A 72,089-nucleotide genomic window follows, 5' to 3' on the forward strand; every position below is an offset into this window, starting at 1 on the left:
TTGAAGTCTTAGAGCACATTTTTTTATTGACTTATTAATCGGACCAAATTATTACTTCCTCACAATGTTATCAGGATCGTCATATACTTTCTCTCTCACCATACTCTTCATATATACTCTTACTTAATTAATTAATGGTTGTAAAAAATTTACTTGTATAATTTGTTAAGTATTAAACATAGCAACTTTGATATTTTACGTGATGACCAAAAGTCTCAAAAATTCATTTACTATAGAGATATACTTATACCTCATACTCCGTATGTCCTAATTATATATATATATATATATATATATATATATATATATATATATATATATATATATATATATATATATATATATATATATATATATATATATATATATATATATATATATATATATATATATATATATATATATATATATTTACACTCAAATGAGTAGAAGACTTAAAATGAGAAGAATGAGAAGGAATCTCACATGTTCAAATATCATACATCGGACGACCAAGATTAAATCTAATTTTCTTTCAAATTCTACCTCCCCTGAAGCATATATCCATGGCATCCTCACCCCCTTCCTCCTCCTTTTCTCTCTCCTCTCCCTTACCTCCACCTAACCACCAGTCGCACCATCACCGTGTTACCACCTGCTACACCACCAAGCCCCCATCATCGTCCTCAAAAGGTACAAAAGTAAAGAAAAAATTGAAAATAAAATGTAATGCAATGTTAAACAAGAGGAAAAAGGGACGAGAAGGAATCCAAAAATCACAATTATGTCGAAGAAGCACAAGAAAATCCATTTATATTTGAGCTCGAAACGTAATAAACATGGACGTGTTTGAGCGAATTTGCTTATTATTTAAATGAGCAAAAATGTTTGCTCATTCAATTAAATGAGCAAAAGAAATTGCTCATTTATTTAAATGAGCAAAAAAAATTGCTCATTTATTATGAATGAGCAAAAAAAAATTCAAATGAGCAAATTTATTTGAATAAATAAGTGAATCAAAAATAGAACAACACAACAATTTGGGTTTTTTTGTGCCGTTTTGTTGTGTTTATGAGTTTCAAGAGAGCAATTGGATCCACAATTGATTAAATAAAGACAACATGCTGCTTGTATACTGGAGTGGTTTACCAATTTTTCAATCAATTGAATTGAAATCACACCATTGAAATAGCTCCAATTCTGGAAACAGAGAAAGGAAGAGGAAAGTGAAAATGCATTATATTGAGACTCCATTGACGAAGTTACGAAATACGTGCCATTAAAATGGTTAACTATTTTTTTGGTTGAGAATTGTGCGATTATTTTTGGTTGTTGATCACTAACAAAAACACAATTAGGAGAAATGAAGGATTGAATCCTTGAATGTGATGCAGCAGTGAGACATGGAGGAGAGAGAAAACAAAAGGAGGTGGGCGAATTTTTTTGGTTTAGAACCTTGAGATTTAGGCAAATTTCTTTAATGTTAATTGTGTAATATCTCATGCTGCGTAGCGTTTACACGCGAGATGCAAGGATGGTTGGATCAATTTAATTGTGTGGCTGAGATTCTTTCTCATTTTTCTCATTTTAAGAATCTTCTCATTGGATGGTGACCCTATATATATATATATATTATATATATATATATATATATATATATATATATATATATATATATATATATATATATATATATATATATATATATATATATATATATATATATATATATATATATATATATATATATATATATATATAGAGAGAGAGAGAGAGAGAGAGAGAGAGAGAGAGAGGAAGGTTCGTGTGAGAACACCCCCTTTATGTGAGAACACAATCTTATGTGAGAACAAATTTTGGCCTTTGGATCTTTTCTAATCTAACAGCTGAAAATAAAGGGATTAGTAATGGCATTTCTGTAAATTTGTTGAAAATATACCCATCCATCTCCTTCCTTTTTCACGCTTATTTTTTTCTCTCTCTAACCTCTGGTTTCTCTCTCTTCTCTCTCTCTCTCTCTCTCTTCCCTCTCTTCAATCTCCCGCCATTAAAGAACCTCAATCATAGCTTCAATTTTGCCTCATAATTCTATGCGATTTCAATTATATTCTTGAATACATTCATCTAATTTATTGTTTAAAGGTATGATATCAATTTTTGTTTAATTTTTCAATTATTATTGTCATAATTACGTGATTACTTTTTGATTTTTGGATCTGTTTTTGATTACCAAATTACCTATGATTATGTGATTATTCGATATTTTTTTATTTTTGTTTTTTATTATCGAATTGCTATTTTTTGTTTTTGACCTGCTTTATTTTTGAATTTTGGACTTTTTTTTGTTTTGGTTGAATTTAATAATGCTTATTTGTATTTTAAGTTCTGTATTCATATTCGGATTCAATCATGTGTGTTTTCATGCTTTTTAATTTCAGATGGATCATTGTTCTTTTTGTTTGATCAATGGCATCGGAAATTCATCATAGTCCGATTTCATCATTGACCGAATCTAGTGAGTTTTCTTATTATTTTGTATGATGTTTGATGTTCTGAAATATTGTTTTAATTGTTCTGACTTATAGTTGTTTTTGTTCTGAATAATTGCTTCTGGTGTTCTGCACTGTTGTTTCTAGTTTTCTGAAATATTGTTTCCGATGTTCTGAATGATTGCCTTTCATGTTTTGATTTTTCATCCACATGTTCTATGTGAATATTATACATGTTATGAATTGTTTATTTATTTATTTATTCTTTTCTAGATTTTTTTGTGACTAATGAACAATATGCAAGTTGTTCTAATTCAAATGTGGTTGTTACTTCTGAAAGAATTCCTACATGAAGTCATGGAGGAGCGAGCAAATGGATTCTATGATGCTTTGATGAGTTAAAACCTGTTGTAGGGATGAAATTTATGAATCTCAAAGAGGACTTTTATTTTATAAGGCATATTCAAAAGCTGTTGATTTTTTTATGAGGAAATATACTGCTACGAAAAGGAAGTCACTAGACGTTATTTATTTTCAGTATTGTTTATGCAACAAGGTTGGTTTCAAGGCGAAAGCAATGGTTAAGGTTGGAGGCATGTCCAATGTTAAAGAAGGGGAAGGTAATGAAAACAAAGTACTTATAACTAGAAGAAAGCTAGTTACTCATGTTGGTTGCAATACTTGGACGATTATGAAGTATAAAATTGAAGATTATTATGTGGTGACTGAATTCAGAGAGGCACGTGTTCATCCTATTTACACCTTGGGATATCTAAAATTTCAGAAAGCGGATAGGGAGATGAATATTTTTCATAAGAAGATGATTGTTGATAATTCAAAGGTGAACATTGGTCCAGTTAAGTGTTTTAGATTGATTAAGAAATTAGTTGGATCATATGATAATGTGGGTGCATCTAAGCAAGATTTCAAAAACTTTCCCAGAGATTTAAAGGCTTACATTTGGAACGAGTATTTGTACTTTGATTCAATTTAGTTCTTAATTTTCTGTGTTTTTTTGAATTCGGTCTTATTTTACAAAATTATATTGACTGAAAATCAAACATGTATTTGCGAATTCATATTATGCTACATTCGAAAATTTGTAAATTGTTTGAACATCTTCGTGTTTTTTCATGCCTTTAAATCTCATATCGGCCAATATTCTATTTGATTGTGCTATGGAATCATAAGTTTTTCATGGTTCGCTATCATCAATCACTGTATCTGGTGAGTTTTCTTATTAATGTTCCGAATAATTGTTCCTTTTGTTATGAATAATTGTTTTAAATGTTCTGACTAATTGATGTATTTGTTCTGAACTACAATGAAATTGACAATGTTGATGTTCTAAATTATTGCTTCTGATGTTTTAAACTTCTATTCATATGTTCTATGTTATTGCTATACATGTTATGAGTTGTTTTATGATCTTCTGTAAATTCCATTATGCATAGGATATGAGGAGCTTGGTTATTGTGATATCCGAAATTGCCAGTAAAAGATAAGTGAACTTGTATATATGTTGTAACTTTTTATAACATGATTTGAATATGTAGATTACTGTTTTATTTTTTCATGTTCTGGATAAATGTTTATCGTGTTCTAAAAAATGTACAACATGTTCTAGGAAACTCTGCAATGTGTTCTAAACAATATACATCATGTTCTAAAAACTGTACAGCATGTTCTAATTTGTGTAGCACTTTTATTATTATTTTTAGTTGTCTTGACACTAAATCCTTTTTGTTATTTTCAGGAATTTGTCATAGACTCGGTTTCTTCAGACAATATGTGATTTCAGTATTTTTCATGCAACTAGAGTTGATGATTTAATTGTTACATTTTTTTAACTTTAATTTTGAAGAATTGTCTAACCGTGTACTCTTTGTTACATCATTTTTTATATCTTGTTTTTAGTGCTACATTTTAGTTATCGTTATGGATGGACATAGTGTTACGTTTCGAATTATGTAAATTTTATATCTTTTATTCTAAATGTATTTTGGTTTGTTGACCATGTTCTAAAATGAAACACCTTTTGTTCTACATATTGTTGATCATGTTCTAAATTTTTACATCTTTTGTTCTACATAGAAAAACAAAATATAGTTTTTTTTTACCGGTCTTTTGAACATGGTTTAGCTAGTAGGTTTGCGAAGTATTTGACTTCTTTTTTAATAGATTCATTAGCATATCAAATCAAAAGTTTATTTGTGAAACTTTAAAACAAGGTTAAATCTTCAAGCAAATGAATGTATTACAAGTTGATCAAAACCATCCAAGATACAAATTGTCGGTTTACTAATTTTACGAATTCATCACAAAGTATGTACAAGAATTCAACAATTGATGCTAAAGAATACGATCCCGTCAAAATTGATTCGTTTTTGCCCATTTCCTTGACTTTGAAATCAAAACATGATGTTCATCATTTTCCTCATGCGCCAATATCTTCCCACAATACTCAATTTCTTCATTTCCTGAAACTAAAATGAATTAAATTTTGAAGATTAGAAACAATAAAATAACATATGTTCTAAATTTACATAGAATATGTTCTAAATTTACATAGCATAAGTTCTAAAATTAGATAGAAATGTTCTGAATTTACAAAGTAGATGTTCTGAATTCACAGACTAAATGTTCTGAATTCACAAAGTAAATGTTCTGAATTCACATAGTAGATGTTCTGAATTCACAAAGTAGATGTTTTGAATTCTCAGATTAGCAGAGCTTATGTTCTCATAGACAACATGGTTAAAATTAACATAGACACACATGAAAAAGCGCACACACACACACAAGTAACACACGTAGTACGCGCAACTACACTCATTATATAATTGATGACATCACAATATCTTATCAAAACAAGTATGTTGACAAATACTATGATTTGAAATAGGTATGGTAAGGGTATATGTTTCAGAAATAATATATAGTAAACATTTAATCAAGATATAAATCTTAGCACAACTTGGGTTAGACAATGCATGCAAGGCCTAACACAAATTATGTTAGAAAAATCATATAAGGCTTCGGTTTGCCTTTATTCTGAAGGAATTTTGTCATCTTTTGTTACCTTTTCAAGTTCCTTCTCCTTTTCTGCAAGTATATGCACTCTTTCTTGCACCTTTTGTATCATCTTCTTCTTTTTCCTTGGGTGGAGCTTCAGTTTTTTCTGGAATTGATGAAATAGAAGCAACATCAACTTTCATTTTTCCAAAGGTTCATCATCCCTACAACATATTGAAAATAAATTCGGTTATGTTTAGAATGTTTAAAAGTATAATATATTAAAAATAACATATTCTCTTACTTTACTTAGCATGTGTTCAGAGTGTTTTTAGTATATGTTCCAAAGTTAATTAGAAAATGTTTTGAATTATTTAGCATATGTTCTGAATTTACTTAACATATGCACTCAATTTAATGGATTGTACAAGGACGTACACATGCACTCAATTAATGAAGAGAATTTGAGTTATCTAGCAAGCATACAAACGCGAAAGAACAACATAAGCAACTGCTAAGAAGGTCAACTAAAAATTTATGCGAAACCCTAAACGACATACAAATATACAAGAACAAGGTCCACACAGTTAGTAAATATGGAGATATATTAACAATAACAAATTTTCTGACTTTACTTAGCTAATATATGTTATGAATTTATTTAGAAATTTTTTTAATTCATTTGTAAATGTTCTGAATTATTTAGCATATGTTCTTTAAGTTTTAGAACATGTTGTTAAAATGTTATGAATTTATTTGCAAATGTCCTAGATTTATTTGCACATGAGCTCAACAAGAAACCAACATAGCCAAGTAACACCAAGCAAACTTATATATGAGCAAAGTAGAATATTTCTTAGACACAAGAAGCCAACAATAGTTGATTTGATGTCACACGGTCACACACAAGGTTCAAATATGGTAAGTGTAGTCAAATAAGATCTAATGTCTTTCAATATATTTCATTCTCAATATTGAACCATCACCATCCTTACATTTTGATGTTCTAAAAAGTAACTTCCATGTTCTAAACATTAAACAATTTTGTTCTATACAGTGAACCTTCATGTTCTAAACCGTGAACCTTCATGTTCTAAGTGCTGAGCCTTCGTGTTATAAAGAATTGAGATTATAAAATATTACCCAACATTGTCAAGGATGTCATTTAGAAGTGCTTGTTCGACAGTAGAGCTACCAGTGCGTTGTGGCTCTGATGTTTTGACGTATTTAATCTCATTTTCGTCATTTGAGTTTTCTCTATTTAAACATCCAGAACATATAATTATAGGTTATATAACATCATGAGTTAATTCATCAAATAAATAAATCAGAAAATATAGAATTTATCTTACAAATTAATTCAAAAAAATCAAAAATAAATGACCTAAAAATTCAGAAATTCAAACACTAATCACAAAAAAAAAAATTAGAAATATGAACAATTAATCACAAAAACTCAGAACAAGTTGGCAATGGATTCAGAAAATAACCACAAAAAACATCAGAAAAGTTAAATCACGACATAATTACCTACGGTTCTTCTCGATCTTCTGAATCTGAATTGTGATTTTCTTCGATTTTTTTCGCAATTTCATCTTCACTTTTCATATTTTTCCTCAAAATCATAATTAGTAAACATAAATTAACTTAAATTAAATTCTAGAACAAGAGAATATAATTAGAAATCTGTGTATTGTTGTGTACCTTCTGTTAGGTTATGATTCATATGACAAAACATAAATCATGCGGAAAAACCATAAAGCCAGGAAAGCTTATTATTTACACTGTTACACATAATCATTTAGCATAGTTTAGATGCATACACTTTGTTGCGTGCCCTCCCTAGCTGCGCCCGAACCGAACAAGAACAAGTCTTTAGGACTCCAAGTGTCGTCCCTCCGTAGATAGTCCACAGCACGTCCGGATCCGCCTTAAGCTTGACCAACAAGAATCGCCCTTAAGGTACTTAGAATTTTCGGCTATTGTAGACAATTATGTGACTGAATTTTGCTCTCAAAATCACTTTGAATACTTGAATACTCGATGTAAATTATGAGCCCTTAACTCATATTTATAGACCATGGAATAAGTAATCGAATCCTACTAGGATACGAATTAATTAAATTAGAACCCTAGTAGAATTCTTATTTAATTAATTTACCTTTTTGGATTAGGAATTTAATCATTAAATAAATCCTATACTCTTTAGGTTTCGTATGTGAACACAAACTCTACACGAGCATGACCCGCAAGCGTGCAGGCCATGCCCGCGCACAGCCCACACGGCCGCTCGGCCCACGCGAGCTACAAGCCCACGCGAGCTGCAGCAATGCTCGCAGCCCACTGCTCGCAGCTGCGCGCGCTGCCACGGCCTGCTGGGCCTGGCCTTGCGCTGGGCCTGGCGTGGCCTTGGCTGTTCGTGTGGCGCGCATGGCTTGCTGGGCGATGGCCCCGCTTCGTGCTGGGCCTTCGTCTGGCAGGCCTCGTCCGATGCTAATTCGTACGATACGCTTCCGATTAAATTCCCGATTCCGGAATTTATTTCCGATACGAACAATATTTAATATTTTCGATTCCGGAATTAATTTCCGTTTCGAACAAATATTTAATATTTCCGTTTCCGAAATTATTTTCCGATTCCGATAATATTTCCGATTCTGACAATATTTCCGTTTCCGGCAATATTTCCGATTCCGGCAATATTTCCATTTCCGATAATATTTTCCGATACGTACCATGTTTCCGTTTCCGGCAACATCTACGACTTGGATAATATTTATATTTCCGATACGATCCATATTTACGTTTCCGGCAATATCATCGTTTCCGGAGTATTCATTTCTTGCCTGTGACGATCTCAGCTCCCACTGAAACCAAGATCCGTCGATTCCGAATATCCATAGATGGAGTATTTAATGCCATTAATTACTTGATCCGTTTACGTACTATTTGTGTGACCCTATGGGTTCAGTCAAGAGTAAGCTGTGGATTAATATAATTAATTCCACTTGAACTGAAGCGGTCTCTAGTCAGGCATTCAGCTCACTTGATCTCACTGAATTATTAACTTGTTAATTAATACCGAACCGCATTTATTAGACTTAATATTATATGCATAATTGGACCAAGGGCACTATTTCCTTCAGTCTCCCACTTGTCCTTAGGGACAGGTGTGCATTTACCTAATTCCTTTGTCGCTCGATGCTTGCTCTTGAACATAAGGTAAGAGTTGTCATCCTTATTATGTCCAGAGGTTTTTCTCGGTTTCAGAGTTCAACTGATCAAATAAACAGATAATCATAGCCTATGATTCATCCGAGCACGGCCATGCATTTTACAGTTTCTAGCTCTCCGAGTGGCCTTGTACAAATTTTAAGCATCTCATCCCGATTTATGGAAGGACAATCCCAATCTTGCGATCTTGAGATTAGACTTCGTTTGATAGGTGATTACCTGAGCGTTGCCTTTATAGCCTCCTTTTACGGTGCGACGGTTGGTCAACGTCAAAGTAACCAGTTCTCAAACAAGTAATCTCAAATCACTCAGGTATTGAGGATTTAGTGTCTAATAATTTTAATGAAATTTACTCATGACAGATTTTCATCTCTTACAGTAAAGTTTCATAGGTCTGTCCGATACTAGTCTTCCCAAAGTTAGTATCTATGCAAATGATTATGACATTGCCATGTCCACATAGTTCAAGAAACAGAACTACTAGTCATCTTGCATTCTAGCCGTCTAACGTTTTCTATGCGTCCATCTTTATAGAAAACTCCGACCAGGGACCATTTTCAACTTTTGACATTCAAGTTCACTTGATAGACATTTCTTAGTCACAGGACTGGTCCTGACAGTCTATCTTGAATATATCGTCAATTTGAAGGGACTCATCATTTAATACTAAACCAAGATTAAATGGAATATGAAAATACATTTCATATATGATAAATGTTCAACCCCAATGTTTTACAACCATGGGCCTCAAACCCATCTTCTAAAACAGTTCATGGAATTCAAAGCTATGCTTGATTTCCAGTGCTACAATGTGAGTGTTGCTTCTCACTTGTTGCATAGGTTTAGTTATCATGCTTTGCCAATCTTAATATCCTTTTCATCGAATGTCTCTTCGAGATAGGATGATAAGATCTTTTGAGTGTGTTTAGTTTGTGATCTATTCTTTCTAGCTACAAGAGTGGTTCTACGCATTTTGCAATGAAGAACCATCAAGTCAGCAGACATGTGATCTACCCAAGTTCAATGAAGAACTCTTTAACATAAACAACCCTGTTTAATTGCTTCTTAGGCAATAAGTACTTTTACTTCAACTGTATAGGTTGCTAGTGATGCTTTGTTTGGATTTACTTATCCAAGCAGTTCACAGATATGTGGAAGTCTTTCCAGCTGTATCTTAGAACATGGAAATTAATATTTAATTTCCCACGCAACAACTCATGGTCTCCAATCCATGTTGCTATTTCGAAACACGATGCTCTTTAGCTCGTCCTTGTCAATGGTTAACTCCAAAGGAATCTTGCTTGATCCTTTGCCAGTGTTTATGCGTGTAGCATCAATATTTAGCATATCTTTATTTCCTTGAATCAAGAACTATTCCTATGTACCTTTTCAAGTACCATAAGTATTCTTGATCTCAATCTAGTTGATCTTCACTTAAGATCAATAGAGATTGGTATATGTTCGTCATGCCTAAAGTCATACGATACGTTTTTGGCGATCCTCATATTATATTATACATGATAAATTCTTTTGCAGAATAATTCCCAATTGAATTCTATTCATGTAACTCTAGCTCATTCAATTTCAGTAGATACTGAATCCAGCTAAATTCTTTGACATGTAATATAGGTTAAGAATCTCACTTAGATCCTTTGATGTTTAACTTAGTAAATGCTTATACATAGTTCAAACATTCTTTACTTAGATTTATTCATATGGGTCGAATATCTCCAATGGATTCTTTTGTGTTTGATTTAGTAAATGCCATTACTTAATCCAAAACAATATCATAAGATCTTTGTAAATAGATCTTAATACCCAATATGTACTAAGTTTCGCCTTGGTCCATCATTGATGAATAATTTCAAATCTAAGTCATTAGCATTTGAATGTTATTTCACAATAGAGAGATATGTGTGTGATACACATAGGACCAATTAAGTTTTATGTTCTCCCACTAAACTTCTTATACATCTATAAGAATCATGTATATTTTATGAAACTAAAATACTTATTAGCTTCACTAAAATACAGTTCCAATTCCCAATTGCTTGCTTAAATCTGTACTTAGATTTTATAAGCTAGCTTCCTTTTCAAGCATTACTTGGATCCACAAATCCTATGACATGTCATGTGCATAGTTTCTTCCAACATTTGATTGAGGAATACGTTTTGTCATCCAATTGCCATATGTACCAATATGCAATCATTGCTTGAATTATAGACTTGAGCATTACGATTATGCATGAGGTTTCAACACAATCCATGCCATGAATTTGCTTGTAACCTTTAGCAACTAATCTAGCTTTGTGTGTGAACACAATTCTATGTTTGATGGTTTTTATCCTTAAAACAAACTTGCAACCAATAGGTGTGAAACTATTCTTGCAAATCAACAAAATTTCAATTTTGTCATCAAAACATTGAGTATGTTTTATGGCCTCTAACCATCTAAAACATTTGAGTCTATATATGGCCTCTAACCATTTTAGGGAATCTATATTTCGTCATAGCTTTCTTACAAGTCACAAACTTATTAATCTACATGATAAAATTTTGACTGCAAGTTGTAGGTTTCTTTACTATCTAATAGAAGAATCTCATAGTTTCATTGACCTGAACTCTATGTTTCTTCACTATCTAATAGAAGAATCTCATAGTTCCAGTGTCTTGAACTCTATGCCTACTTGGGTATAGAACATCAAACAATAGAATATCAATAGCCACTTGAAAGTCCTTTGAATATTCTGTTCTCCTTGAAGCACTTGTAAAGTCTTCTAAGAGATGTTTATTCTTTAAAGCCACTTCTAAAGTCCTTAAAGAATAAGTTCGGATTTTCTGAAGCACTTCGAAAAGCCTCCGGAATGTCCGTTTATGTTTGTTGTTCGCCTCGAAGACTTTCAAGGTCTATTTTTTCCCACTTGTCATTTTGGAAACGAATCTCCAAAAGGACATTATTTCGAGCAAACAAACATTATGTTCTCAAAAATTCGTGGTAGAAACAATACCCTTGTGTCTCATTTGAATAAATCACAATGAAACATATATCTAGACATGGGCCTTAGTTTGTTGAATAACAAACACTAAGCTCCCACTGAGTTTAGCAACTCTTTAGATATGTATTTATGAAAAGATATTCTGAAATTACTTTTCAATAGCTTTGACGAATTTGGTTTAGTTTGGTGGTAGTTGAGCATTTTGTTTTAGAATTTATAGGAAAGGTCTTTATGATTCATCATTGATCGAATGAAGTACTAATTGACTCCGATCATTCCAACTTAGATATGCCATATCTTATGGAGCTAGATCGTGAAATTACAACACACAATCATAGATGATCATATTTGGTCTTAAAGTAATCATCGACATGATCTAACTTAGATCTTTATGATTTCTTGCCAAGTGGGATTTATACTTCTGAATCTTTGAACTAGCCAAACAGATTCAATCTTATATCACATTGAGTAAATAAACCTATATTCACTCAAATCTGTGTGAAATAATAAAGTCATAAAACCTTTCTTTAGCTTTGAACTCTATTGTCTAGGCGTTCTAACAATAGTTCATATCTTTTGTTACTTTCAACAAGTAAGACTAGTTGTCTTAAATTGATCTAGAAATCAATCAACTTTCAAAAGTCCATCAAAATAGAGCTTATGAATGTTTAACTTGTTGATATGGTCTAAGCAACAATGCCAAAGATTAGTGGAACTCAAATCAAGGGTTTGATTTGAACCTAGTAAAGTTTTTATTGTTAAAGAGTTGTTTGTTTTAATCAAGCATATTGACTCAACCCGTAAATGACCATTTCATTCAAATAAACAAACAAACATTGTTTTTGTTCTTCTGAATGTGAGTCTTTCTGTGTTTGAAACAGAAATTTAGGTATGCTGATTATGGAACAAAATAGCCATTAAGTTCCAGCCTTTCAAAGGACTTAAAACAAACTAGATGACCCTACAACTAATGTAGCATTGCCATGCTTCATTTCCCACTTGTAGGCCATTAGTGTAGCCTAGCTTCCATTGTTTGAGTTTATTACCGAAGTAAGAACCTCAAGCGGTATATGATACCAAGGAAGTTTGATTGCCAGGTCACTTCTCTTTAAACATAAACTTATAGGTAGAAACGAAATCGTAAAATTTCTTTCATTTGTTCCTTGTTTCCTATTTCTTGTACCCTTTCTTATAGTCTTAAGAATTGATTTCTCTAGATTTAACTTTTATACTTTGTTTAGACATGTCAAATGTCACCAACAAGGTTCTTTACCATTTTAATTTATGTTGAATATTTTGTTTCAACTAGATGATCTTACCAGAAGCTTCTAAAGTTCTCTAAGCATCGATCTATTCGAATGTCTAGGGACTAGACTCATTCAAGAATTAAATGGAAAATGATTTTAGGTTGTTAATCATTGGTAAAGCTGAGCGTTTAAACTCAATGCTTTATGATCTCAAAACTACATTGTATTTTGAATTCACAAGCACCAATCGGTTCGCCATTCGACTTTGATACTCGAAAACAACCATAAAAGTCGCTAAAAGAAACGTACATTTTAAATTGCTCATTTTCTCCTTATTTCCGTGAATCGTTCTTAGATTCATTATCAATCGAGGAAATTTACTGTTACCTTTCTAAAAGGATTTATTGCAGTGCAAGATATTTAATTATAAACAATAATTAAAACATACAATGAAGCATGCAAAGTCTAAACATTTATCATGAGTAATAACTTGAAAATTAAAGCAATCATGCAATTTAAACAAGTTATTAGCATTTTATTCGATTTTATTGTTCCGGCAGGTGTGAATAAAATGATTCCAATACCCTAAAACCATTGAAGAATTAAGCACATTATGTATTTTGACTCAATTCTAAAACATTTTAGGTAAGAAAAAGCCTTTTGCTAATAGTCTAGAAACTACTCTTGGTTGATAGGTACATCTAAGAACTTATTAGGTAAATCTATCGATTTTGCCACGATATAAAAGGACTCCTTACTTATATCGTTGAGTTTCACCAAAACTAACATGTACTCACAATTATTTGTGTACCTTACCCCTTTAGTATCGATAAGTAACACCTCGCTATGGCGGAAAACTATTACTAAGATCGATGAAAAAAAGGATATCCAAGTAAGTGTTATTTTGGCATGACACCTTTGAACTCAATTTTTAAGTTTGGAACTTAAGGCTCTTACTATGTTGGTTAGATTTTAAGTGAACTAAAATCCTTAATCATGCAACATAATCAAGCTTCGATCTCATGCATATTTAAGACATATTTAAAAGCAATAAATAACTTAAAACATGCATAAGATAAATGTGATCTAGTATGGCCCGACTTCATCTTGAAGCTTCAACTTCAAAGTCCGTCTTGAAAATCTCCGTGGGAGGCGCCATTTTCTTCAAATAGGATAAGCTATAATTAAACTAATTACAACTATTTGATGGTACGCAGACCATATTTGAATTGAAAAACAATTTTGGTACTTTAGACCAATTACATTCAAATTAATGGTACGCATACCATATTTTCTATCCTATTTGGGTCATACTAGTCACTTCATAACCTGCAAAACCGTACATATACAATATATACCATTCACCCATTCATTATCATGAATGGCCCACATAGCTGGTTAGTAAAACACGTTAAGCATCACAAAAATATTTGCAGCAATTAATTAAGGGCACCAATAATCTACCAATTATTCAGTCCTTATTAATTCTAATTAAGTTGTTTAACCTTAAGGGATTTGTAGACCTAATCAAGAGTTTATGACTAAAATTGCTCCCACTTAAACCAATAACTTTATATGCTTTACTAATTTTAAACATAAAAATGTATTTCTAGTCTAACCGGAAACATACAAGTTTAATTAAAATTTAAAGCTCATATAAAATTATAATTGAATCCATTTATTTAATTTATTTTCAGTTGAATTAAATGAATTTAAATTAATTCAAGGATTTAATTTTAGTAAAATAAGTAGTATAAAATAACATTTATAATAATTATAATATTCAAAATTAAACTCCAAGAAAACAATTTAAATTATCAATTTTAAAGTTAATTAAAATTATTTCCGAACTGAAAATTCAAAATTAAAATCAAAACGTACCAATCGTCGCAAGACGAGGCACTTGGGCTTGCGCCCCAGCCCCATCAAGCCACGAGGCAGCGCACCCCGCTCGATCGATCGTTGCACAAGGCACACACAACCACACGCCACAGACAGCCACACGCCACACGCACACGGGCCATTGCTGGCCACGCTGCGCGCAGCCTTGTGTTGTGTCGCGTGTTGCTGCGCAGGCCAGCGCGCGCCGAGCGAGGGATCGCTCCCTGCTCGCGCGTTCTGGTTGCTTGTTGGGCGAGCCAGGCGCGTTGTGGCGCGGCAGCATCGCTGCCCACACGCGTCTTGCTCGTCGCTCGTGCCTTGCATTGTCGCCCTCGCCCATCGCATAGCACACATGGCACACACGCACAGGCTCCCTTGCCTCGTGCGCGCGCCATGCGCTGTATTGCTCGCTGCATTCGTAACGCACGGGCGACGAGCTCCCTTGCTCGTCGTCGCGTGCTCGCACTATACGACACCTCTTAAGGGTAACACGTAGCTTCCATTGCTTTGTGCGTGCAACATTAATGAGCGTTTTTATAAAATTTTAAATTTTTTTTAATTCAAAATTAATGACAAATTAATAAAACATATTAATTTCATAATTTTAGGGCGAAAAATCGAAAATTTATTAATCAATTAATTTCCGATTAACATGGATTCAAATCCAGGTCATAAAAATTAAAAATTCAACATAAATTAACAAATTTTATGGTGGATTTTAATCATAGATACTAATTAAACTATTAATTAATTATGAAAATCAAATTAATTCTAAATTATTCGAATTTCAACAAATTAATCATAATTACAAATTAGGTTGTATAATTAACAAGGCTAGGCATTCAAACTTGTTAAACATATACTGTAGGTCAATCAAAAATTCAAGATTTATCTACAAGAATCGCAAATATTTAATTTAACATCTTAAATTTACAAACTTTTGCGTTCGAAAAACTAAAACCTCCGAAAAGTCATAGTTAGGCTTCGAATTTGGGAATTCTGGGTTCGGCCAAAAAATAATTTTTTTGTCAAAAATTTAGAATGCCTTTTACATGCGGAATTGACACAAAAATCACTCAATTGGGATGAGTAACGAAGAAAATGCCGAAAAACTGCGTACATATAATTAAATAAACGCAATTTGCAATTAATTAACAATTACGAAAATTAATCACCCCTTTTAATTCCTTGCAAATTTGTGAAATTTAACCATGTTTATGCAATTTAGATTATGAAAATAAAAAGAGGCTCGTGATACCACTGTTAGGTTATGATTCATATGACAAAACATAAATCACGCGGAAAAACCATAAAGCCAGGAAAGCATATTATTTACACATAATCATTTAGCATAGTTTAGATGCATACACTTTGTTGCGTGCCCTCCCTAGCTGCGCCCGAACCGAACAAGAACAAGTCTTTAGGACTCCAAGTGTCGTCCCTCCGTAGATAGTCCACAGCACGTCCGGATCCGCCTTAAGCTTGACCAACTAGAATCGCCCTTAAGGTACTTAGAATTTTCGGCTATTGTAGGCAATTATGTGACTGAATTTTGCTCTCAAAATCACTTTGAATACTTGAATACTCGATGTAAATTATGAGCCCTTAACTCATATTTATAGACCATGGAATAAGTAATCGAATCCTACTAGGATACGAATTAATTAAATTAGAACCCTAGTAGAATTCTTATTTAATTAATTTACCTTTTTGGATTAGGAATTTAATCATTAAATAAATCCTATACTCTTTAGGTTTCGTATGTTAACACAAACTCTACACGAGCATGACCCGCAAGCGTGCAGGCCATGCCCGCGCACAGCCCACACGGCCGCTCGGCCCACGCGAGCTACAAGCCCACGCGAGCTGCAGCAATGCTCGCAGCCCACTGCTCGCAGCTGCGCGCGCTGCCACGGCCTGCTGGGCCTGGCCTTGCGCTGGGCCTGGCGTGGCCTTGGCTGTTCGTGTGGCGCGCATGGCTTGCTGGGCGATGGCCCGGCTTCGTGCTGGGCCTTCGTCTGGCAGGCCTCGTCCGATGCTAATTCGTACGATACGCTTCCGATTAAATTCCCGATTCCGGAATTTATTTCCGATACGAACAATATTTAATATTTTCGATTCCGGAATTAATTTCCGTTTCGAACAAATATTTAATATTTCCGTTTCCGAAATTATTTTCCGATTCCGATAATATTTCCGATTCTGACAATATTTCCGTTTCCGGCAATATTTCCGATTCCGGCAATATTTCCATTTCCGATAATATTTTCCGATACGTACCATGTTTCTGTTTCCGGCAACATCTACGACTTGGATAATATTTATATTTCCGATACGATCCATATTTACGTTTCCGGCAATATCATCGTTTCCGGAGTATTCATTTCTTGCCTGTGACGATCTCAGCTCCCACTGAAACAAAGATCCGTCGATTCCGAATATCCATAGATGGAGTATTTAATGCCATTAAATACTTAATCCGTTTACGTACTATTTGTGTGACCCTACGGGTTCAGTCAAGAGTAAGTTGTGGATTAATATAATTAATTACACTTGAACTGAAGCGGCCTCTAGTCAGGCATTCAGCTCACTTGATCTCACTGAATTATTAACTTGTTAATTAATACTGAACCGCATTTATTAGACTTAATATTATATGCATACTTGGACCAAGGGCACTATTTCCTTCACCTTCTCCGTTCGTAGGTTTTTCGGCTTGATTTTATGAATTTTCTGCTTCTTCATCTTCAATTGTATACGAATTCAAAAAAATTAGGTTAAAATTGACAAAAAATGTAGAAGAAAGGAAGAAAAATACAAGAATTCGGAGACAAACTACCTAAAATCTACGAATAATTAAGTGATATGAAGCTTGATCGGTGTTTTCTTGAAGCTTTAATGGAGGATTTTTTAGGAGAGAGGAAATGGTGAGAGAGAGAGGAATGAGGCCGAATTTCATAAAGAGGGTAAAAGTTATAGTAATTCTAGAGAGAGAAACATATGTATTTTTATTATTTAGTAGGTTGGAGGTTATTTACATTATAATCATTACTTGTTTTTAATCATAGCCTTTGAATTTCATCTAATCATACGGATTAGATTCATTCTCATATACGAAGTATACTAGTATATATACTCACATAGGGACCTATTTTCACCGGATCCCTCCCCTATATATACTTCCTCCGTATTTATTTAAGGGATACACATGCTTTTTTCGGCCATATTTATTTAAGATATACACTTACCATTTTTAGTAACTTGCAAATCCCACCATCTAATTAAATAATAAATCTAATTTACCCTATGACCCACCATCATATTAAACAAATAATTTCAGAAACCCATCCCACCTCCCACCCCCCAAAATGACATGGTCTCCACTTGTTTACTTATTAAAATATTCACCCAACCCCACTTGCTTTATTATTTTATTTTATTCAATTCTTCTTCTTAATACCCGAGCCTGACCAATTTAATATCTACTCCCTCCGTTTCTTTTTGTTTGTTACGTATTCCTTTTATGGTGTTTCACAATGTTTGTTACATGAGAGAATATTTCCCTTTATAAATTTATTATACTATCATTTTTTGTGCCATCTTTTAATTTTAATTGGTCCAATTTTTTCAACTCATTAAATATCTTTGAAATTTCCCAAGTATGTTAAGTTAGCAATCTTTGTGCTTTTCCATTATTGGTTCATTTTGATAAATAAAACAATTTTATTGGTTGTTGTAGTGGTTAGGGATTGAGATTTTACTTGGGTTTATTTTTTTTAATGAAAAAGAAAAAGAATTTTTATTATACGTTAATAAACGTGCAAAATCCAAACGTAACAAACAAAAAGAAACAGAGGGAATAGGATCTAAGTATCTAACAATACCAACTTTTTTTTTTTACTCATACATTAATACTACCATCTCTAACTGAATTGTATATGATTAATATTATTAACATTTAGTATATGACACATGAAATCGAAGGATGGAATTACATAAAATTGTTACAAAAAAAATTAAATTGTAAATAGAAACATTTGAACAAAAAGTATAAGCAAGGGCAACCGGGATCCAGTTAACCAAAAGTTTTAAATATGGCCCAAATCAAATCTCACAAGGCAAGCCCATAAATAAAAAATTTCGATAGGGTTTCACTATATAAAGTCGCAAAACCCTTATTTCACCTGTTTCCTATCCAAACTTCCTTTCCTGCCTCATCGGCTGCTGTATCTGATTAGGGTTTTGAGGTTGCCGTCTTTTTTCATCCTTTCACCATGAGGGCCAAGGTACCATACTTTTCTCCCTTAATGTCATGAATTGATTATTTTCTTCCTTAATTTCGTCTGTTATCCTGTTAAAATTGAAATAAATAATCCCTATTGTTGACTAATTTCATTCAACCTTTTGATTTGTATTTTTGCAGTGGAAGAAGAAGCGTATGAGGAGGTTGAAGAGGAAGCGTCGAAAGATGAGACAGAGATCCAAGTAGGAGACGATCGATCTTCAACTGCTGCGGTTACTCTTCTAGTTTTTAATTTTCCGTCGTTTCGTTTAAATCTTAGCCGTTCGATTAGCTATTTTCTATGGCTGTTATCGGAGAGTTTTAGGTACTCAGTTTTTTGTGTCATGTAATTTGATACAGATAAACATGAATTTTGCAGTAATCTTATCGAAACTTTTGCTCTTAATTATCTTGTCCCCTTTTGTTTTATTTAATTTATTTTACCAATATTCATTCTCCAGTTTGATTATGCCATTGAATTGTTGTTTGATCCATGTTCTTTTAGAAAAATTTTGCAATAAATCGTGTTTTTTTATTTTTTTAAAGTATAATATGATCTGAATCAATGTTTTTGTAGAAATGAATTTATATTCACGAGGATTGTTTGGTAGTTTTGGGAATAAGCTGAAGCGATTCTCTGTTGTTTTGTTGTGGTAAAGTTTTTGATTGGTTGGTGAGAGCAAATGTTATTCCACCGAAAGTGCACTGTAGTCACTAACATTCCCAATTTGATAGCTCACCAGCTGTTGTGAAGGCTTTTAGAAGCATTGTTTTGAGTGAATTGTGGTTAATAGTTATTATCAAGATACTGCAAGCTGTGCCATCTATTTTGTAGTTGCCAAAGGTTTTGTAGAAGAAGTTTAGGGGATGAGTATGGAATACATCAGGTGTTGTGTAGGATTTAGAAGCATTGTTTTTATCTGATGTCTAAGGGGGGAAAATGATCTTGATTGTGGTCTTGATTAAATCTCATTTGGCAACGTGTTATTTGGAGGACGAGTGCACAAGCAGTAGGGTTGAGTGTAATATGATCTCTCATGTCACTTGAAGCTTTTGGCATGAAGGGGCAAAATGTGATTATAATCACAATACCAGAGTCTAAATGAGGTAATTTGTGCAAGAACTGTGTTTTATGTATAAGGTGATTTACCCAGAGAGTGTAATGACATCGTTCTTGTCTTTGTTTGTTTAAAACGTCCAGGAGAGTCTACGGGAGGTATTTGTTGAGGTTTAATTTCTGCTGTAAATATTGTGGCATTGGTTGCTAGAATGTCTGTTCTATTTACAGCAGACATTACCAACCATTCTGAAGTCTGAACTAGTTTTTTCTACGTAAACATCTGGTAGTCGATCCCGTGTTCTTTCTTGATGTTTCAAATTCACGTACCTGGACTATTTCTTCGTGTTCAGGTTGTGTTGTACTCCGTCTGTTTATTTCAGCTTTTCAGGCACTCGGCTCCTTGAGATTTCTACAAGATTCAGCAGTGGCACGATAATAACAGTGCACTATTTGGTACTCTGTTTTTGTTAATTTGAAAACCTGATAGTGCTATTTGCAAAATTATGGCGATTCCAACGTTTGTAGTTAGGGACTTGTAATTTTTTAGAAATCTCAAGTTTCTATAAAATTTTAAGTGATAGATTAGTTTAGCCAAGTTAATTTACTTTAGGAAATTGGTCAATGAAATAATATCAACTAAAATTAAATTTAATACTTTGCTAATAGGTAATCATTGAGGGGGAGTAATTTGAAATATTAGAGCATCTCCAATGGTTGTAGCTAGGGATTAGTTTGAAATTTATAAAGTTTCAAGCTAATAGCTACACCATTAGAGTGAAAATAATAAATTAGCGTGGCCAAGCAAATTAGTTTAAACGCTTGACAATTAGCTATTAAAGTTGTCAAATAATTAATTGACAAGTGGGGTCAATTTAAATAACAAACTAGTTGCTAGTCATTAGAGTACAAATTAGCTAGACAACGAAATAGCTTGAAATCTTATATGACATAACAAGCTAATTGTTAAATTAGCTTAGCATTGAAGATGCTCTTATGTGTCAAACTAATTTAACAACTACCTTACCGTTGGAGTTGTTTTCAGATGAACATCGTTTTCTATTGAACTTTGTGTTCATGTAGCAGATGAACATCGTTTTAAGGGACCTAAGCCAAGATTCCTAGGATGTTGTAATTCGTATTGTATGTGCACTTACATTCGTTAAAGTGTACTCAATGTTTATGTTTGATGTCAAGATTGATATTTTTTGGGTGTCGAGAGAGGCCCTTAGGTTAAAGGAAAATTGACAAAAGAAGTAGACGATTTTTGTTCTCAGGTTTTAGGGGCTAAGTAAGCTAGTTAGCATCCACGTCAAATTTAGAAATGATTGAATTCTTTCAATGCGTAGGTTAACTTGTCTTTGAAAAATTTTAGACTATCTAGTTACAAATATACATTACGTTTATTATAGTTCTCATTTTGACTGATACGGTGAATTAACAGCCTACTTATTTATATTTACTTAGGCTGTCCCCCCAAACAGTAAATTCTACGTTTTCTTCTCCAAATACGCTTCGAAACCACCAAAACCACCCCCCCCCCCCTTAAAAAAAAATCTAGGAAAACGTTAAAAAAATATGAAATAAAAAATAGAAGTCCTATAATTTTTATACTAATCACGATGGGCTTGAGAATCTGATTCAGGCCCATCCCTATTTTTGGGCTGTAGAACAAGCCGATCCATGTAATTCTTAACCTCCTCAGCTATCATACTTTGCATCACAGTAATCCAAGTTTTCATCTCATTATTCCCTTTTTCACTGTCACCTTGACTCTTTCCTACACCCTTCCACACCTGATCTTCCTCTTCACCTTCTTTGTCTTCTCCACGTGTCACCATCAAACTCCCGCCAGGTGGCAAAAGCGTCAAAACCGTTTCCACACCGTCTGATCCCTCAACCCCACCATTCTCCTCCTGCTCCGACACCACACCCGAACTCACCTCCTTTTTAACAATCCCTGAATCCGACTCAGCCGACACCACCGCCTCAACTCGCTGCCGTTTCCACTCACCTGACTCGACCACCACTTGTGGGTCCCGTTTCCTCCTCAGCGTGCTATTCCAATGATTCTTGATTGCATTATCAGTCCTTCCAGGAAGAAGCCTCGCAATGGTGGCCCACTTATTGCCATGGACCTTATGGGCCTGAACAATAGTCTCGTCCTCCGTTGGGCTAAAAGGCCTGTGTTGTACATCTGGGCTCAGCTGATTACACCATCTTAACCTACAAGATTTCCCTGACCTCCCTGGAATCCCTGCGCTTATCAAAGTCCAGTTTCTCGGCCCATGCTGGTCCACTAGCTTCACCAACGTTGCATCCTCTTGTGGGGTCCATGATCCCTTCACCCGATCCTTTACGACGGCGTTTTGGACATTGTTCTGTGTTCCCATTGATGAAAATTTATGGAGGTTTTCTTATTCTTTTTCTAATGTATTTTGAGAAAAGCAATGGATTATGGGAGGTTTATATGAACGGAGGAGAGAGAAAAAGAGAGGGAGTTATAACTGCATTGCTGCTGGTGTGGGGGTTATAGTTTTTTTTTTTGGTGTAACTGAATTTTATTTGTATTAGAATTAACGGCAAATTTTATGGTTAGTTGGTTAAACTCTTATCTTTTCAATTGCTTTAATTAATTCCATTGCTTACCAAATTCCGAAACTATGGCAGTTAGAAACTCTCTCTCTCCCAATTAAAAAAAAAATGAAGTCAACTTCTGGCAAAGATGTGATTTTTATGTGATCTGGTATGATATTCAACGTCTTGAATATTGACTACTACGTTGTACACATTGTATAGACAATTAGATATAAGACCTCGATGACTAATTAAGGTTAGATTGTAGCTGTCGTTTTAATTTAAGATTAAGAAAAAGTTGGTATAACAAAATGTAGCTTTGTATGTCTACATTCTGTTTGGGGTGTGATTACTACTCTTAACTTACAATGTTTGATTGGTGATTACGTTTTTATTTTTTTCAGTTACAAGTTCCTATGATACCTAATTCATGGGTTGGAGTTGGACCAAATCAGATGTGTTTTTAATTTTTTATTCTTTTAAAATAAAATAAAAATAAAGTCAAATACGAAGTACACAAATCTAGATTGATTGCTGGCATATATAACGATTTGTTGTTGTTTTTGGCTGTAATTTGCACAATTATCTTTATTTACATGGTCATATACAAGTCTAGTAGGATATCAAAACTATAATTTTTTAAAAAAATAGACGGGTAATATAATATAATATTGATGGTAAAATTGTAAGTTATAATGAAAGCGGGCTTAAAAGATTAAGGTAGGTAAAGAGTAAACAAGTCATAATAACCTTGTGGAGTTGTGGTTGCTTTATGAGGGAACATGTGGGAAGCATTGCTTCAATTTACACCGGTAAACCTCTAGTTCTCCTACAACAGTTTTTACACGCTAACACTTAATTAGTTACACCTAAATACTCCATTCATTGATCACTTTGTTCGTGTGTCTTCATGCTTGTTTCCTACACATATATTTTGTGTCATAGTCTCATAGATTGTCTACTCCTTCAAGTCATGGTACAACATTGCACCATATTGTTTGTTTCATTTTCTTTCGCGCCTTATGTACCTAAAACTAGGTGCATCTAATATGAGATAAGCGACTTGTATACTCATCATTTACTCTCTTGTGTACAGTTAACGTGTTGTGATATACGAGTAATAGAACAATGTTCATCAGTCATCACGTACTCCAATTCCCAACAAGAGCTGGAGTTCACAAGTCACGGTACAACATTGCACGATAGTGTCCGTGTACCTAAAATTAGGTGCATCCAATATAAGCGACCTGGTGTGCACAATCAACGCGTTATGATATACGGGTAATAGAACATCGTTCACCATTCCGATTTCCAACGAGAGTTGGAATTCACAAGACATGATAATTAATTTCATGCTTAAACTATATAATGTAAAACTTAAGAAACCTTTAGCTAGTTAAGAAGAGAAAAAGAAGCGTTGCCTCTTACTAGTAACACGAAAACTGGAAGTACTAGCACTAGACCATGAGATAATTCTAGTTAAAACACCCATTAGAGACTGCTTAATTGCACTAACATTACAAACAACACCATCATTATTACTATCTAATTTGTAGTAAAGTAATAGAATACTTTTCATCCTTCCTCCTAAACAGCCAATATCAGCTCCAATTACTGTCAAGTTAAGGTCTTTGAGTTCCCGTATTAGCTCTGGAATTAAGTCAGGCCGATCTTCGCAGCATAATGTAGCCTTCATAAACATTATGTTGCTGTTGCTGTTGTTGTTGTTGTTGTTGTTGTTGTTGTTGTTGTTGTTGTTGTTGTTGGGATGATTTTCTTTCCGATGACATTCAATAGTTATGTCATCGATTTCTGATGGGATTGTAAAGATTTTGCTGATTTCTGATGCTTTTCTCTTTAGATCCTTAACTTGCTCAACTACTCTTTCTAGGAGTGCTGCCTTGTCCATCTGCTTTACAAGTTAAAGGACTATCATGAGGTTCTATTAGGACAATTAATTGGTACTCCTACCGTCCCTAAAAGATCGTCCATTTGACTTTTCACGGTGTCAAATACACAATTTAAAACTTAAATATCTCTAATTCCACAAGTGTAAACATTAATTATAAAGTTGATATTACTAATAAGACCCCACATGACTATATTTTTTTTATAGGCTAATGATAATTCATGATCAAAGTTTCAAAGTTTGACCCAAAGAATTGCAACGGGGCAATCTTTTAGGGACATATGGAGTAGAAGTTACACCCCGTTGCATGTAGAGCCGAGTCGTTTTATATATTTAACTATCATACATCACATTTTTACAATTTTAAAACACATTTTTGCAGGCACACCCTAAAATTTAAGTACAATTGCATAAATTCAATACTATATTGCTTACATTTTTCCCTCGTAAAACTGTTTAAGATCTGCAACTGATTCTACATGCGTTTTTTGACAACTCTATCTATCTAGCTATGTGGTAGACCAAAAGTTTCAAAATCCATCATATTGAAGATTTATGGAGAATCTTAAAAATGGAACATAATGTAAGCAATGATATTGATCTAAAACAATTCATCTAGACATGTTAATAAGTTTCAAGGACCTACTTTGACTTACATTGACATATCTCCTAAAGCTTATGATGAAACGCATCATGAACACCATGATCGTCTAAACTAAGAAAAATCATTGGGAACACGAAATTAAGAAACCACTAATCTTTTATAAACATGATTACTTCATAAGTGGCTATATAGAATTATAGAGTATGCCGAGTACTACAATAAGTGAATATGTCGTCTTCTGTAACCAGATCGTATTGTTTACAGTAACGATTGACTTGTAAGAGGTGCCGAATTGATAATAAAACATAACGAAAAATTAGGCAAATTGAATAGTTAATCCGTATTTCATGAGGACCTAACAATATTTTTCAATGTCGTACGTACAAAATGTTCTTGGTTCTAGGATGAATTCTACGAAAGATGATAAAAAAAAAAAAAAAAAATAGCATCCGAGTCTACATGGGCGAATTCGAACCACATATGACTTTGCTTAATTCAACTATTTTTATTGACAAAACTCCATCTGTTTCTATTTAAGTGTCCACTTTGGAGAAATTCATGGTAATTAAAGAAAATAAAAAGTGTTTAAGAAAAACAATAATTGTGATTATTTGTTTGGGGAAAGGATAAAATAGATAATTGTTTATTGATAAAGTACAAATAAAAGTGTATGTGGGGATGGAAGAGTGGAAAAAGTGTAGAATGTGTAAGAAAAAACAATCATGATTTATGGAAAAGTGGGAAAAGTGTATGGAAAAGTGAGAAAATTGTAAGAAAAAATGTAGTCCAAAAATGGAAAGTGGACACTATTTTTGAAAAGTTGACACTTAAATAGAAAAAGAGTAGTAATTAACATTCATTGTTTTATCAGCAAGAATTTAATCTTAAGTTAATTTTTGTAGATCATTGCCTGACAATGTGTTAAGTAAAATAAATTAGACAGTACTGTATTTTACTAACAATATCAAAAGTAATTAAGGAAGCTTAATTAACTAATTGGATTACCTTTTCTGACTTGGGAATGAGCCTCCTAAGCCTAGCAAGCTGCCCGTTAATCCGATCGCGGCGCCGCTTCTCGGCTTGCCTGTGATTATGAGAAGAATCAGCAGCAGAAGCTTTATCTTCAAATTCTGCAAAACCTTCAAAAGGTTCCTGAAATTCTAAGGCATAACAATTTGCAGGCAATTCTTGCAAATGCATGCTACTTGATGTTGTATTCGTAGCATTAAAATGGTGAGGCATGGTTTCCTCTTCTGGTAAACTTGAATACTGAAAGCTATTTTTGGCCATTTCTTAAGATATAGTATAACATAAAATATATTTGGACTTATAAAAACTTTTTTCAAACACTATATATTTATAGTCATCTACGCTGTTGAAAACACTTTTATTGCGTCATTCAGGGTCACTCTGTTATTTATGATATCGAACAATTTGTAAAATCCATCCATACAAAATAATGTGATGGTTGGGAAATATACTGTGTATTTTTGGTTCAAAATTTGTAATGATTTAGAAAATTGATTTATGGTTGAGTGAGACGACGAATATATAATGTGATTGGTTTAAATATAAAACCAAAATGACGTAATAAATAATTGATTGATGGAATACTTATAATTGGTGAACTGTTATAGAACTTTGCAAATTTGTGATCCTGGTTCTTTGTAAGTGATTGAGGGCCATATCTGTCTACTAAACAAGTCCAATGAAAATCTTTCTAGGATTGGTAGTTAAATATATGTATTTTATTGTTGAAGTAACTAAAATATTTATGGATTTTGTCACTCTCCACTATATTTGTCAATGTATGATTAGCTTATTGTAGGAACTAGTCCACTAGTTTAAATGAGGGTAATATTATCCGGTGTTTCGGCCTATTTATAGTCCGGGATAAGATTTGAACTAATGATTTTAGATTTTGGTCTTATAAGAAACTTTTTTTTCCAGAGTTACGGAGTTCATACATGGTACAACTGTTTGCATAATATTAAAAAAAAATCACTCCAACTCAATGGTGTCATCAAAGAAATGGTATATCAATATTCTGCATTTTTATTTAGTACCAAACCACATAGTTTGATACAAGAAAAGTAGTTGTATTTTCTAATGCGATACCAAACAACATAGTTTGGTAACGTGGTTTCAGTTTTATTTGGTTCCAAACAACATAGTTTGGTACTCACAAGTCAAAGATAAATGTTATTTTTCGTGGGCCAGACTCAATTTTTTACTTGAACTTACCATTTAGCCCTTAATATACCGACTGAACTTACTATTTTGACCTTAGTATACCATTTTAATATAGATTCAGAAAACCTCGTCATCAAAAGGTCTTGCATGCACAAGGTGTACAATAAATTTATTGTACACTAACATAACTTTTACCCAGTTTTCTTTAACTTTTATATTATTAAAAAAAAGTTGATAGATAAACCTTTTAAAGGGTTAAATGATTAATTTTATACATTATTAGCAATTTTGAAGAAATATTTTTTATTAAATTGAAAAATCTTATCACTAAAAAATAGATAACTATTACATATACAATGGTAACTTTTAAGCATTTTACGTTAACTTTAATTTCAGTGTATAATATTTATCGTACACCTCATGTAAATAAGAATTTATGTTGACATCATTTGACAAATGACAAGGCTAATGATACTTCATTTATTACCATTGGAAAATATAGCAAGTAATTAAACAAAAATTCATTATTGATGTTTCAAATTCACTAAATCATCGGTGGTTCTTTTTGTCCAGATTTGATTTCAATCACCAACAACCACAAATACACACTAATGTTTTCATTTATCAAAGCAACAACATGTCTGAATACTCTATATAGTACGAAGTATTTGTTTTATAAAAGCAGGGGCGGTTTTGAGGTTGTACGAGGTGAGCGACGGAACATAGCCTCCAAATATCCAGAATATAATATAATTAGTTTCCTTGACGTAAACAAAAATAAAGTTGGAGTAGTGCTTAAAACTTTATTGTATAATACCCAAGGTAATGTGATACCAATCATCAACAGGTAAAAAAACAATACCCTTAAGTGCACGGTGCACCTGACTGTACCTAATAATTTTCGATGAAAGCACCGTAGTTCATCCATATAATTATGATTGGAGAAATGGTGATTTTCCAAATTGTGAATAGATAGGGCAGGATAGGACAATTGACATTAAGAAAAACAAAGCAAAAAAGAGCCCACAAACTAGATGCATACTTATCTACTGGGATTTCATATGTTTATCAACGATACAGTATTACTGTGATTGGTAACGCATCCTATGTGATGTTTTTGTCTTTTATGTATACCAACTTGCTAGCTGGCTTACCCCTCTTGACGAATACTCATATTGTAGGCGGGTACCTTCATTTGTTTGATTGAATTGAAGGTTAGTGTATAGCTAGTCCCTTTGAAGGAGCGTGCAATTCAGCTGATTTTTACTTATCTGAACTTTTTTAAATATAGCTATTAATAAAATGTAAGTAAGTTTTTTCGAAGCCAATTGTACACTAGACATTATATAATGACCATGTTAGAAAGTAAGTGTAAGTATTCTTACATCAGAAGATGAAACAATGATCGAGGTTCTGGTTTATAACCCAAGTGGGTTACTCCCATATTGCCAATTTAGGATTGAGCTATGTTCGTGGGATTCTGTTTCTTCATTGATTTGCTCATCAATTATAACATCAATTATAACAAATTGGCATTAGAGCAGGACTTTCGTACAATTGGACTATCTATTACTATATACTAAAAGAGACACCAGGAATGACACATGTCAATTCCTGGTGCGATTTTTTCCCGCCAAAAATCACTTTCCTAAAAAAAAAGTGTATCTGTTTTATTTTATTTTATTCTCTACGTTTTTTATAAACTATTTATGTATGGAAACAAAATTTAGTTTATAAATTATGGCAATAATAGATACGACGTAATAATAATTATTCTAAATTGGTAATATTAATCGCTATATTAATAATGAAAAATATATCACTCAATCTTTTGGTAAAATTACTATATTAGCATTTTAAATATGCACATTAGATGAATAAATTTAAATGAGTATGTTAAAAATGTTATAACTATGCAATAGTTTGGGAGATAATCAGTTAAATATTTTGTGAAAAAAAATTATAAAAATCCGTGCGTGCACGGGATCTAATCTAGTAACACCATATGTTAAACACCGTTACCCGTGGGCTTGTTCCAGTTATGGCCCGTCTGTTGGTGTTGTGCTTTAGCCCGTAATGTTCGGAAGATGAAACAAATAGCTTCTACGGAGTAGTTTAACCTAAGGTGGGTTACTCCCTCTATTGTCAATTGATTTTAGGATGGAACCTCACTTAGGCTATGTTCGTGGGCTTTTATTTCCTCCTTGATTCTCACATATGTTATAACGACAAACTGCAAATACATTCATCAACTGGGCAACTTACAGCCATAAATCTTCATTCGAAGATGTATAGAAATGTTTCTTAGGAGTTCTTTTGACGGAAAGGAAAACATCATCAATAATCAGCTAAACGACATCTACAAATGATCATCAAGATCAGTGTAACATAATTAATTTAGAGATTGGATTCGATCAAAGGGGCCTAGCTGGTAGCTAGCTAATAGCACACAACTTGACAAGTAGTAATAAATGGATGTGAAATTTTACGAAACACAAAAGGCAGAGGACAAATTGAAATTTTAGTCACCTTGGTTGCATTTGCATCATGCATGTCCTTCAAGGGTCCTCGATCTCAATGATTGACGTACACCAAAACGTTAATATATATGCCTAGTCTTATAGGTAGTACTATATAATATATATGTTATGTCCAAATAGAAAGACAAAAAAAATTAGTACCACCAGATAAAAATTATAGGAAGATAATATTTTTGTGCGAATTTAAAAGACAATAGGTTTATGAATGAATAAAATTCATTTATTTTGAAGCAGTGTAACATATATAATATGAATATTAAAAATGAAATTTAACTTAAACCAATCTAACTTTTGTTGTTGTTGTTGTTGTTGAATATTCAGTGTATAATCGGTTATACCTTGTAAGTTACAATCTAAACAACTTTTTTACTCACATGCTCAGCACAAGGATAAATGAATTATAGTAGACTTGGTTATTTCTATGCATAAGATACAACCGGTTATATCAATTTGCCGACTTGACTGACTTATTTGAGGCAATTGAAGGCTTTGATATAGACAAGTAAGTAAACCCTCTTGCTGTTTAGTGGTTTCCCTTAGACTAGCTAAGGCCGTTTATTTATTTTCTTTCAAATGTGGATCTTTATTTGTGTGGATAGGATACATGTACATATACAACTTTAAAGTCCATATTGTCGGCAGAGAGCAGGTCCTTGATTGCTCAACTTATACACTATAGTACTATACTCATGGATGTTGCTAAATTTGTTGGCCTCGGGGAAAACAAGGGTTACCTTAATACAAGATGTTGCTATACAACTCCAAAATGTAACTGTAAAATCATATACATCAGCATTCAGTACCTAAATGGTAAAGAACAACTACATGCATTTGACTATGATTTCTGCATTCTTCTCAATATACAATTAAAGAATACTGAACTAATATTCTCGTTGAAGACGATTTATAGCAGCATTTCAGTACTCATTGTAATGGATAGCACCGAGTTTCCAAACAACGAAAACTGTTGCAAACATAACTGTGCTTATAAAAACAAAAGAGAAGGCAATCAGAAACAAATCAAAACCTCCCGGGAATTCAAACGTCAGACCCGCCTTTGGCATTCCCCGCTTACTATCATCAAGCATGTTAGTAGGTGCTTGTGGAAGTCCCTTTTTACCCTTCTCACTCTCTCTCAAAGCATCCAATACGCTGCGTCCTATTACTGATTTGGCAGGCTTGGATTCTGAGTAACGGCTCAGTACCCTTGCCGCCCTTAATCTCTCTCTTGCAGTTAGCGGTGCTTTCTTCTGCGCAGATGCCGGTGTCTTGTTTTCCTGTTTTGTGTCATCGCCAACTTTTCTTTCTGAATTAGGAGAAGAAGAATCCTCCGAATTTGAACTTTCACTAAGGTCTGTAATTATACCATCACTCTTTGCAACCAAAAGATGTGAATGTGAATGCCTTCTGTTTAAACTTATGGTTCGGGTGAATTTGATAGAGAGAAAGGGAGCTGAAACACGGTCAACCTTTGGAACAGGAGATTTGATGGAGGATCCTGAGACCTGCACAGTTGATTGAGAAAAAGGGTATGAGAAATTATCATAATAAACACTATACAAAACATTCGTAGGACATCAACTCCCACTATTATATGTTCGTACTGGTATGATAAAACAATGATTTGCAAATTGGCATGTTTATCAGATTTTGACAGAAGATCTGAGTTCCTGAGATGCTCAAATTTAGCATTATTACACCAATTGTAACAAGTACATGAATTCACAGTTCAGCAAAAGAACAATAATGATTCTCACAATACAATAATACAAATTGTAAACAGAAGTTTTTTCGATTTTTTTCCTCTTACGAGAAGGCATCCAACATGAACTTGCAGATAAATAATCCATAAAATATATGAATTTTTTTGCTCAGAAGTTTGGATTGTATAGAAATCGTTTCTCAGAATGAAATTCAAGTTAATAAATCAAACCAAGGAGTACACTAAAGTTTAGACCCGTTGTCATTTAAAGTCAAGTTCCAACTTTAAGCCAAGAGCAGGACGATAACATTTTGAGACTTCTGAGTAAAGAAAACCTTTTGAGGATGATTGGTACCGGAAGGTGCAGAAAAAAGTTACTTTGACAGTAGAGTGAACACCTTGTAACTTAAAACAGAATGAGACACACTTACGCGTAGCGTAGAGAGTTTTTTGTGGACAGTTGAGTCCAATGTAGAGGAAAAGTAAATCCAATAACAATCCAATGATTCATTCATTGTGTAGCTTTATGGTAAGAAATATCAATATCAGTACAGCTCCCAAGCGAATACCCACACAAATATTAAGACAATCTAGGAGAGTACTCATCATAAAGGTCACCCTAAGTTTGGAACTCTCAAAATTATGACCTTCCTCTCAGCCAGCAGTAAGTTACATAGGAATTAACCTAGCTGGTACTAAGGCTCCGTTTGGTAGGGCGTAAAATATTTTCCTAGAAAACAGTTTTCCTCTATTTTCAATTTTACATTGTTTGGTTTGCAAAGGGGTGTAAAACCATTTTCTATAAGAGTAAAATTGCTCTCCCAATGATGGAAAACCATTTTCCCTTCAAAATGAAGGGAAAACTGTTTTCTTATCTCTCTTGTACACTCCTCTCACAGTCTCACTACCTTCTTACTTTCCATTTCATCATTTTTCTGACATGGAACCAAACAACGGAAAACTAAATTTGGAATTGTGTTTTCCATTGTAAATCGTTTTCCACGAAAATAGTTTTACATTGAAAATGTTTTACACCAAACCAAACGGAGCCTAAATGACGTAATAGAAATGAATTTGAGTGTAATTTTTCAAGGAAGTAGCATCACAATGTCTGTGGACTGTGGTAATGCAATTTTATCTCCAAGTTTGTGTTTTTCTTAATAAATTTCCATTGCCACCCAATACCACCGACGAATGGTAATGGATGGAAATGATAAAATTGTGAAGAAAATGAGATACTTGAGCATTACTGTGAGCATTGACATACAAATTTTCTTGCACAGTTATACTATATATTCACTTATCAAATGGTTCATTGGCTCAAATGATTATTCCATGGCAAATTAAAAAAATAAATAAAAATTCAATGATTTAACACTCTTGATGACCGAAGATCCAAGATTTAATCTAGGCTCCAATTCTATAATTCTATTAGCTGCAGTTAAAGTTTCAAGTGATAGCTTCAGCACTAAAAGGTTAGTGGTGATAGAAACATAAAACCAAGCTGCGATGGATATACAAACAAACCAATGACCAGCAAAAGAAGTGATCAAACTACAAGTCTAGAATATATCATTTATTCAATCACAAGTACTAAGCTGGCTTCAATTTACAGGGATCTATCAGCATTACCCCCTTGTTAATGTGACAACAATTTATAAACGGTGCTTCTTCCCGTCAATTACACAAGCCGGTAACACTATTAGAGCATGTTTGGTATAGAGTTTTTAAGTGATGGAAATAGAATCAATTTACTATTTTCATAACCTAATCTTTAGTATGAGGGGAGTGGTAACGTAATCCATTTCCTAAGGGTAACCATTACCGCAATTTGTTACCTCTTCCAACCCTATGTTAACAACATTGTTACCCTCTTCAATCCTCAATTTGTTATAAGTGATTCATTTCCTAAGCTATACCAAACAACTGATATTGGGAATAGCTAAAAATTATCCACAATTTGGCTTGGAAACCTCAATAAATTTGCCTTTTATTTCTTTAAGCCAATCAATCTACTTGGAGCTCATGAAATTACACCATATCCAACACCATAATTAAGGAAAAGATAATGTAAGAATTCCAAAACCATTAAACAATTTCTATTATACAATAAGGGGCTATTTTCTTTTCTTATCTGCCCACCTCCCAAAATCTGAACAGATCATACATAAATTATTCAGACATGCAAAATTTGACCAGAATTTAACAAAAGTATCATAATAATAAGAACGAAATATTAAGACCAGATTAACTAATCAAGCAAATACATAAGAACAAATAACCCAAAAGAAAAAAAGAAAAAAGAAAAAAGAAAGAAAGAGGGAGTATACATACAGAATTAAAAGAGACGACGGAGTTGAAAGAAACCGCCATCATTAGGTGGTGGTCGGAGGCTGAAGATGAACCATAAGAGCTTCTCAAACTGGTGTTGGGCGTTTGTGGCACCAAACTACTCTTCACTCTTGCCTTCTTGATAGAATTTCTTTCTTCTTCAAATATTTTCTACTCACTACTCGACTTCTATTGCGCGTGTAAACCCAATCAATCTATTTCTTTCTTTCTTTCTTTTTTCCCTGTTTTTTTTAATGATTTTTTCAATAAATAAAATACGATTTTTTGCAAAAGACCGTCTCGATTAATCAAACCGCCATACCACATGACATGACACGTTACTATTCTCCATTCCTCCTACCGTCCTCCTATTTGGGTAAGCATACTATTGACATATTGAGGATGGTTGACAGAGTGACAGTTAAGTAAGTGTCAGACGGTCTGATATAAGAATAGCTAAAGTATTTAACTTATCATCAACAAATTCTTTAAACCATTTTGTAATTTTTTTTGAAGTTAATTTAATGCATATATTTATTTTTAGAGAATATAATCAAGTTGCTAGATAAGCATTTAAATTGGCCCACAAATTTTCAGCGTATGCCAAAATAAAATAAAATATTCAGCCTATGATCAAGGATTTAATGTATATTTAGATGTTGGTATTTATAAGATGTTTTTAAATAAAAAAAATTAGATAGTTTAACGTTCTCTATTTCCCTCGAAAAAAAGGTCATTCTCTTGATTCTCTCGGAAAGATAAAAGTCAGTTTTAATAACGAAAAATAGACTTTAGAAAGAATATAATTACCATTTTGTATAAATTTTCATTGGTTTTACCTTTTACAGTGGAAGGTCGTAATGTTTCTTCTCTTATTTTCTTTGTACTTTGTATCTAGGATTGTCAGCCTATTCCAAGCCTATTCTGAAGTGACTTTGAGTTTTGTTCTTCCCTATTCTCTTCATTCCCCTCCCCCCCCCCCCCCCCCCCCCCCCCCCCCCCTTTTTTTTTTAACAATTTAGACAATGATGTATATTGGCCAGGTCAAGTTCTGGGTACCTGAAAACTCACAAATTCAATTTTGGTTCCATTAGGATCATAACCATAAAAACCAGCACAGTATATCACAATTAGCCGCCATTTAGGCAAAGAGATAGCTCATAGTTGCCTGCATTTCAGGTAGATATGTAACAATAAACACGTGCTGTTAACTCCGTTGTCAGATTAGTGAACCATTTATGCAACAACACAAATTTGCTGCATCCTAGAATGGCACTTGAGACTAAGACTATTTATACCGACTATGTAGTAAGGCAAAAAAAACATTACAAGTATGGTTAAGTTAATTTTGTTATCTCAGGAAGTTTGGCATAAAATTGGTCGAACTGAAGCCTTAAAATCTTCGTAAAACTTCTGCTCTGAAAATCTGCCTGCTTGCTTCCTGGCAGCGGCAGCTATCTCAAGTCTTTTGGTCTCTGGCATTGTCAAAACTTCAAGAATAGCTTCTGCATATTCATCCAAAGATTCTGCAAGAAATCCTGTTTTCTGTCCATCTTCTTCCAACACGATGTCCATCTTCGGACCAGCTGAATTGTGGGCTGGGGGTAGATGAGGAAATTTAACAACAATTATCAATTATGCATTAGATGTTGCCTCACACATACAAAGTTAAGTTAAGTTAAGCTATTGTTTCTTCACAATGCTTACCAATCGGGACTGCACCAGCAGCCATAAATTCCACAACGCTTATGCCAAAATGCTCATCTGTCATGGTATGAATTCCTGCAATGGCAGCCCCCAAAAGTTTGACCAAGTCCCTGCACATTCACTCAGATATAAGCCAACATTTTTTTTTCCTTATAACTATTACTTCGTATAATGGTGGACTACCCTTTAGGCTCTGTTAGGTAGGGTGTAAAACGTTTTCAGGGAAAACGATTTCCCCCTTTTCAATCATTTTACGTCCTTTGGTTTGGCAAGAGATGGAAAACAATTTTCCATAACCCCTCAAAGGTGTAAAACCATTTTCCATTTGAAAGGAAAGGAAACCACTTTCGCATCTTTCCTCCTTACCTCCATCTTTCTTCTTCCAATCAATCTTCACCAATTTTCTTGTAAGGAACCAAACAAAGTAAAACAAGTTTGGAATTGTGGTTTTCCTTTAAAAATCATTTTTCATTGAAAACGTTTTGCGCCAAACCAAACGGAGCCTTAGTGTAAGAATTAGTTTTCACCATTAGTAACTTTTTTGGCCTAAGTTGAAGTGCATTAGTATCCATAAGGCCATGCCTAACCTAGTGTTAGAGTGTCCGACACGACTCATATGGGTACTTGAGTGAAATGAAAAGTCCATGCAGCACGACTTATAGTTATGACCTTATGATCCATATCCTGCCTACACAGATGACTAGGACACAAGCTAAAGACCCGTGACAGTAACAAAGAGTGCTGACACTTTGACTATGTGAGTATGTTCACATAAATTGCATACCTGTACATGATATTTTTGTGGAATTCCACGTCATTCTCCACCTTAAGCTCAACAGCCATCTCTTTCAACTTTTGTAGTCTATCTTCATCTCCCTTATTGCGACAACTACCCACGAGCTGGAGCTTAGGTTTAGGCAAGCCTGGATCCATTTGACTAATGGCTTTTGCAAACGCCTTGAGTTGAAGAGGATGTGCCTGAGATAAATGCAGGAACACACTTAATAAGTGTCATAATGGGCATCAGAAAGGCCTGAGGATGACAACCACAGCAATGATACCTTGCATAAGAGTTTTACATAGAAATGCCCACCTTCTCAGGACGAAACTGAGCCACCGATATAATAGCTGGCACATCTATGGCCCTTTCCAGAGGTAGAGCCTGGTTAAGGTAAAGAAAGTAAGAAAGATGAAATCAAGCAAACAAAACTAAAAACATGAAAGATAAGTGGTAAATCAGCTAGCCAGCAAAAAAAAGTATATAGGATTTTTTCAGAAAACTCAATGCAAATGTATATCCCAGATTATACTATCTGCCTTTTGTTCTTAGCCTCCTCAAGCTACTTAGGAAATATTTACTTGTAGTTCTACATATCGCCAGAGAATGAGGTGAGATTTCCAGCTCAGGCAGCACAACAGAAGAGGTAAGCATACTGTCAGAATTAACTAGAGAATCTCATATCAGTTACCTGCAGGCTTGAAGTATCACATGGAGGATAGACTCTCTTAGTACGCTCAGGAATTCTCCAAAGCTTCACAATATGTGACTGAGTCCAGGATGAATTCACCATGACTATGTGAGCATAAGACCCAACAAAGCCATACAACCAAGTGAAGATTGAATAGTAAATTATCTTGCACCGCGATAGCCAAACACTGCCACAAAACAACCAATTGAGAATATCAACTTTTGAGTTATGGTGGTCACATGCAGCTTTTTTTTACAGTCTACGGAATTGCGGCAGAGGGGGGGGGGGGGAATAGTACAGAGCATGATCAAACAAGTGGGTGGCCTGAGGTTTTTGCTGGTTATGTAGGGGAAACGGAGAGGTTTGAACTCAACAACATTTTACATCCAAGCACCTAAAGCTCTCCCTTGGTTGACATAGCAATGTACCTTCAAAGGTCTAGACAGCCTCCACATAATAAAATAAATAATATTCTGAAAGTAAGATTTCTTACAGACTTATGCCATGACAAAGGGCAGATGTGGAACAATTATTTATCTCCATCAATAAAAAGAAAGAAACGAATAAGAACAGAAACAAAGAAGATGACGAACCACAAATGCACTATGCATCAGATAGCAAGTAGCAACAAATTTAATTTTAAAAATATGCAGTTTTATGAAGTGATAAAAACAAGCATCCTGATATCCTATAATGGAAATTCGAGCAGTAATAATCAACTGCGAAAAGAAAGGGTCTAAGAAAAAATATTTCCTTCCACACACTGTCTCCTTTGGCAATTCTTAATTCAGATTTAAAAATGTTAAAAAGAAGAAGCAAATCAAATGAAGAAAAACCAACCTTCTGGCAATGAAGTCATCATTGTTATACAAAGCACTCCTCGAACGAACCCGAGAGACCATATCTGAACTAATGGTTGGATAATGAGTATAGCTGATTACTTTGCAGCCAAAAATCCTTGCCAGCGGGTAAGTAAAAGCATAACCACTGGTATCAAAATAATACAAAGGTGTCAACTTGCACAGAGCTTCCCAACACAGGTAGACTGAACCAAGGCTCTGACCAATCATAGTGAAGCGAGGATATGTTGCCTCTTCAATCCATTTTCTTTTGTTTAGATGCACCACCTAATACGCGAAGCCACAATTATTTCAGTACTGACAACACTATCAATGCCTTCTACGTTCTAACTGATATGGAGTATGAGGCAACAAAGAGAGCAAGATATCAAAGAAAACTCAAAGATATTTTTGTCAGCTAGGATGTATACGATTTAATCCACTTAGTTTGGGGTACACCATAATGCCACAAAAAGGGAAAGACGATATGTAGTGTTATCAAACGACAACCGTAATAATGCAGATGGTTTGCAGCTGAAACAGCTTGCCTTTATCATCTCAGTTCAACTAAAAATATAAGGTCACAACCGTTGCATCCATAGGGACGTTATTCGCTAAATGGACTAAAGGAGTGCAGTCATCTACATAAAACCAATCAAATTTCACAACTTTATAGCACCAGACCACCAGTCAGCCTCTATGATTGCATTCCAGTCAATGCAATACAGAATTCAGATAAGGGTAAAAGCAAGACAATTTTGCTCCAACTAAAATTTTAATTCCCAAGGATTAGTATGAATCATCTCCTTAAGCTACCTCATATTAAACTCTCAGTCAAAAGTCCCACAAATCTGAAAATACCCACACAGCAACAAAATTGCACAGTCGCAGTTGAACTTGCAAGATACCAACAATAAAAATTAAACAAGCAATATAAAGAAGAAATCCTATCTTAAATGCTTAAATTAGCTATATAATCAAACTTCAAAATCCAACTACATTTCTAGCAAAATAAAGTAAGACATTGATACATTCTATTCGTATCAATTAGCCTTAGTTGGAAAAAATTGCGGGTGGTACGGCTGGTACACACGGCCTCCGGTCGAATCTCGTCTACATTACTATCATTGTGGCTTTAAAACAGCCCAAATTTCAAAGACCCAGAAAACCCCACATGGTAATCACCTAAATTTGCACCAATAAAACCAACCAAAACAACAAAACCCCAATCCGAAACAAAAGAAAATAGTAAACTAAGAGAACTAGAAATTCCAAAGATTAGGCAAACCTTAGGTGGGTTAATCAAATGAACTCCAAAACGATCAGTGGCTCGAGCCATTAAACTCTGTGGTGAAGCATCATGATCACCCGTGTAAATTACGCAATCGAGGTCTGATCGTTCATCTTGGATGGCCTTAACTGCACACCACAACACTCTCTCTCCTCCACCTCCATCGTTGGTGTATGGATGGAAAAACCCAGCTGCATTTTTCCTGTTTTTTCTTCCACTTATCATTCTTATTGGGATTCTCAGGATTTTGCTGAGCAAAGCTGAGATTATCATGTAAATTATCATCATTTTTATGGGTTTTTGTTGTTGTTGCCCAATAATTTCATGGGACAGAGATTTGATTTACTGAGCAAGAGAGAGAGAGATTGGAGTTTGTTTTTGCAAGGAAAGATGGAATCTTTTGTGAAGGGGAAGATAGGCGTGGAGAAAGCGAAAAAATTCTTAGATCCCAACTTTTCCTTTTAATTTTAAGTAACTCTAGTTTAGCGAGTACGAGTTAAAATTGTTAAAACATTACAGTATTAAAAAAAAAAAAAATTGTAAAAATTGGAGAATTTCTTAGTATTATCTTGTTTGGTAGTTTAAATACAAGTAGAAAAATATGGAAAATAAAATGTGTGGAAATACAAGTTGAATCTTATCTGTTTTATTTCCCACATTTTTCCCATTAGATGTGATGTAAAAATTATAAAAATTGTGGAAAACATAATTAAACAAGTGAAAAATATACTTCGTATAATATAGCATTCTTCATAGCTTTCCATAATAATTAGCCAAATAAATTAAAATTTAGAGATTTCCACATATTTCTTCATATTTACTTAAAAAAAAAAAATCATACTTTTACTTTTACTCACATTTCCACATTATGCAATGTTATGTTCTTTATGCAGCCCGTCCAAAAAAAACGTTCTTTATGTAGATTCTAAAAACATTGTTAATGTTCTTTATGCAGAGCCAATTGCTAGGCAATGTGCCAATGTTATGCATTGGCAAAATAAGCCAATTAAGCGGCACTATAAAAAAAAGAAAAAAAAAAAAGAAAAAAAGAAGAAGCAGCATATAATGTAAAAGATTTACTTCTATATGATTTTTTTTGAGGGAAAAAAAATCAGAATAATTATCAAATAAATCAATTCGACTGTAAATATGATTTATAAACAAAAGGGGAAAAGTTATATGAAATGATAAAATAAAATTAAAAAATAAAATAATAGAGGAATGAGTTGACTTTTCTTATGTACTCCCTTCGTCTCTTTTTGTTTTTTACGTTTGATATTTTTCACGCGATTTAACGACTATTTAATGTGCATTGAGATTCCTCTACTTTTTTATTTAAACAAGAAAAATTACGTTTATTTATAATGTTTTCACTTTTATCAAAAATCTGACATCGGGAAAATGAGAAATATTTAATGTCCAATGGATTTAATTGGTTAAAATAATATTTGGGCACAAATTTTGATAGAATATTAATGCATTATGTGACAATATAAAAGGAAATGTAAAGAACAAAATAAAACACCCAAAATGGAATACGTAAAAAACAAAAAGAGACGGAGGGAGTAGTATTTACCCTTCCCTAAAAGAATTGTCCCATATTCTTTTTTGAATGTCTCCTTTTTACTATTTATATGCACATTATACGCTCAAATATACTATTTCCGTTTCTTAATACTCGCACCGGTTTGACCGGTGCGGAGTTTAAGACACTTGAATTGACTTATTAATTTAATGTGTGTTAGTTGATAATAGTGTATTGTTTTTAATATAGTTAGTGGGAAATGTGTATGGGGTGGGAAGTGGTGAGTGGGGGTGTGTGAATTTTTAAATGATTTTTTGTAGGGAGTAGGGGTGTAGGCGGGTTAGTAGATAAGTGTGAAAAATAATATAATATTGGTAAAAGTTTTCATTTATAGAAGCGGTACAAGTATTAAGGGACGACCCAAAAAAGAAAGCGTTGCGAGTATTAAGGGACGGAGGGAGTAATAAAGAGAAATTTACTCTACATACATATTTTAGGGATCGAGGGAGTATTTAGTGGAGGTAGGCTACACCTCTGGTGGACAGAGGATTTTTGCACCATACCCATCCCAAAAAAAAAGTAAAATAAAAGAAATCGGAAAAGATGGGCCACCCTTAAATAAATGTGAAAAAATGTTGATAATTTGTTATATATTGTCAGCGGTAATATAAGTATTATCATTGTTGTATATATACTGTTATCTATTACTATATACTAAAAGAGACATCAGGAATGACACGTGTCAATTTCTGATACGATTTTTTCCCGCCAAAAATCACTTTCCCAAAAATTTTATCTATTTTATTTTATTTTTATTCTCTACCTTTTTTATAAACTATTTAGGTATGAAAATAAAATTTAGTTAATAAATTATAGCAATAATAGATACGACGTAATAATAATTATTCTAAGTTGGCAATATTTTAGTTAAATCGCTATATTAATAATGGATAAAATATCACTCAATATTTTGTTCAAATTACCATATTAGCATTTTAAATATGTATATTAGTTTGATAAATTTAAATGAATATGTTAAAAATGTTATAACTATGCAGTAGTTTGGGACATTCAGTTAAATATTTGGTGAAAAAATGATCAAAATCCGTGCGTGCACGGGATCTAATCTAATTATTCTATTAAAATACTGTCACAATCACCAAAAAAAAAGAAATGAAATAGAAAAATTAAAGGGACCACTTAAATGAATGGGTAAAAGTATGTATAAAAAGTGTTATATAAGTATTGCTATCCTTTGCATAAATACGGTCATTGTTGTATTAATTACTGTCATTCTTGTCGATACTTAGTACTTTGTTTGACTTTTCAACACAAATAAGTATTATTTTACCCTTGGGTATGGGGCAAAAATACGCTGGTGGACAACGATGTAGCCTACCTCATACTTAGGACGTGTTGTTGTGAGGAGAATGGAGGAAGGGGAAGCTATTACCCCAAATGAGGGTCATAATCACCTTAGTGGGATGATAGGTAACAACTACCCCCATAACGAGGGTAACTATTCCCCCTTTCTTTTTCTTTTCTTCTTACAAACACTAGCTTATTCTTTTTTTTTTTTACTACTTCATTCCCTCATCATCAACATCAATTACCTTGTTTTTTAAGTTTGACTTTCATTACCCTCTTAATGCATTACCCTCAATCCAAGTATACCCTTAATTTTTTGTTTTCCCCCCTTCAGGGGCGAAACTTAGTTATTTACAAAGCTTTGATCAAATTGACTTTAGTGATCATTGTTAAGATTCACAAAAATTATACTATGTAATTGTCGATAAGGTCCGGATCGAAAAACTAGCGAAAGTGGGTAACTTTTAGTGGTACATGTTAGAGTAGTAAGTAATGGAGAATTAGTAGCGAGTAACAGTTAGCGGTAAAATTAGGTGTCGATAATATGAGTGTTCAATAAAAGTATCAGATGAGATTGTAAAAGTACAATAAAACTATATACTTATATTAAATTTTAACATAAAGCGATCATTTGCTACCTGCTAAATTTGAACCCTAGCAAGTTTAATGTTTGAGAAAAATATTCAACTGTTCCCTCTACCGCTAACCGGAAGCCCGCAACCCTGACAAACATTGCGTCCAAGTCAAAACAATACCAGCTACTCTGAAAGCTACCGAATACGCCCATAACATAAGAAAATGAGAATGGTTGTGCTTCTAAAGATTTTGAAATTAATATATGCAAACCATGTCCATTGTATTTTGCTTTTGTAACTTTTCCGGTAAAAATGAAGATTTCAATTTCCAAGTATTTCGACAAATATGCTACAGAGTAATTTCAAAGAGTCACAAGTCAAGAGAACAAATGGGAGAAAAACATAAAAGATGATCCAAAAATTAGCTCAAAGATGACCATCAATAACAATTTTTGCATCAGTTGGGAAGTTTACAACAAAGTTCTAAGAAAGACCGGCCAATGCTAAAAACATGATGATAAGCGTCTGTTTCAAGTAGTGTATAAAAAAGCGCAAAGGGCATTAAAGCGAAATGAATTCTAGAGCCTAAGCGCAAAGAGCAAGCACAAGACGCGCACTTTTTAAGAATTAAAGTCTTTTTTTTTTTTACTAGTATGCATATATATGTTATTAAAATAATCACAGAATATAGAAACATCAGATTTGCTTACATAAATACATTACTCTTTAAAGCATATAACATAGTGTTTATCAAGAAGCTAGGGCCGGTTGTTGTAACGGTTGTCTTTTTCTTTTTTCCTTTTTCCTTTTCATCTGGATTGTTAAGGAATAATAGGGTGCAGTCCAAAACACAATAACAACATATAAAAAAAACTTCCAACGTAAAGTAGTAATGAAAAAAAAGATTTTTTACGAAGCGCCAAAAAGCGCGCCTTTTGCGGGCTTAATCACAAACGCTTCGCTCATACCTAATTAAGTGCTTTGCCCTAGAGCTTCGCTCTTCAACGCGCTTTTTTTAAAACCGATTCCAAGACGTTCCTTCCCCCGAAAAGATCAGAGAGACAACCCCAAGTGTGAACAGTGAAGTCGGCAATAGAAAATATAGTGCTCATGTTCTCATAAAACTCACCACCCAAAGGGGAGGAACATGAAAACTGAAAATCCATATCATTACATCATTAACTTTCAGTATCAGACAAAAATTACTAAGTACTCCATTAATCATGAATGGGTTTATGCACTCCTTCCCTGAAGAATTAGCAGCAAAACGAGGAAAGACACCAAGTTAAACAAAATATGATTCATCAAATACGATTTATTCTTCTACAACAACACTGATCTGGCCTTTCTCGAGCATGTCATAGAAGGATCTCACTTTCCTCTGCTCAAAACAGTAGTTCATCTACCACATTTTACCAGCAAGTCAGCAACCACTTTCACAACACTTGGGACCTTTCGAAGCAGCAAGCCTTTTGCCACCCATATTTATCACCTGGATGTAAAACAATTGTCCTTTAAGTGGGCATATACTGGAATAAAAGACCATTTCTCGTTACAAAGTGCACAAAAAGACCCCATACCCTTGTTCCACAACAATTACACTAAACAATTATATTAGGATCATGATTCTAGGTTTATCAAGGCATCTAAGCAATTTCATACAACTTATTCCTTATCATAAATTTTCTACAGTAATAAGGTGTATGAGTAATTCAGTAGCATAATGTCAGATTACGCATATCCTGTGAACCTCACACACAAACATTCATTTGTTTCCCAATAAATCTCTACTACTAAAACATTATTTCATACTAACAAAAGGTGAAACCCTCGCCCGCAAGAACCCCCCCCCCCCCCCCTGCTACTCAAGCATCATGGCATTATTTCGATTTCATACTTGTGATACACATTTATTTAAACTAAGATATGTACCATACCTGACAATAGCACCTGCGTGTGAGCAACATAACCCAGTGAAACGACTTGACAGCATGTCAGCTGCCTGCAATTGACCAGATTGCCTTTGCCTCTAGTAAAATTGCAGCAGTGATAATCAAATGGCAATTTGATCAATCTCAGACTCTAGGTGACATTTTTTTGAAATTTCGGGTAATCATGGGTGTTCTAGATTTTCCCGTTAAGCATGGGTGTTAACAAAGGGAGTCTTTTCAATCAAACACACCTAAGTTTTTCTAATGGTTACTCTTTAAACAACCTATTTTTCAATAATCAACATCATTAGTCAGCAGAACAGAGTCTCGGGGGAAAAAAATGAGAACTCCTAGTAACAGGACTCACCAGGTTTCATAAAACATCCCAAAAAAATTAGTGAAAAGAGTACCTATCCTTTCACGCTACTTTGCTTGAAGATGAGTGACTTAATGATCAGAAAAAAAATGCTTACAGCATGCAAATCTGCAACGTCTAATAGCAGGATGCCCACGCATTAATAAGGCCTGGTTATATGTTTTGCAATGGGGTATTTCTAAAGGAACTCTAATGATAACAACAGTAGATGGAGCCATAAATGAAATACAACAATGATAACTTTGAGCACACCACCTTACTAATTTGATCTCTAAGTATGCTATGCAGTGGGCAGTTGAACAAGAAATGGTGAGGGCATGTTTTTGGACACATGCTATACAGATATTCTATACAGATACTTGAAGCCTTGAAAGGAATTAAGTAGCCATAGATTGAACTTGAGGGACTTCAAAATGATGTCCTTTTCTTGGTCTCAAATTTACAAGCATTTCTATTCATAGGTAGACAGACAATTAATAAAAGAAGCCCATGATTTGTCAACAGAGGCCAAATGACTCTACGGTCTAGTACTCTCTTTTGCATAACTGATCAGCCGAAAAATATACAAAAAATCACCTATTAAACATACTCCGTATTAGATTGATTAAAAAAAAAGCATGTGCGCATATCCAAACACTCTATATAGTAATTTTGAGGGAGATCAAGTCTGCACATATGCTTTTTTTCTTTCTGTAAAAAAAAAAAAAGAAACAGTGGAACGGACACATTCATTCACACAGAAATCTTGTTTTCGACTTGATAACACATCTCTGTATACAAGGCATTTCGTTCAGCTCTATATCCAAACTGAAACACTACTTCCACTAACCTGATGCCTGCAGAAAGCTAACCAAACTACTAATGATCAATCCTCACAAAGAGATGCAGCAGTTTCACGAGGGTTACCCTCCCAAACCGGGAGATTTAAGTAAGATGTTTTCGCCATCTCCTCATGGGCATAGCACAAGGATTCAGCTACATCACAAAGCTGCTCAATATTGTGTAGTATTGTTTCTTGTTCTTCAACCTAAAAGCACCAAACGTCTGAATTCAATCGTAATCCAAAATGTTCATAAATATGCTTAGTTACGCTATAGACAAAAATATTTACATAATAAAACACAAACCAAATTCCTCCAAAATACCCAAAGCTCACAAGGCATTTCTCTAAGGTTGAAGGTCCAAATTACCCAACATGTACCATCTTAAAGCAGTCTAAATTCCAATTTTTCCGGTAATTATACAATTTAATACTCCCATCACCAAAGAGAGAGAAATGATTCCTACAAAGTCCCAATTGTTACAGAAATAAGGGCCAATAACACACTTTATAAGAAGAATTCTCAAGTTATACTCTCCTAAGAATGAAGAAAAAACAATAATAATCCATCCAATTAATCTCAACAAATGGATTTCCAAAAATTGAAAAAGAATTAATTGATAATTTGAAATGGGGGGAAAAGCCAAAATATTGGCTAGGTTAACCATAAAAAGATAAATAACGGCATAAAACCACGGGAGTACCTGCTTGAGAAGCTCATCAAGTAAAGACCCAGAAGAGTTATCAACAGATTCAAACCCTTTATCGCCCATTTCTAGAAGCTTCCCTCCTTCTTTGTCCTCCCCAGATGACTTCTTAACTTGTTCACGCTTAGATATAACACTATCTTGTTTTGCCTTCAAGGTGTTCGATAAATTGTCCCAGCCAGAAATTTCTTTTAGGTATTTCTCCTTTAACTTGAGCAAAGCTGCGCGTTTGTTCTTTCGTTTTTCCTTGATTCGAAGAGCTGGATCTGGTTCGGGATCTGGCGCACGAGCGAAGGAAGTGGGGTCAATTCGACGTTTCTTGCGCTTGTAGACGAAGCCATCGTCGTTGACGATTTCCCACTCGTCGGGATCCCAATTGGTAGCGATAATTGAAGCCCACGTTGACATTGATAACGCGGGAATTGTTCTTCGTAAGAATTTTGAGAGAATATGAGTTGAGACTTCTGTGTTATGTATGACTTGTGAGGGTGTGAATTTTGAAGTTGAAATGGATCACATTAATTTTTTTTTGGTGTACCATCCGGTTCACCCTTAGGGCTAATTCGGATTCGGGGCGAGTTCTGAGTGGATAGGTTCCATTCCCCTCCCAATTGTTGTTGCGGGGGATCGAACACAGGTCCTCCCTACCAAGTTCAGCCTCAATCACCACTGAACCAACAGTCAATTGGTAAATGGATCACATTAATTACACTTCGTAATTGGGTTTGAACTTTGAACCCTAACTTCCCGTAAAAAAAACACTATTCCCTCCGTTTCTTTTTTTTCTTTTCATTTGGTATTTTCATGCATTCAATCTTTTTTATTTAAACAAAATAAATTAATAATGTTTTCACTTTTATCAATATTCTGATATTGAGCTATGAAAAAAAAATTAATGTCCCTATAGAAAAGTGTGATAGTTTAAATGGCCCAATGAATTTAATTGGTTAAAATAATAATTGAACCTTTATTTGGATAGAATACTAAGTCATTTATGTGAAAATATAAAAAGAAAAAACATCAAAAAAAAAAAAATATAAAAGGAAATGTATAGAACGTTTGAAATACCAAAAAAGGAAAACATAAAGAACAAAAAGAGACGGATGGAGTAAATTAAATACCTAAATCCTAACGTATTAACGAGTACGTACTCCTATCTAAAAACTACGTATACCTATTTGAATTAATTACAATGAAAGGTCTTGCACCCATAAGATATACAATGAATATTATAAATTTGCTATACATCAGAATAATTTATACGTAGTTTTTATATCTTTTACCTATTTCTAATGTACTACGTAACTTTTAATATGTTTTGATTACCTTTTATATTATAAAAAAGGGTTGGTCGTTAAACATTTTAAATGGTTAATTTTATACGGAATTACATTATTAATGATTTTGAAAAAATAATTTTATCGAACTTGAAAAAATTTATCACTAAAATATTTATATTTTTAACACATACTTCGTATAAGGGTAACTTTTAAACATTTTGAGTTAACTTTTACTCCGGTGTATATATTAAATATGTACCCCGGTAGTAATTAAGAATTTGTGATAGTCTAATCTTAACCTCAAATTTTCTTGGGTGATGATAAAGGTCACAAGTTGCGACAACTTTTAGTTGTCGTAATCTTAAGTGCCGCAGTTTAATTGACACATATAGGCACCACGTAGGCCATGCGTTATCAGAATAATTTTACTACAAATGTAATATTCTTACTATGAAAATATGTAAATAAGATGGTCGATATAAAGAAGGAAATAAATTAGAATATTAAGATTTTCCTAGCTATTTTTGTAACATGTATAATAGGTTATTCCATCCGTATTTATTTAAGAGATACACTTGCTCGGGCTTGGGTATTAAGAAGAAAAATTGAATGAAATAAAGTAATCATACAAGGAAGCATGTCTTAATCGAAATGGTACATGTTTTAATCGAAATGGTACATGTTTTAATCGAAATGGTACTTTGTTTTTAATGAAATAGTACTCTTTTTAACGAAATTGTACATGTTTTTATCGAAATGGTACTCTGTTTCCTCTTTTTAACGAAATTGTACATGTTTTTATCGAAATGGTACTCTGTTTCCTCTTTTTAACGAAATTGTACATGTTTTTATCGAAATGGTACTCTGTTTGACGAAATGATACTTTTTTTAAAAGAAATGGTGCATGTTTGACGCTGTGATGTGTTTGCTCACACATCACAGCATGCCGCCTCTCCGCCCTCTCAAACAAGTGGGGTTGGGGTAGATATTTTAATAAGTAAAGCAGGTGGATACCATGTCATTTTAGAGGGGTGGAGGTGGGGTGTAGTTCTGAAATTATTTGTTTAATAGGGTGGTGGGACATAGAATATATTAGATAGATTGTTTAATTAGATGGTGGGGTTGATAAGTTACTAAAATTGGCAAGTGTATCTCTTAAATAAATACGACTGGAAAAGGCAAGTGTATCCCTTAAATAAATACGAATGGAATATATAAGTTAAATATTTTAGTTTCCAATGACACACAAGCATGACATGTCATCATTGTGACACGGCTTAAAGGTCGCATGTTGCGACCTTTATCATTTTCGAATTTTCTTTGTAGTCCCCATTTCGGTCTATTAGGATTAGGGGACCTAACGAGCCAAGCCGAGATGAGTAATACCCCTTTCCTATACATGTTCATTTAATTTAGGCGAGCCCGAGCCGAGCTTTCAACCTAGCTTTAATTTCTTTTTCCTAGCTCGGTTCGGTTAAGATATTTTGTGTTCGTGAACGTCATGTTTAATTTTATTTAATCGAGTTGAGTTTATAAACGAGATTTTTTCTTAAATGACCTTCCCCCTATAGACTTTGAATGTGTAGTAATTTAGCAAATTTTAAAATATTTTATTCTATGATATATTGTTTTTGGATGTTAAAAGTCAAATATGATTTTTATCTATAATAAATCAATTTTCTATGGCAAATTTGATTATAAACATAAATGACGAGCTTGTTCATGAACATAAATAGACGAGCCTGTTCATAAACTTAAAATAACGAGCATAAATATATATACAAACTTTTATATAAGACGGTATTACACAAAATATCACTTTGGTACCATATAAGTTAAGCAATGAAGCCAACTAGTTAAGCACTGAAGCCAATTAGTTAAACAATCAAAGCGGTGTTTTCGATAAGGCGGTCTCACACAAAAGTTGTCGTCCATGTTCAAGCTCATTTATTAAACGATATTCAAAAGTTGTTCAACCTCGACTCATTTATTACATAAACGAACATGAACAATATTTAGTTGAACCCGAGTAGTTTATTAAGAGTCTCAATTCATTTGTACACCTGAACCTAATTAGGATGGTTGTAAACCAGGCCTATTTCATTTCGTTCCATCTGAATGAAACAACCAATTGACCTAAGCTGAGGTGACTTCGAACATAATTCCGGATGAACAAAATTGTACGGATTATATGAGAAGTAACATTGACCCATTCTTTAAATATACACAGAGGATTATGATTTTAAGACATCCATAACAAGTACTCCGTATTACGGTATTTCAAAGACAATGGGGAGATAGAAGAAGAGTCTGTTAGGCTGGGGTAATTTTATCATTGCTTCACCAAAATCCTTACATGGGTAGATTGAAGCATAAAACTCTAATGAAATAAAAACTACTCCAGATGGAACTAAACAATCAATAGACCTGGAAAATTAGAGGAAATTAAAGTATGAGCGTTCAAAAACAAGTTTGCAACTCAAAACGGACTTCAGCCGGCTTACAAGAAGCAGCAGCCGAAAAAGAATAAGTTCAAGTCATGTCTAAAGAATGAAGATACAGAAATGTACATCAACCATATATCACATCAAAGAATGCAAAAAATTCAACATTATTCTCAGATTGACCATTCATTGTCCAATTTGAGTATGGCACATAAGGTGTAGAAGCATCCACCAGAATAATTAGCACACCAAAATTTCAAACTGCAGCTCAACAGCTTGATGTGAAGCGCAGGTTAGAACAAGTTCCATGGACTATGCAGACTAGTAGCTTCCCATAGGTGGCATTCCATAAGCTGGCATTGGAGGCATTCCCATACCTCCCATTCCTCCCATTGGGGGAGGAGGTCCATAACCTCCCATTCCTCCCATTGGTACAGAACCCGGCATTGGAGGAGCAGGCAAAGCCAGAGGCAGCAACTGAGCATACATATTCTGTCATTCAAGGTGTATAGATTAGTTACTAAGCAGGAATAAAGAACGCGGCAGTGGGAAAAATGATAATAGAACACAAGAAGCTACCTGTTGAGCAATTACGTCCTTCTCGTCCTGCTCTTTAGCTTTTACTTCCTTCTGGGCTTCAATTTTGTCCTTAATAAGTTCATCAACTTTGCCCGTGTACTCGCGGATAAACTGCAAGTAAGACCAAATATGAGAATTGGCAACTGCAAATGTCCCCACTTTCCTTTTATGTCTATTTCAAAATAGAGTATACACAATCGAAACTTCAATCTGTGTGGCTTATTGACAGAATGGGGTGTATAATAAATAATTTTTTTTATCTTCTAGCTTGCTAATCATATAAATAGGAATGAACTTGACTACTTGAGGCAACTTTTAAACACATGGCGAATTCAATCAAGAAAATAACTGTTTACACTTGATTTATTTAGAATGCAAACTGTGGAAGTAATAACTGTTCTCTAGCCAGCTCTGAACTCATTATAGATGAAGGAATTTAGCTTAACAATGACCAATAATAATCAGACTCATGATCCCAGAAACAAGAATACAAGCTAATAGAAAGTGGCAACCGGATCCGAGAATAGGTCAAGTTTCTCAACTTCCAATCTTTTCCTACCACGACAAGTCACAACTGTTACCTGTAATAAGTATGGGAAGGCAAAATCAATCATATTATTCATCCAGGCAAGCTCAAGGGCAACATCTGGCCGTATCACGTCATAACAAACAAAAAGGCACGCGGCAAAGCATTCCTTCTTCCCCTGAAAAAGTAAATTTAAGGAAAGTTAGCCCCAAAAGATGGTGCTTGCCAACGCACAAAAGCTGCAATCCCAATATTACAGATTCAATATGCCTCATCTAACACAACAGCAGCCTACTGCGGATCATACCGTTAGCACTTAACAGGGTCCAAATAGGTTCAGATGTTAACAACATTACCTCTAACCAGTTGAGACTGGTATCAGGTTGCACTGTACACATTAGATTTTTTAAACAATATTGATTGCTCGGAGAGTCAAAATCATGATATTTTACTATGGAGAGTATCTTGTAAACAGAGGGGAAATGTTGGTTTAACATTGTTACAAAATAAGAAAAATCTTTTGTTTCCATATGCACTCAATACTTCAACACTAAAGAATGGCTCCGCTAGCCCATGCCAGGAATGTAGACCTCTGTTGAAAGACAAGGAAAAGCAAACATACCTCCTGTATGAAATAAACCAACAACTCCTCTGCCAGTTCACGATCACCAGATTGTGAACATGTTTCCATCGCGTCTTTGTAATGTTTATCTTTCTTAGACAGTGCAATAGACTGCTTCCATCTGCCTGCCTTCTTATAGATATAAGCAGCAACACGTCTCATCTCAAGAAGCTCATGTTTCTCAATCTGTCATCAACATTACTAAGTATGAGGAAAAAAACAGTATGCACTTCCTTTTTCAGCTTTTGTCAAATGAAGAGCACGTTAAATCTACCACCACTAGATATAAAACAAAGTAAAACAGGAGCTAAATGCAGATCACCTTTTGTGCAAGTCCTATCTGATCAAAGTTATCATGTAAATCAATCGACTCTCGCAGTCTATCATAATCTTCCTCCTCGGCATATATTTCATTCAGGGCCTCATTTACAGCAGAGACATTATTGCTCTGGACTGCAATCATGTATGGCTTCACGAGATGCAGGTTACCCGCCTATGACACGAAAAATACTTATAACGTGAAAAGATTGCCCATACAACAACCAAAAAGAAACAAAAAAAAATTTGCCTGTATTGATTCAGATAACAAGTATTTTGAGGCATTAAGCATAAACAAGAGGGAGAACTAACGAACCTTTCGCATTATATCAACCACGCGTGTATGGTCAAGACGAAGTGCCAGCACATTAAGCATATCATTAATTAGATCAGGATGCTCCTGTAGATAGAAGTGCACAGCTTTATAGTAGAGTTCTACGTTGGCCACTTTAGCCACAACATCTTTGAACTGCATGTGATCCCAGGCCTCGGGAGAGTGATTCATTACAGTTACAGCAGCATTATCAAACTCATCATACTGGATATACAAATATGTAAGTTCTTTCCAGTGCTGCTGTTCATCGCATGCTCTGATAACCTTGGGAATGTTTAGACGAGTAGAGAACAGCTTAATGTGCTCCATAAGCTTCTCAGAGCGATATCTAGCATAAAGTACTCCCAGTTCAGTAAAGATGCCCATGTGTGCACGTTCCAATCCCAAACCACTTTCCATCAAAGAGATTATCTCATTGAAACAACCCCTGTTCTGGTAATACTGACTGACCTCCTCCATGTCATCCACCTAAAATTTTGACACTCACATAAGATGGTAACCATATACACTACCACAAACGAATAATAAACAAATTAGACTAAACACAGAATATCATGGTCAAGGCATATGGATGTAGCTATAGAAGTTTGTTACATGCCTTAACGGAAAACATAAAAAAGAACCCTTCTTTGTGAATCAGACCAATTTTCAGGAATGTAGACATTCATCATCAGACAGCTACATCAACATAAAGAACACACAAGAAAATAAAGACATCCCTTCTAAACTATAATTCCATAACTACTTATTTCCTAAACATAGGTAGCACTAAGTTCTGGACACAGAAATACACGAAATCACAAAAGTACCTGTATAATGATGTTGAGACCACAAATCTGAGCTAATCTGAACTCTTCAGCATCAACACATGCAAAACAAACTTCCTTCCAAGTCTTTGCACTGTTGGCTTTCCGTGCCGCATCAACAGCACTTTGGAATTGCTTGAGCCTCACTAGGGTAACGGCTAACTTCGCCCAGTTAGATATAAAAGCATATATAATCTTTGCAGCTTCATATAAAGCTTCATCAAATAAGCGATCACCAACATTTTGGAGGTTGGCAACATTTGGCATGAGTATAAATTCCTCAATGTCACTCAACCTATCAATCTTGGCATAAGCATATATGAGTTCACTATCCACCCTAGGCTCTTTTGTTTGCTGCCTAACCATAAGAAGATACTTCACCAAGTCATGGTAAACATCTGCATCTTCAGAAGCACGGATCACATCCAAAAATTGAGTGGAATCCTCAGCACGTATAAATGACTCTATTGCATCACTAACCAACCCTGCTCTCAACTGAGCCTTTGCAACTTGGCTCCAGACAGCATCTTCTTCAACCCGGAAAGCAAATTCCACAGCTCGGTCAATGGCTTGAATGTTATCTAATAGCACATTAACCGCCTGCACGTTCAGATTAAATTTCTTGAAAATTGCAAATGCCTCTTCATAGAGTTGAGCCTCAACAGCCACTTCTCCAACTGCTGGTCCGTCGAAGTTATCCAGCCTGTTGACATAATCCATAACTCTCGATGAATCTGCTTTAATGGCTGTCAAAATGAGGAGATTTTGCAGATTCGAGTTTCCACTGAAAGCAGAGTTCTGTAGGACAATCTTTTCAAGAAGTTCAATCAATTCATGTGGGAGATCAGCTGTCATAAAAGCTTTAACCGCAGCAGAAACTTGTTCAGGACTCTTGCTTTCAGGCAAGGCAGTGGACACAACTTGATCAATGATCTGCCTCCTATACTCGTTCTCAGGATTGAGAACTTTCTCCCAAAGATCACCATCCATTCTTTCAACAACATATCTGGAACAGAAGAAACCAATTAGCATCTTTCAATAAATTACATCACAGCCATAGAGTATAGATAAAAGCAAGTCGCCAACCTCGCTTGTAGCTTGAACAACGAATTCTTGTTTGTGACATTGATAAGCTCGTCATCACATTGTCCTCGCCGATAAGCAACTACCGCAAGGGTGGGGTCGCGCTTCTCACAATATTTACCCACGACACGTGAATCATAGTATGGGTTGGTTGTGAGGAAGTGCTCTGGATTATTGTTACTCTCGATGATAATTTTACCCAGAGCATTGTGCACATGCACATCTTGGCTTCCTTCACTAACAAGATGCTCGAGAAATTGAGTGAGCAAGCGAAGTCGATTCCTGAAACACAAAAGAAATATGAATAAGCAATTAAAGAAAACAGAGAACCAGTAGTAAGATCATTCATCACAATGTCAGCACCTCTTTTCACATTCCTCCACAAGTGGCTCTACTGGAAGAAGAGAGCGAACAGAGAGTATCAGACCCTTGATAAAATCTTCAGGACATTCATCATCAAGAAGCTGCCCAACAACTAGTGGTGCATTTCCCGGATTAACCTAACAAATCCAGATGAGACCTTGTCAGCGGATTTTATACTGCAGTATCAACGTTCAAGAATCTAAACTATACATGCTCTGACAGGAAACAACCCATCTAAATGGTAGACATACCTTCTGAACATAACCTTCAATATAACGAAGCATGTTGTTTACATATAGATAGTGCGTGAGATCTGGAACAAAACCAAATCGATCACAGACATTAATCAGCGGTCGTGCATCAGGAAGTTTGGCTTCCATCAAGAAATTTTTCGTCTTCTCAGCATCATAAAAGTTCGACTCTCTAGTCACTCGTTCCACTTCTTTCAACTGTCCGGTTTTGGCAGCTGCTTCGATGTATTTAAAGTGAATCTCTGGATCCTCACTGAATAAAAAGATAAAAAGGTGTGACGATTGGAATAAGAGAATAACACTCGTAAAGAAAGTCAAACAAGCCTTCATCTTTTCGAATAATACCTGGAGCTCAAATAAGATCCAAGGAAAAAATATAGCCCTTCGTATGATTTAAATTGCTCGAAGAGTTTCATGCATGAATCTACTCCTAACTGCTCACAATACTCCTTAGCAGCCTGAAAATATCAAACAAAACAAACATCCAATGAATTGGCAATATACCAAGTTGATAGCTTTACTAATAATACTGGAAATAGCAATAAGTGTAATTACTAGATTGTGATTTGTCCCCATTACATCCATAGGTTAAAGTAATTTATAAAAAGTGATAAATGCAGTTTCTTTAAGTAATACTCTTGTTATTTCTAAAAATATATACAAACTTGATTAAATTAGTAGTTGAATTATTAAAAACATTATACTACATAGAATGGATATAACTGGAGCTGATTTTACTTCATGACTTTCAAATTCTATACTCCCTGATACACACCCTGATTTTATACTTCATGACTTTCGAATTCTATACTCCCTGATTTTATACTTTATGACTTTCAAATTCTACGACTCCCTGATTTTACTTCATGTCTTTAATAGTTTATCTTCCATTTTTCATTTTTCGAATCAAACTACGAATTTGATTTACAAAAAATGTAGTATCTTAATTCATCATATGTAAATATGTAATTGATAAATGCCTATATATTCTTTTGTCCTCCGTAATTGTTACCAAAGAATAAAACTGTTTCGAAAAGTTCGACTTTGAAAAATAAAATAGAAACTTCTTTTAAGAATGGAGGGAGTAGTTTCCATTATTTAGATATTATTTTGATACATGGTTATAAAGAATATCTAGTGTAATATGCATAATTTGCTGATAATAAGTGATCTTGTACACAGTTTACTTCAATTATACGGAGTACTTCCCACAACCCTTATTCATTTTCACTGTTCATTTTACAGTGTCCTAAAGTCTTCTTTCTACTTCCTTTTCCCATTTCTCTCTCCGGATTCCATCCTATCAAACTTTTCTCCCTAGCTTTTCCAAAATTTAATATTTTCTCTCTCTCCCTAACCACTTTCAAATTTTTTATTTTGCATTAACCCCTATTATTAAATTCAGTGCCAATCCCAAGGGTGAAAATGAATTCGGATATAAGGTTTACATCTATTTCGATTAACATAATTCTACGAAAAAACTAGTTTGCTGTAACTATCACATCAGCAGCTAAGAATTAACTTCGAATTCTTTGACCAATATTGTTGATATATGTTACTGAAGTCAAATTTTGATTCATATGTATAAATTAAAGTTGATTCATGTTTGCTTAGAAGTTAAAAAAAAAAGTGTGAAAATACCTGCACAATAATCTGAAGGTTGCCCCTGAGATTGACAAGTAAAAGGTCCTTCATGCACTCCAATGCCCACTCGCGGGAAAGAGTCCCAAAAAACTCAACAAGTGCCTGCACATAGCCAAAATTTCAGCAACAAGCCAATCAATTCAAGTAAATCAACAAAAATTTACTGGTCACAAATTAAACCTGTGGCTCTATTGCATGTGTGTTCACGATAACACGTTTTATATCAGGTAAATCAGTATAATGCTGCAAAATAATTGTAAAATGCATATTAGTAAGGGGCCTCAGTTCATTAAAAAGATAAAAATTAAAAAACAATAAGATAAAATAATTGACCAAGTACCCGAAGAGCTTGTATGTATAAACCAGCTTTCTCACAAAGCTGAGCAACTCTAGAACGGTCATAATGAGTGAACATTCCATTGGCTAAAATGGCATCAGCCACATTAGGAAAGGTAACAAGATTTATTTCCAAAACCTGCATGCATAATCCATAAGTCAAAACGCTCAAGTATTGCTGATGATTATTAAGATGTCTATACTACACAGTCAATATTTATACCTTTGTTTGCAAAAAGCCATGTTCAGGCAAATTTGGCTTTAAAACATCCAGCAGAAATGCAGTTGCTTCACGAATCAAGTTCCTCTGAGTAACAAAAAAGGAAAAAAAACGGTTCATACATTAGGGTTTGACAAACCAACACAACCACAGAAAATCACTTTCCTTAAATGAGATGGTGAGGAGGCAATAGGTATACAACTCTAAGCCCCAACTATAAAATGGTTCCACATGAAAAATATAACAATAAGTGAACAAAAGGTAAAAAAAATCACACCTGAAGAAAAAGATCAGTTACTGTGTTATAATCAACAGGACACCCTCCCTCCATTTGGGACATCATCAACGCAAAATTGACAGCACCCTGTAATGTACAATGGGAAAATAAGCACAAACAAAATATTATTTCATAGACCTATTTATTTGTTATTACAATTACGGTACAACGACCACAGCTTTTTCACTTCTTTTTTAAGTGAATAAGAGCAAGAAGAAGTCAGAAACACACCTGAGGATCTGTTCGGAGAATAGTTTGGAGAAGGAACAAGTAATCTGGTGTATAACCGACCTACATCAACAGAAGAATCATAAAACAACTGTGGCACATACACATGTGAGAGTGAAATAAGGACACAGAAAGAGCCAACTTATAACTTTTGAGTGATAAGAATCAAAATGAATATTGCACCATTATAGCCACAAAATGAAGATCTAAACTACCTGCTTAGAATAGATGAGAATTTTATCAAACTCCCTGCGCTCGGCAAAGGCAGCAACGACCTTTGGGGTCGCTCTAGCTTTAATATATATCTTCAAGGCAAGGTCAGTGTCAACAGTCTGCATAAAAAGTAGGGACGTATCAGATACCACTCGACTTTCACAAGAAGAAAAATGAACCCAGAGTAACCGATAATCATAATAACTGCCAGAGTTCCAGTGCACCTTCACTAGATCTCCAAGTTCCTCCGTGCATTCTAATTTGTCCTCTGCTAGCCAATTCTCCAGTAGATTTTTCTTGTTCTGATTCACAACAAGGCGTGATAATTCTAACGATTCAAATGCATTGAGCTTTCCTCTAGTTAAAAGTGTCCCGAAGTATTGCAACAGAGGTGGCGTCTGCCCTGATTGAACAGGAACACTCTGCAATAACACACGACAAGAAATTACATATTGTTTTCAGCAAAACCCAAACGCAAAATGACTTCATCCATAATAATCAGAAATATGTTTCCAGTCATATTTGGTGGAATGCTGCTCATCAGAAGAAAAATAAATTGAGTATAACAAAGCCTCTATTTTAGACAGTAAGAACATTAGCAGTGTCCTGAAATGCCTAACACTAGCCCACCTAGATCCACAGGTTTCAGATTTCTACCATCATGAAGAGCTAAATATTCCATGATTAATTTTAAGATTTGATAATTGAAATGGATTTCAAAGAATAAGAGGAGAACCTGCAAGTGGCCTCAACTAAGACATATGCAAGGATGGTTACTAGTGTTACTGTTGTCTCTGAATTTCAAGTTATAATTGATATGTTCCATAAAGGAGTATGAATATAAACAATGTTTAAATCATACCAAGTGAAAGAGGAAATGTGGAAGCTGGAGCAACACCGACTAAAAGAAGAAAATTATAATTGTCTATTCGTATGATGGTAAAAAAAAAAACAATGCCAAAAGACAAACAGCAGAAAGCAAATAGCACATAAGATCAAAAGCATCACTATGAGATGAAAAATATGCATATTGGTGAATGCTTGCATACACTCTCAGACCTGAAATTTTGCAACAGTGTCAGGGGTACGCAGAATTCCTTGCGGGGATTCAGCAGCAAGCTCAGCAGCTTCCTTGTACTTTGTTTGAGCGAACAATTCTTGGAAGCGCTGGACAACCTGAAACGAGTACGAGATGGAAGTTCAGTAGGTTATCACAATACCAACAGGAAGGTGTAATAGTTTAAAATATGAAATTTGATCCTTTTCTGCAGATTATCATTATCAGTTATTCCAAGTCAGAAACACTAGTTTCCAAAATAATAACCATAATAAAGCATGACCTCTCATTAGAAAACCACTGAACGAAAAGTCAACCTACCAGATTTTCTGCACCAGGGAGATTACCCCTTTTGGCAAGATTAACAGCAAGCTCCAAATTGTTCAACTGCATCAAGCCAAATCCATCAATATTAGGTTACTATCTATATCAGCTCATTGATTTTACACAGATCTAGAAAAGAATTTTGCCAAAAGGCTCAAAACCACACCTGGCCGCTGACAAACGGAACTATAGTAGCTTCATTGACAGTGGCAAGAAGAACCTGCCCCCTTCTGTTGATGGCATAGAAGCCTCCAGCTGATGCGGCTTCTGATGTCAAAAAAATTGGATCTGGACTTATTCGATTCCGATAAACAGCACTGGCAGTCTCAAGGTCGTACACAAATAGCAGCCCAAGCTTGGTAATAACATAGATTAAACTATACTTTTGGGACATCTGCAGAAACGATAAACAAAATTTATTCACAGGGAGTAGTAGAAAATAGTAACTAAAGTTGCAGCATGTACTTCAATGTTCTGAACAAAATGTGAATATAGTCTAGGTACTACCTGCATTGCGACTGGGAAATCATCAGCAAAATCAGGAGGGAAGAACAAGTCAGCTTGTTTCTTTGAAAAACCTGGCTTTCCTGTCAATATAGTACAATGGTCAAAACAGAAGAAACACACCATACTGAAATCTGTATCAAAGGAGAGAAAATACATCTGATTGTAATGCACTAGTAAATGCTTATTTAAAAATTATTTTAGGCAAAGAAGATCACTGTAGAAGAGAAAAACAATAGTTCCTTCGTTTTTCCAATAATTGCACCATTTGGAGTTTCATGTATGCCAATGCACAACTTGAACTATTAATATGTTCAACCATCTTTTTGTGAAAAATATAAGTGGATATTTTGAAAAAATATATCGAAACGAATCTAACGAAGATCCCACGTGCTTATATTTCTCCTTGCATATAAATCACAAAAAAACAAAAAAAGAGAGAGATTATCAACAAAAATGTGTGAATAGTGTACAATCCAAATGATGCAATCATAAATAAAGACAGAGGAAGTATAAGACTATATTAGCAACATATTATACGATAAGAAATAGTAAGAACTTGGGATAAAGATATTAGAAAGAAAGAAATCCAAATCACAACTCATGCAAGCTTTTCAAGTAAGAAGGTAGGGGAGAAGAACGGAAAAGGAGTTCAAACCTGGCTGTGCACCAAGCTCTATAATATGCAACTTTGAAGTAACCTGGCCAGCATTCATGGACTTCGTAGCAAACACGATAAGAGTAGAAGGGTTTTCATTGCCAGGGACCTACGAACCATACGGAAGTATTATAGATTCCTGAATGTGTAATAGATACCAAGAAAGACAAGAAGGAGAAACATCACACTTTATATGAGGCAAATGATGCCGCATGCGCTTCAAGGGCTTGACTGCGCTGCTGATCCACAGAATAAAGCTGCATACTTCCTTTCACAAGTTGAGGTCTCTATAACACAGGAATAGAAGTTATCAATGACTTAAGATGTCGGCGGAAACACAACAGAAGGGCTGAAAATTTCGTAGAGCGTAATAAATGGTATTCTGTATTTCTGTAACTAAAGCATCTCTCAAAAAATTAAGTTAAGCTGCTATACAGACAAGAAATCCGCAGACTCCACTACCAGTACTTCACGCAGAGAAACTACACTAACAGAAGAGATAAACATGTAAAGCAGTGCACAACAACTGCTAACACGAAAACTTGAAAGAGACAATTTAGCCAACCCTATTTTGTTTGTACAGGAATCTAATCAAGGAAATAGCAGTAGACTGTAGACAGTGCAAACATACTAGGAGTCTAGGATAATACCCCATGACCTGAAAGGACGACTTTTGGACGCTCAGTCCGAATCAAATATTTAACACGGTTTTACATTGACGAGGACAGTATTGTAGTCATGTAGTGTACAATAAATCACGTATTCAACACTTAAACAGCTTATTGTAAAAAAGGAAAGGGAATTATATACTTTGCAAGAATCAATAGATTTATAGATGCACTGTTCTACAGCTACAGGATACTACCAGCCAAGAACTATTAGGCTAATGCATGCACCATGTATGTAATACTCCGTAAATGAGATGCAAGTGTTTCAGATAAAGAACAAGAGATGATAATGTGGGGGTGTGGGATAACTGCAACCTCCATTGCTACTTCAAGATGAAGGATGAGATAACCTGACTTTAAAGATTAAACAGCAACAGGCTGCGGAATAATTTTAATTAAAAGATACCTGATAAGAAGCTAATATTTTGAAATTTCCAGCTATAAGAGGCTTTCTAGCGTTTTTTCAGTAAATTGTTAATCTTAGGTATTCAACAGTCAGCCTGACAATAATTTCTCAATGAATTTCAACCTTCAAAACGCGGAATTTTTTGAGGAAAAAAGAACCAAGATCTCATGCTGGTCTACAAACACTGACTAATTTGGTAGATACTCACAAGAACTAAGATCAGCAGTAATGAAGTGCAAAATTTGTGCAACAGAAATAACCAGATAAGTTTTCGTACCTCAGGAGAACCAGGGGCAATACCAATCAAGACCAACCATTTTTCAGCTGGGTCACATTTATAGTTAATTATTTGATTGTTTGCCAAATTAGCCGTCCTTTCAAACATTTTTACAGGTAGAGATTCCCCTGCATGGCAATAATTACAAGAATAAATGTCAAGATAAATCACCACAGCAGTGTAATGTTGCCAGAAAAGTATGGGCATGGAGTCCTATAAGAAAAATGCATCCCACCTTCAATTGACCAATGATAAACTGACGTCTGTGTCACAAGTCCAAGCATTTTTGGAGAAACCCACTTCCAAAAGACAACCTACAAAAAAGCAAAGAATATAGGCCCAATAAACCAACGGATGAAAGAAGGCAAATGCAGTATAACCCAATATAACCGAGCCCTTCTCCTAAATTATTGTTAAAGAAATGTACCTGCTCGGGCATCTGGTGTGATTTCACCTTTGTTTTTGTTTCAATGTTAAATATCTGTAAGTGGTCCTGGGTGGTACCTGGAAGTAGAGCTACACAAAAAAACCATGACAAATCATAAGAGAAAATGACTTACACCGAAGAATATAGTTCACGAGACCTATCACTCATAAAATAGATACTGGTAAGTTTTTCGTTTAATACTTTCATGACATTAGTCATTTATTTTGCCATTTTAAGACTAAAACACGAGGTAACACCGACTCAATGCTGGAAAAAAACATTCAAAATAAGTTCATTAGGTCTCTTTGTTCAAATATCAAAAGCATCACAGTATGCTCATATAGAACCCACGTCCGTGCCTTCGTATCAAGACCAAAAAAAAAAATCTACTCTGTCAATCAACAGTGTAAGCCATAAAACTAACCATGCCTTGTAGGAATCCATACAAACACATTTCATTAACGCTATTTCATAAATAATTGCATATGTTACCAGACAACAGCTCAAGCCTGAACAATCTGAAAACTCTTTCAGCCCTACTATATTTGTCCACAACTCCACATTGACTTTTTACAAACACTAAACAGTTAAATTATTGAGACGATTCTAACCAATAGTAAATCAAGTTGTCAATATAATGAGAATAGGAAAAGATGATTGGATGAATATGCATATGCATATGCATATAACTAGAGAGGACAAAGTTTTGGACAACCCAAAATAGAAAGGACAAAAACGGCAAGAAAGTGAGTATAGAATGAAGAAATATGTCAAGCAATCAAAATATCTTTTAATGATCTAACCAAAGATGATTGGATGAATATGCATATAACTAGAGAGGACAATGTTTTAGACAACCCAAAATAGAAAGGACAAAAACGGCAAGTAAGTGAGAATAGAATGAAGAAATATGTCAAGCAATCGAAATATCTTTTAATGATCTAACAAATTTTAAGATACAAAAGCAACACATCAACCCACATCAAGATCAAAATCTTCTCTTGATTATCTCTATCCCCCTTACTAGGAAATGACCTATTATTTCCTCATCTCATTCATTTTCTTCCTCAGCCACCTCATACAACCATCAGAAACTTTGCAGCAATTTTTTCACTCAAAAATACCCTTTACAAACTCATAAAAATCATCCTAGACACTTATTTCAGATCAATGAATGTGCACATTGAAGCACGTAGATACATAACCCCTTCTGAGACTAATCTACGCATCAGCTTCTATTTCCAATTTGTTCATTTGAGTCCTCACGAGGATATCACACTGAGTCAACACTTTAAATCATTGGAAACTTTAGCTCGATGTTCACACTCGTGTATACCTTAAATCAAAGAAAGAATCCTAAAATTAAACTTGAAATATTTTCGTAAATATACCCGTTAAGCACATAGCCACATGTTTATGATTACAACAAATTTTTAACTCATGAAGCTAACTCTTCATATGCACCACTCTTTGTTCAGGTCATAGGATGATAGGACAGTTTGAGCTGTAAGTCTTCTTAAGCTACAGAATATGATAAATCCCAATCTTATTATCTCTGTATAGAGAATGGTCATTCAGTACAACTCTATAACTATATAAGACAAATGGGGATCAAAAACGGATCACAAAGTCCATATTTTTAGGCACAGTTATAGTGTCCACATATTCCAAAACAACACACCTACGTCTACTTATCCAATATCCGAAGTAGACACTTCAAGATGAAAACAAAGGTCATAGAGCATGGGTTAGAAATAGCTTTGATGTACCAAACCAATAAACCAAGGCCGCTGAATGGTTGCACACTTTCACCTCTCACCTCTCACAAATATCTCAAATCTCACCAAAAAAGCTTCCATTTGCTCATGTATTGTCTATGCATCAAGCCATCAATCATCATACTACTCCCTCCTTCTCAAATTTATCTTCTACTTAACCTGACCAATTTGGCCATCCCAATCCCGCTACTAGCTTTCATAAAATGCATGCCAAACCTAAGTGGATGATATGAGACAAAGGGAGTCCTTGACAGCACCCCTCCTCTAATCAGTTGGCCTTGTCCAAACAGTCTTTTGTAATACACATTACTATCTTAATTTCCTAAATGGAAGTTTAATGACAAGTCAAAACTCTCAAGATAGTCATCAACACAACAATGTGAGAAACTAAGAAGCCGTCAATATGAATTACTAAGTACCCATACTCGTGCATCTTCGATTAATATTGTATATCCCTTGACGTTACATTCTTGATTCTTAGTTAAGCTTAACATTAAGGATGAGAATAAATTTGAAAGTTCAACTTCCTGCATTTAGAAAGTGGGCCAATGGCCTGTTATTTTAAGATTGGTATAAAAAAGAACATCGCCTATTCAAGGATCTACTGTTTAATCTTTGAGTCACCATAATAAATTCAAACAATAAAGAGCAGCAACCGCTATGGGGACAACCAAACAAACTGTCAAATACACTAGCCAAAAATATTTGAACATGATGCAAATTTTACTTTGTTGCATAAAAATCTCTCCTACCTTTCAAAGCAAGAATTCTAGTATTCGGATTCATGAGAGCAGAATCCGCGGTAATTGGCCTTCGTAACGGTTGCATCGGCATGCTCATATCAACAATGACAACACTGTTCTGCGGAGATGTTTCCCGCACACATATATACTTCTCTGATTCCATTGTCACATTGTTAAATGTGATGAATTGTTGATTAATTCCAATGCTTGGCAACTGCATCATCGAAACAAAGTAATTACCACTTCGATCAATTCTCTAATATCAAATTAGAACAAAATCACCTCACTGATCCACAATCAACACTCAGAAAACTCGCAATTCATCAAATCGTCCAATTTTAAATTCACAAAATGAAATTCAATCCAGATCTAGCTCATTTTTCACATTGTATAAGCATTAATCAATCCAAAACTTCAAAACATGAACGAAATGATACAACGCAAAATCAAATCAAAGCACGGATCCGAGGAGAATGAGACAAAAACCAACCGTAAGAACTTCTTTCATTACGATCGGCGCACTTGCCGCCGCCGCCATTGTTACCAGATCGAAGGGTCGAAAAAATTCAAAAGAATCTGCAAAACAAAACAAAAAAGCGTTGATTTGAATGTGGAATTGAATTGATTATATAGAGAGAGCGAAGAAAGTCAAAGTGGAAGTGTTGATCGTTATTCTCACTTGATTTTCACCGGAGAGAGAAAGCTAATCGAAGATCAACAATGGCGATTGAAATGCTAATTATCAAATCTGATGAATTTTGCGAAGGGAGAGAAGTGAAGAGAAGAGAAAATGAAACAAATAATTTGAGAGATCGTGTTAAAATGTGCTTCGTTAGTGCAAGTGCGCTATATTTCGTTACATTTTATTTTTATTTTATTTTTCCAGTTTCTTTTTTTATCCTCTAGCTTTTTTGCCTTTTTCTCTTTTCTGTTTTTTAATTATTCACTCTATTTTGGGCTGAGATCTAAGTACCACGAACTGAAACCTGAAGGTACTCGTAGCCCAACGGGGCTCTGTATCAACCTTTTTGTTACTACCTTCTTCTGAACCATACCTAAATATTTGTCCCATTATATATTTTTTTGTTAAACTATGAAAATATTGACCATATATTCTCACTAAATTATACTCCCTTCGAATCTAAATGTTTGACATTATTCACAATGGAAGGGAATCTTATGAATTACGATCACTATATCGAAAAAACATTGTCATGTGGGGTCTTGTTTGATTCTTCTCAATGAGTACATTAACAATATGAAAATTTTATAATTTTTAATAACACGTAACTAGAGATATTAACGATATAAAATGTGTATTGTGTGTCAAAGGGAAATGGGAAAAATATTTAGGAACGGAGGGAGTAAGAAATAATACAATTACGGGGATCTTGTTAGACTCTATTTGATGTCTAATTTTATAATATCATTTTTTTATAATTTTTTATGCATATAGAATAAGATATATTTATGTTTTAAGTCACGTCTTGGAGACCGTAAAAACTTAAATGGAGCAAAAAAGTAGGGACAGAGTTAGTATATTATATTTCCATAATATAGTGTCATAGTACTAAAAACGTTACAATGTAATCCGTATGAGTATGACAAATCAGTAGCAATCCGCTTAAAAGTCAGTGAAGTCACTAAAGCGAAGTTTTTGGATAGTACTTCCTCGGTCCTTGAGAAGTCCTTTATGAGCACTTGTTTCATCCAACTAGAAATATGGAATAAGATAAGAAAGCAATGCCCAATAAAGTCACTAAACCAGTATGCGTTAGTTTTCAATAATGTCGCTAAAACGAAGTGTGCCCAAAGACTCCAATGCCTTTCTTGGTCGGACCAACTGGTTATGTTATCCCCAAGACGTTGGTACATAATCTTCAAAGTAGGTCAAGTTGAGTCAGGTCGGAAAAATCCGGTGATTGGCCCCGAGGAGCCAAGGAATGAGATCTATTTGACTAAACAAAAGCAAAGCTTTAGCCAGTCAAATTCCTCTCATTTTCGTGTACCCATTAGACGACAGTCCTTTCGGGATTCTTTAGGTTAAATATGAGACATAAGAGAGAAAGCACATTTAACACTTTCTTTTACTCATCAAAGTGCATCCTAGCTTAGTGCTTGAGCCACACGATTTCATCAAATATCTTATTTTAGATCGTTAACAATTTACATTGTTTACTTGCATTTAGATAGTATTTCGGTAATTAATGACTTAATACTTGTTTGGATAAGAAAAAATGGGGAGAAAAGGAGAGAGGGGAGGGACGGGAACAAACACCCTTGTTTGGATAAAAGGTTGGGGTAAGGAAAGGGAAAGAGGGGGAGAGATCCATTTTCCCTCCCTACTTAATAAACACATCCCTCCAAAATTAGAGAGATTTACATCCTCTCTTCCTTTCCTCTCCCCTTCCTCCTCTTTCACTATTCTTCATCTCCCTTTTATCTTGCTATCCAAACACACCGTGAGTGAGTTGCTTGATCAAAGGATTTTGGTAGATATGAAGCTTTGTGGTGTGTTTGGATAGTAAGATAGAAGGCCAGGAAAGAAAGGGGAGGGAAAAGAAAGGTAGGGGAAAAGCTAGTGAATTCCATTTCCCCTCCAAATATCTCCAATTTTATAGGGGTGGAGTTTATCCCAAACCTTTAAAATACTCACAATTGGAGTATTATGCTTAGGAATAGTGGTATGAGTCACAAAATGGTGAAATCACTATTACTAAGATTCAAACCTTTAATATACTCACAATTGGAGTACTATGCTAAGGAATGGTGGTATGAGTCACAAAATGGTGAAATTCACGATTACTAAGATTTTTTTTCATTCTTTCCCTTTAGATGCTCTATGTTGCTTGTTCAAACAACCTAGGTTCAAGCCCTGTTAATTAAATATTTTCCCAATTTATTTTATTTGTTTCACTTTCTCCTTTTCTTATTTAATTTTACGGACAAATTTCAATATCTTGAGGGACCGCTCGCGTTACATAAGGAAAATGGATCCCTCATCTCCCCTCCCTTTCCTTCCCCTAACCTTTTATCCAAACAAAAGATTTTATTCCCCTCTCTTTCTCCCTAATTTTGCTTATTCAAACAAAGTGTGAGATTTCTACAAATAGCTTAAAACTGCAAGTTCGAACTTTCAATTATTTCATAACTTCATTTTCGCAAAATATAATAAAAAAAAGAAATCTACTTCTGGGAAGAGTTCGACTCTTTTCATCCCTTCTACTATTTACATTTGGTTTTATGCACGCAATTTTTTAACAACTAATTAATATGGATGACAAAAATTACTATTATTTAAACAATATAAATTACGTTTATTGGTAATGTTTTCACTTTTATCCACAATATGACATTGGGAAAGTGTGAGACATTCAATACTATAATGGGAAAATATGAAATATTTAGTGCCCCGATGAATTTGATTGATTAAAATAACCACTTACACGATTTTCGACAGAATATTAATTAAGGACATTTATGTTACAATATAAAAGGAAATACTCCGAATGTAAAGATTAATACGGGACACCCGAAATGGAATAAATAAAAAATAAAAGGGATAAATGGAGTATATACTATTATGAGAGGACGGAGAATGTTTTTATTTTATTTTTTGGATAAAAACGATCGCATATATTAATTGGTTAAGAAAATATCAGTACTAGTTGGAATAACATCATCAACTGCGTTCGGACATCCCCCCACCCATATCCTTGTACGACTTGTTTGGTAGCCGACCCTAAATGGTGTTAATAGGAATGAATTTTGTACGTAAATTTATAAGAAAAATCAATATTCGTTCCCATGGTAATGTTAGTTCATTCAAAATTATCTCCTTCCATTTATAAATTTCAATTACCATCCATTACCATTTGGGGTGTGGTGTTAGGTGGAATGCAAATGTATGAAGAGAAACACAAAGTTTGAGACAAAATTTCATTAGCATGGATATCATGATGTTATTTTCTTGTCAAATAAGACTTAGATTAATTCTCATTCCCGCCATTTATTACCGACTACCAAACAGGTCGGTAGAGTAATCCAAAGGGCTAAGGTGAGAGATAGTGTGAGCCGCTTCATTCACCTATCTGAACACATGATGAAAACTAATGACATCAAAAGAACAAGCTATAGATAATGATTCTCTAACAATAACACCAAGGTAGGAATCGTCATCCCCTTCTTTGGCTTGGAGCATCCTCACGATCTGTCGGCAATCACTCTCCACTACTACAACTTTAGAGCCACACGACGAATGATTTGGGATTGGCTTTTGAAAATGATACATATTTTTTTATTCTCTATATATTTCAGTCAAATATGCAATGTTGTTATAAAGCTTGTTCAATGTACGTAATTATTGCAAACACAAATTCTTATTTACATGGGGTGTACGATAAATATTGTACACCAAAGTTAAAGTTGACGTAAAATGCTTAAAAGTTATCCTTATACATATAAAAGTTATCTACTTTTATTAATAAAAAATTTCATTTTAATAAAAAACATTTCTTCAAAATCACTAATAATGTATAAAATTTATCATTTAACACTTTAAAACGTTTATTTATTAACTTCTTTTTAATAATATAAAAGTTAGAGAAAAATGCGTAAAAGTTAAAGAAAATTAGGTAAAAGTTATATTGGTGCACAATAAATTTATTGTACACCTTGTGCATGCAAGACCTTTTGTATTGCAAATACTTGTGTAAAGTTTTTTTTTTTTTGTGTGATAATTGTGTAAAGTTTATCTAGGATAAGATTTGAAGTCTTAAAGATTCGTGATTAAGAAGAGTATATATTTTCTTTTTGATATAAATGAGGGGCAGACCCCAACAAAAAAGGAAACACTGAGTAGTAGAAATTAAGAGTGGTCAAATCACTCCAAAATAAGAAGGGTATATGTATTGTTAGATTTCATCATTTAGGATGAAATTCTGCTTGAGACAAAATGCAATAAGCGTTGAGAGAGAGAGAGGAAGGAGTTTGAAAAAAAGAGAATAATTCTTGTTCCGGTGTTGTAAAGATGGAAACAATGGGCTTCGAATGAAGGCCCTTTTGTATGTGTTGAAGATCTTGCTTGTTTGAATGAGTGGAGTCCGAATTCACCTGCACAAGAGCAAAGTTACTAGCCTCGGGGGTGTTTCCGAGGAAAGCCCCTCCGATGCCTAAGTAAGAATGATGCTCGGATTCTAGAGAGAAGTTCTCTAGAAGAGTAGTCTTAAGGCGGTAAATTGGACGTACCTTGAGGTGTGAGCCTTGGCGGCCTATTTATAGTGTTTGCATAATAAATGCCCATAGGTCATTTATTACTATTGGGCCTTGGGCCTTAATGGATGGCTGAATAGCCACTGGTGGGTTCGATGTTGTTGTTTAGAGCCATTGGGCTTTGGACTTAGTGGCCCAATTGAGAGTCAATTGGGAGCCCAAACAACATGCCCCCCCAGACCCGGTCCATTTAGAATTAAATGGGTGGGTTTCCAGCTGTCAGAAGTCCGAAAGTTCCCTCTCTTTTTTGAAAAGGGATGATTTGCATTGATGACAAGTGTTGGGAATTGTACTGTGTCATGGAGATCGTGGGTTTGGGGAAGTTGATGCGCCCTTTCTCTTTTCTATAAATACTGGGTGCTTTGCTCCTTTTGAACTTTTTACTCCTTATTTCAAACCCATTCTCTCTCTAAATTCCGGCGATCGCAGTGCAATTTGCTTCTTCAGATCTACGAAATTCGGCCAACTTTAGACTTCGGGAACTTGTGTTGTTCGCTTTATCGGCGAATTCCGCTTCGGAAAAAGGTAATTTGTTTCTGAGTTCTCCTTTTTTCTTCGTTCTTCCTTCTACCCCTCAATCTAAACCCTAGATCGAGATTTCGCGACCATGGCAAAGAATAGGGGCAAAAGCAAGTTCGTTGTTGGCTCCTCGAGTGAGAGAGAGAACGTGCCTTCGGGGAGGTTACCGAAATCTTCGAGGGGTCGACCTTCGGAGAGGCCGTTGGAGAAGAGTTCGATTGGTTGGGATGCTTCCGAAGATGAACGCGCAACCTCTGGTGAGAGAGCTGGCTTTTCGGGTGCTCGTCGTCGTTACTCCGAGTTTCCAGTTCATTGGACGGAAGCTGATCCGAAGGGCAAGTATGCCTCAATTTTGCATGAGACCACGCAGATCGACGGTCCGTTGGAGAAATCGGTCAGCGGTGACTGGTTGGTGGAAGCGAAGTTAGGGAATTATCATCGGAAGGCCGAGGAGCTATACGGAATTCAGCATGCCTTGGGGTATTGGTGCGAGCTTCCTGAGCAAGAGCGTCCTCGGGTGACTCATCCACCGAGGGGGTTCATTTCCGTGTATACTCACCATTTGGAGAATGGTCTCCGCTTTCCTCTGGATCCGTTCGTATCCGAGCTTTTGGTGTCGTACAACATTAGTTTGGCCCAGCTCACACCCAAATCTATGAGGCACATAATCGGATTTAGATGGGTGTGTGACTTCGTCAATTTCCCCTGCTCTATCGCTGTTTTTCGGGATCTTCACGATCTGGTTCTCAACCATGCTTCCAAGGGTGATGGGTATGGTTGGTGGACCATTGTCAACAAGAAGTCCCGAAAGAGGGGGGATCCGAACTACATCACGGCGTACCCCTACCTTAGCTCTGACCACAATTGGAAAACGGAGTGGTTGCTCGTCCGTGTGCCGACGGATCCGAAGCATCCCAACTTTTATCGTCCTCCGAAGTGGTTCGTGGCTCCTGATCCTGATATGAGGGGTGTGGCAGCTCCAGATCGGAACCATCGCCACTATGTGGACCTCCTCCAGTGGTTCTTGGCTCAAGAGGATAACCATCGACTGCCGTCTAGCTGGCTTCCGAATCTCAATTACATTTTGAGGGAGGACATTCTTGCTGTTGCCGGTCTCAGCAGGATCTTTGACAGGGGTAGGTGTCTTTCGGCTGAGACCGTTTTTCAGTGAGTTTGTCCTCTTTCCTGCTTCGTTTTGCTGACATGTTTTGTGCTTTGTTTTTGCAGAGTACGGCTTTAGCCGCATTGATCCTAAGAAGTTGGGCATTTCTTTGGATTTGAAGACTATT

At 34.8% G+C, this 72,089-nt stretch overlaps 6 protein-coding genes and 1 long non-coding RNA gene across 8 annotated transcripts; 1 reads left to right on the forward strand and 6 right to left on the reverse strand.

Moving 5' to 3' along the window:
- The first annotated feature begins 18,819 nt into the window (after nt 1-18,819).
- LOC110798632 (uncharacterized) lies at nt 18,820-19,529 on the forward strand. Its single transcript, XR_002536132.2, has 2 exons — nt 18,820-19,127; nt 19,265-19,529. It is a non-coding gene; the product is annotated as an uncharacterized lncRNA (long non-coding RNA).
- Nucleotides 19,530-21,793: 2,264 nt separating this feature from the next.
- LOC110798629 (transcription factor MYB77-like) lies at nt 21,794-22,573 on the reverse strand. Its single transcript, XM_022003818.1, has one exon. The coding sequence runs from the start codon at nt 22,571-22,573 to the stop codon at nt 21,794-21,796; it is 780 nt and encodes a 259-aa protein (XP_021859510.1).
- A 1,522-nt stretch (nt 22,574-24,095) lies between these two features.
- On the reverse strand, nt 24,096-26,955 carry LOC110798637 (transcription factor bHLH51). Its single transcript, XM_056839477.1, has 2 exons — nt 26,276-26,955; nt 24,096-24,666 (listed from the first exon to the last, which is right to left on the reverse strand). Exons 1-2 carry the CDS (start codon nt 26,558-26,560, stop codon nt 24,154-24,156), a joined length of 798 nt encoding a protein of 265 aa, XP_056695455.1. The 5' UTR covers nt 26,561-26,955; the 3' UTR covers nt 24,096-24,153.
- A 3,778-nt stretch (nt 26,956-30,733) lies between these two features.
- Nucleotides 30,734-34,222, reverse strand: LOC110798635 (uncharacterized). Its single transcript, XM_022003822.2, has 2 exons — nt 34,040-34,222; nt 30,734-31,508 (listed from the first exon to the last, which is right to left on the reverse strand). The coding sequence occupies exons 1-2, from the start codon at nt 34,079-34,081 to the stop codon at nt 30,921-30,923; spliced, it is 630 nt and encodes a 209-aa protein (XP_021859514.1). The 5' UTR covers nt 34,082-34,222; the 3' UTR covers nt 30,734-30,920.
- Nucleotides 34,223-35,166: 944 nt separating this feature from the next.
- Nucleotides 35,167-39,806, reverse strand: LOC110798636 (GDP-Man:Man(3)GlcNAc(2)-PP-Dol alpha-1,2-mannosyltransferase). The gene is made up of 7 exons (XM_022003823.2): nt 39,340-39,806; nt 38,053-38,339; nt 37,213-37,399; nt 36,837-36,905; nt 36,528-36,721; nt 35,744-35,853; nt 35,167-35,634 (listed from the first exon to the last, which is right to left on the reverse strand). Exons 1-7 carry the CDS (start codon nt 39,628-39,630, stop codon nt 35,393-35,395), a joined length of 1,380 nt encoding a protein of 459 aa, XP_021859515.1. The 5' UTR covers nt 39,631-39,806; the 3' UTR covers nt 35,167-35,392.
- Nucleotides 39,807-43,896: 4,090 nt separating this feature from the next.
- LOC110798633 (uncharacterized) lies at nt 43,897-47,154 on the reverse strand. Of its 2 annotated transcripts, XR_002536134.2 has the most exons (4): nt 46,642-47,154; nt 45,947-46,144; nt 44,748-44,839; nt 43,897-44,302 (listed from the first exon to the last, which is right to left on the reverse strand). XR_002536134.2 is itself a non-coding variant. In XM_022003820.2 (3 exons), exons 1-2 carry the CDS (start codon nt 47,050-47,052, stop codon nt 45,983-45,985), a joined length of 573 nt encoding a protein of 190 aa, XP_021859512.1. In that variant the 5' UTR covers nt 47,053-47,153; the 3' UTR covers nt 43,897-44,302; nt 45,947-45,982. The 2 variants fall into 2 exon arrangements, 1 of the variants encoding a protein (XP_021859512.1); XM_022003820.2 differs by lacking the exon at nt 44,748-44,839 and having other exon boundaries at nt 46,642-47,153.
- Nucleotides 47,155-50,329: 3,175 nt separating this feature from the next.
- Nucleotides 50,330-65,851, reverse strand: LOC110798624 (clathrin heavy chain 1-like). Its single transcript, XM_022003813.2, has 31 exons — nt 65,690-65,851; nt 65,501-65,586; nt 65,020-65,224; nt 62,490-62,578; nt 62,298-62,376; nt 62,063-62,190; nt 60,900-60,998; nt 60,712-60,820; nt 60,057-60,136; nt 59,716-59,943; nt 59,547-59,612; nt 59,228-59,344; nt 58,393-58,590; nt 58,171-58,287; nt 57,959-58,018; nt 57,728-57,814; nt 57,454-57,537; nt 57,235-57,369; nt 57,075-57,137; nt 56,892-56,996; nt 55,596-55,708; nt 55,251-55,503; nt 55,000-55,136; nt 54,640-54,918; nt 53,557-54,559; nt 52,730-53,215; nt 52,418-52,588; nt 52,096-52,281; nt 51,529-51,651; nt 50,948-51,058; nt 50,330-50,860 (listed from the first exon to the last, which is right to left on the reverse strand). Exons 2-31 carry the CDS (start codon nt 65,546-65,548, stop codon nt 50,690-50,692), a joined length of 5,130 nt encoding a protein of 1,709 aa, XP_021859505.1. The 5' UTR covers nt 65,549-65,586; nt 65,690-65,851; the 3' UTR covers nt 50,330-50,689.
- Nucleotides 65,852-72,089: the final 6,238 nt, after the last annotated feature.

This window comes from Spinacia oleracea, chromosome 1 (assembly GCF_020520425.1).
Source record: "Spinacia oleracea cultivar Varoflay chromosome 1, BTI_SOV_V1, whole genome shotgun sequence".
Classification (NCBI taxonomy): domain Eukaryota; kingdom Viridiplantae; phylum Streptophyta; class Magnoliopsida; order Caryophyllales; family Amaranthaceae; genus Spinacia; species Spinacia oleracea.

What these genes read in the sequence shown, in the direction of transcription:
- LOC110798629 (XM_022003818.1), bottom strand. Translation starts at nt 22,573, where the DNA reads ATGGGAACACAGAACAATGTCCAAAACGCCGTCGTAAAGGATCGGGTG.
- LOC110798637 (XM_056839477.1), bottom strand. Translation starts at nt 26,560, where the DNA reads ATGGCCAAAAATAGCTTTCAGTATTCAAGTTTACCAGAAGAGGAAACC. An exon ending in TCATTCCCAAGTCAGAAAAG is followed by an intron (nt 24,667 to 26,275) that starts GTAATCCAATTA and finishes CTTGTAAAGCAG; the next exon opens with ATGGACAAGGCAGCACTCCT.
- LOC110798635 (XM_022003822.2), bottom strand. Translation starts at nt 34,081, where the DNA reads ATGATGGCGGTTTCTTTCAACTCCGTCGTCTCTTTTAATTCT. An exon ending in CCGTCGTCTCTTTTAATTCT is followed by an intron (nt 31,509 to 34,039) that starts GTATGTATACTC and finishes TCAACTGTGCAG; the next exon opens with GTCTCAGGATCCTCCATCAA.
- LOC110798636 (XM_022003823.2), bottom strand. Translation starts at nt 39,630, where the DNA reads ATGATGATAATTTACATGATAATCTCAGCTTTGCTCAGCAAAATCCTG. An exon ending in GATGACTTCATTGCCAGAAG is followed by an intron (nt 37,400 to 38,052) that starts GTTGGTTTTTCT and finishes GTTTTGTGGCAG; the next exon opens with TGTTTGGCTATCGCGGTGCA. An exon ending in GTGATACTTCAAGCCTGCAG is followed by an intron (nt 36,906 to 37,212) that starts GTAACTGATATG and finishes TACCTTAACCAG; the next exon opens with GCTCTACCTCTGGAAAGGGC.
- LOC110798633 (XM_022003820.2), bottom strand. Translation starts at nt 47,052, where the DNA reads ATGTCAACGTGGGCTTCAATTATCGCTACCAATTGGGATCCCGACGAG. An exon ending in TTGATGAGCTTCTCAAGCAG is followed by an intron (nt 46,145 to 46,641) that starts GTACTCCCGTGG and finishes TGGTGCTTTTAG; the next exon opens with GTTGAAGAACAAGAAACAAT.
- LOC110798624 (XM_022003813.2), bottom strand. Translation starts at nt 65,548, where the DNA reads ATGGCGGCGGCGGCAAGTGCGCCGATCGTAATGAAAGAAGTTCTTACG. An exon ending in ATTTCCCAGTCGCAATGCAG is followed by an intron (nt 59,944 to 60,056) that starts GTAGTACCTAGA and finishes TCGTTTCTGCAG; the next exon opens with ATGTCCCAAAAGTATAGTTT. An exon ending in TTGTTCAAGCTACAAGCGAG is followed by an intron (nt 54,560 to 54,639) that starts GTTGGCGACTTG and finishes CTTCTGTTCCAG; the next exon opens with ATATGTTGTTGAAAGAATGG.